Below are 72,089 nucleotides of genomic sequence, written 5' to 3'. Positions count from 1 at the left end.
TGATAGTTTATGTATAGAAGAGCCTTTGGGAAGTGGAGGACTGGCATTACCTTTCATATTAATGTAGATTGCCATATCGAGTTAAATCTGAATTTATCAACTATTGTAGGCCCTTTATGATAAGTTAATTCATGGTACATAGAGTGGAGCTATTGCTCTAGCACACATAGCTATTAACAGTACCCTCCTACAGGGCATGTATGATTTTATTGAGCACTGGCAATGGAGCTGATTCAAATTAAGATGTGCTATAAGTCTAAAATGCAAACTAAACTTCACCTGTTTGGTTTGAACAAAAGAATGTACAATAGCTCATTATAATTTTTACACTAGTTATATGGTGAAGTTAAATTTTAAAAAATGAGTAGAATTAATTTCACATGCTTCTTTTTGCTTTCTTTAGCTTGGTCACTAGAGAAAAACTGACATTATGCATGGCTCATATTGTTCTATTGGACAGTGTAAACACTGGCTAACCCTGTAATGGAGGCATTTAGGCCATTATTCAGCCAACAAGGCCTTGTAGAGAGAGGCAATTTCATAGCTGGCTATCCAAATGCTGACTACGGCTATGGGATTCTTGTGTCTAAAAGCAACCTACAGTACAGACTTTCCATTGTTCTAATTATCCCTTCTCCCATTTGACCAGGCTGATGGAATGCTAGTTTTAGCTACATAGCAGCTAAACTTAAAGGCTACTTTGGGATATTTTTCAAACTATCTTGTGACCATGTGACACAGTTTTGGCAAAAATAAGATCAAGGAAGTTCTACCTGTGCCTTCCAAGTTACATATTTAGCCATGAGAGATGGTAGGCTTTTTTTCTTCTTTTTTTCTTTTTTGCCAGTCCTAGGGCTTGAACTCAGGGTCTGAATACTGTCCCTGGCTTCTTTTTGCTCAAGGATAGCACTCTACCACCTGAGCCACAGTGCCACTTCTGACTTTTTCTATATATGTGGTACTGAGGAATCGAACCCAGGGCTTCATGTATATGAGGCAAACACTCTACTACTAGACCATATTTCCATTAGCTTTTTAAAAAATAATTTATACTTTCCTGCTTTCTAGGGGAAAAAAAACATAAAAGGATTGCGAGCTTTTGAGAACTTGTTAGAGGCACTAATAGCATATCCTCAGTTTTCTATATGAGAAAGAAGGACATTCCTATCTTATTTAAGTCACTTCTTTTGTTTTACAATCTAATCTTAATACAGATCATGGAGGTCCTCTTTGCTTAAACGGTGTGTGTAATATGTGTGCTGTACATGCATGTTGTGTAAATGGGGTGTGTAGGTATGTGTGGGTGTGAATTGAACCTCCAGTCTCCTATATGTTTGGCATATAGTCTGCCACTGAACCTCAGCCCTATCCACTGTGTACCACTCTTTGATTATCAGAGAGAACAAGTACCCACATTCCACACAGAGTAGCTTAGCATGGGAGCTGTGTCTTGGCCGTGGGGCTTCTGTTTACCCTTTGATACATGCATTGCACCCAGCTAGCTTATCCAATTTGCAGAGTCTAGAAAAACACATTTCAGAAGATATGAAGTATAAATAAACTATTCCCCTTTCTGCTGCTAGAGATAGGAATCTCAGTTTACTCAGCAATTGGTGTTTTTCAACTGCTTCCTTAAAACAATGATTTGTGTAAACTATCCCAGATGCCACCATGGCTTCCTTAAGCAAGAAACAGTCATAAAATAAGCTTGTCAGTGGCATCTTGCCAGAGGCACTAAAGAAATGAAATGTCATCCTGATGTCACTTGCGTCCTTCCTGCCCTTTCCACCTCAGAGCAAGTTGGCTCCAGACCTCAAGTATGTGCCCCATGTATGGCCAGTATAAGGCTATTTGTTTCACATGGCTACAACTCAGACAGGAAGTTGAGCCCTTGCCCAATTTGAACACTCACACCAGGATTATGTATGTACTTCCTTAAAAACTCTGCAGCAGATAGGAAAAGGATTTTATAATCACAATTTGAACTTGAACAATAGACATGCCCATATAAGACTTTCCATTGGTCACTGTCTTAATCATTGTGGGCTACCAAAACCAATGACCATACACTAGGTGGCTTAACAAACATTCATTTTCTCATGGGTTTGCAGCCTGGGTATATAAAACCAAGGCCTCAAGAAGAGGTGGAGTCTGGCTGAGGGCACTCCTCCTGGTCTGCAGATATACCTTACTAGTTTTTATCCTCACAGAGCAGAGAGATCCTGTTCGTCCAACTTTTCCTTTTGATAAGGTGACGAACCCCATCATAAGGACCCGGCCCTCACAACCCCATCTAACCTTAATTACCTCCAAAAAGCTCCATCACACTGGGAATTGGCATTTTGACATACAAATTTGGGAGAAAGGGGTACACCAGCATTAAATCTACAACCGCCACCCTAGCACAAAGGAGGCTTCACCTAGGGTCACTACTAAGCCATGGTGACAATACTAGGTACTGAAAGACCCAAGGAATGTGACCTGGGGATTATAACACTGGCTCCATTACAGCCCCAACCAGTCCCCTCAGCTAGCCAGCTTGAACAATGGCGACCTCCACACCCACACATACAGTGCCTACAAAAAGTCCTGTCATAAAGTTGGAAGTCCAGAATTGTGAAAGATGGAGGAGAATGATGACAGGGATGACACTGATCAAGATGCATTGTACTCATAAACTGACTTGTTGAATTGAAACCCATTGTACATGTAATAATAATAATAATAATAATAATAATAATAATAATAGAAAACTCTTTAAAGTCTTATCATGTCTTGGATCTGGTCCCAGCAAAGGGCATGGTCAGTCACCACACTGGAGATTCTCTACCTCCCAATATGGTTCTCTTCTTCTGTGCCTGCTGATATTGGACCTAGACCCATGAGATGACAAGGGACCCATGTATATCTTCCATGGCATAGGTCTAAATGATTAGTGAAAAGTCTTGAACTTTTCACTTTGGAAGCAAACTAAATTTCCACTTCTCTTTCCCTCTTCCCACCCTCTTTGAGTCCTGTATAAGTTGCTCTTGCAGCTTGAAATCTAGTCATCATCTGGAAATGCTCTGAGAAGCCTTGAAATCTGCCACACCTTTCCTGGGCAGAGCACCTCCCTTCCCCCGCCCCCCACACCATCCAGCTCTTCCTATACTCCTTTGTTATATCCCACATTAGATCTTACCATGTCTGCCACTACACAGGAGAAATGACATCATCTGTTTCTCCAGCTCTCAACACCCAGCCTATGTCACAGTGCACTATACACATTGAATTATCACACCGCAACAGCATCCCCTTTTTCCCATGACAGCCCTTGGATACATGAGAATAAGGACTTCAGTCATCTGTTCTTCCCAAAAGACTTGGGTTCAAGCTATAGCACCATCAGATGTGATTTCTGTGGAAATCATTCAGTTCTTCTAAGTAGCCAGGAAGATCATTCTTCTTGCCTTAAGTCTAAGTTCCCTCCTATATAGGTAAAGAAATTGATTCTAGTTGATGTGACAGCTTCAATGTGAACCTCTGTCACCCAGGATCTCTATCACCCAAGTAAGTACTTACAAGCATCCCATGAACCATCTTGCCATTTCTCTACTTTCCTCCAGAGGAGTAGTGAAAGAGTTGCCATTTCCAGGAGATATTTTAGTGATGTGAAATGCTTTGGTTAAGTCACACAACTCCAAAGCGATGTAATTCTGGATTTAATGGCTGAGAGATAATTTCAAACTTTCTCAAGAAATAAAAAGACCAATCATTTTTAAAATGAAACTTTAGGGTGAAAAAAATATCCTTGTACTCTCATCCTCCATGATGAGCTGTATCTACCAAAGTACTAGACAAAAATCACCAGGTAATCTCCTAAAACACATATAATGCCTCTGATGAGAGATTGTCTGACAATCTGGAGAAGAAATGATGGCTCTGTGAAGAGCTTCACTCATAATGAGGAGAGCTAACTTTGATCTAATATCCTATAAAGAATCCCAGGACATCCTAACATGCTAATGGTATAACCTGCTTCAAAACTGCACTAAATATACTACTAATTTGCCTGATGTAACCTAAGAAAAAATTAACATTGTCAAAGTGGCATGTTATTTCTCTTTCTTGGACTGGTAGAGTGTCTCCATACTCATCAGGGATTTAAGCACAGGGTGTTGATGGCCTATAATCCTAGCTACTCAAGAGGCTGAGATCCAAAGGATTAGAGTTCAAAGCCAGTCTTAGCAGAAAAGCCTGAGAGACTTCATCTCCAAAATAACCAGCAAAATGCAGGGCTGAAGGAATGGCTTAAGTAATTGAGTGCCAACCAAGAAAGCAAGCCAAGTAAACATGGGATCCTAAATTTAAACCCCAGTATCATCCAAGTAAATAAATAAATGAATTTGGACCTGCTATAAAACACTTGGGAGCTGCAAGCCTCCTCAAACCCTGGCACCCTTTTCTAGCCATACAGAGCAGTATCTCCGCTGTGGAATTTGCTGTCTTTTATTTTTTTTAATTTTTGCCAGTCCTGGGCGTTGGACTCAGGGCCTGAGCACTGTCCCTGGCTTCTTTTTGCTCAAGGCTAGCACTCTGACACTTGAGCCACTTCGGGCCATTTTCTATATATGTGGTGCTGGGGAATCGAACCCTGGACTTCATGTATGCTAGGCAAGCACTCTACCACTAGGCCACATTCCCAGCCCTCTGCTTCCTTTTTTGTGATAATAACTATAAGATGCAATTATTCAAACTATACTTTGTAAGGACTGATTTCATGAGCCAGAGATAAATAGACTTCTAAGAATTTTACCCATATAGATAGCCTATTGGGTTTAACAATTACATCTCATCAGAACCTCTAATGTTCCTGACAGTTTTTGCTTCTGTGCATTCATTATCATAATACCATAAATGTTTAAGTATGCTGTTCTTCCTGATGTTCAGACAAGTTTCCTCAGATATGCCCTGTAATGTGGCTAAGTGGTAGAGTGCTTGCCTAGCATTCATGAAGCCCTGGATTTGATTCCTCACTTCCACATAAACACAAAAAGACAGAAGTGGTGCTGTGGCTCAAGTGGTAGAGTGCTAGCCTTGAGCAAAAGAAGCTCAGGGACAGGGCCCAGGCCCTAAGTTCAAGCCCCAGGACTGGGGAAAAAAGACTTCCCTGTTTCAGAGATCAGGAGAATTAGCACAGCCTTGACAAGACTAAATGCTCTTGGTGGTTTGTTTTGTGTGAATTCAAAAGAGTTCACATTCCCTTTTCTGACAGGAATAAAAAGAAATTTATTTGTCATAGGGGTCCAGGCCATGTAGCTGAGGCCCTGTTAATTTATTCTCTTAATTCACCATGTTTTTCATGGCAGCTGCAATTAGGGTTGCTATCATGCTGACTTTGCACTAGGCTCTTATGATCTAGGACCATCTGGCTTTCAGAGAGGCCACACTATTGAACTAATGAATATATTATCACAGTCTTGTGCCCTTTAAGTCTTTAAGGAGGGTAATGATTTCTGTGTATGCAGGTACTCTTGGTTTTACACTAGAAGACATTCTGAATAGAATGATAATGAAATATAACATTACTCAATTTATGGAAAGCAGCAGATATAGTACTTAAGACTTAGATCATTGCTGTTCTTTTTCTTTTCTAATTTCACCATTCAAAGGTAATATTTCTCTTCTAGTTTTCAGATGTTTCTAGTTTCTCTTGTATTATCTTCGTAAATCCTTGGATTATTCCAAGGAGTATTCTTAAATTTACAAATACTGAGAAATTACATCTTACTATCACTCTCTAATGCACTGTATGATTAAAGCTTTTCTAAAATGTAAAGCATTGTTCTGTGACCCAACTTATAGTCTCACTTAGTGAATGTTCTACAAACCTTACAAAACAATGTGAATTTTCATGTTGCTGGGTAGAGAGTGCTCCAAATATCAATGTAAGGAAACTGAGGTCAAGAGAGAAAGGGACTTACCTGTGGTCCTTCCTTTCATCTCCCTACATCATCAAGGGTTCATATCTCTGTCCATAATCAACAGTTTGTCAAAACTCTAAAATTCAAGAAGTAAAAGCTGAGCTTCCCACAGGATTCCCCCCATTGGGTGTGAGTCAAAGGGAAAACCCCCTGGGGACCGTCACCAGCAAACCAGCAGCTTCAAGACAAGGAAAGGCCACCAGCCAATGCAGCTGCTGTTGCTTCACAAGACAAACACCAAAAACTCAGTACTTGAGAAGGCTGAAGTGGGATCAAGAGGAGGTGGGGTAGACAATGAAGAAAGAAAGAATGCAGTCATAAAATTCAAGGCATAGCCTGCAAAATTACAAAAAGTAACAGAAGGGGAGTTGGGAGGAATGAAGAGAATGGGAACAACTTATATTCCAAATTCACAAACTATTTTTTTAACTGACAAACTGAATTGTAACTAAGAATTCCAATAAAGAAGCTCATGAACAAAGTTAACAAAAAATACATGACTGGTTTGAAAAGATAGATCTGAAAGGTCTAAAACAAATAAGGAACTAATATCTACCATTTATAAGACAATCCTGCAAAATGAGAAGAAGCAAACAGCTGTTCCAACAGAAATATGGCAACAGGGGATTAACAAATTTCAGACAAACAGCTAATAAGTTATGAAGAGATGCTCAAAGTCATTAGCAATCTGCAAGGTGTAAATGATGCTTTAGACACAGGAAAATCTGTAAACATCTACTCTAGCTCCAATTATGCAACCATGTGAAAAAGTTACCTGAGAAGCAACAACGAAAGAATAGTCAGGATATCCTCAGACCTGTCCTGGAAAGCAGGTCTGCTAAATGACAAGCTGTCAATACGCAGTCCCACTTCCCATCCACTTGCCAAACAATCTTTCCTCGGGGTGTATTTCACAGGAAATTATTACACAAATTTATTTGTTAGAGAATGGCCCTTAAGAATATTCATTACAGTTCTTGTTTGGTAGCAAATAGTGAAGCAAAAGGGATGGATAGTGGGAAATAGGAGATGGAGAAAAGGAAAAGCGTTTTGACATCCAGCCCCGTGAAAAAGAGTAGGTAGAAGTATCTTCATGCATACCTAGAAATACCATACATTCAAAGAGATGTTGCATTCTCATAGTGACATTAGTAGGTCTTTAAAACATTGCCTTTGATGCAAACAAAAAGAAAAGCACAAATGGATCATATTTACATCTAGTGAGCATATGCACATGAAATACTATGCATTCTGACAGAACCTGGCACAGGAGAAGGACATAGGAATAAAAGCTTCTTTGGGGCCTCTCCTCCTACTACTTCCACCATGCACCTACACTTTCCATGTCAACCGCACTGAAGTACTGGGGTTCCACAAACTCTTGCTCTCTCTGTACACACAGTTCCTTTCCCCAACCTTCCTCTGCAGGTCACTGAAGGATGAGTACTCTGAGCCTTACTGGCTGATGACTCATCAGAGTACAACTTGCTATATGGGGGACAGTGTCAACTTGGTAAATATTGTTGACTTTCAAGTGAGATTGGACACTCCCAACAGGTCTATCCTGTGCCATATCCCACTTAGTCCTCTCCCGGTCATTTCAGCTTTGAAATATATCCTATATCCACATGTTACAAGGTCATACTGGAAGGTCAGCATTCTGGGAGGAAGACTAGGGGTATAAAAAGTATATGTTGACTATCATCACTCACCAGTTTTCTGTAAGTACACACCCTTCCCAGTGTGCCTGTCATCTAATAGTACAGCACCCTGCTAATGTGCTACATTCAGTTCCATTTCAAAACTAGGAAACATTACCTGCAATGGTGGGTTAGGGGAAGATCTAGATGTTCCATTACTTCCCTTATCTAGCATTTCAACAAATCTTCTCTGTTTTAAATAAGAAATTCAACTTCATTATGTCTCGAACCTTTCTAAGGATCTAGAACCTTTCTGAGGAGGTAGAGTATAAATCTTAGTCTCCTGCTTCTGCTGCCTTAGAGATCTATATCCTTGGGTATCTTCTGCTAAAGTCAGTCAGAACAGGTGTCTATCCTTTGTGGCTTTCAATATTCTTATCATCCCTTCTCCCCTTTGTTCTTGAGACTTTATATACCATGTTATGCTAAAACTCCTATCACTTTCACTTTGTAAGTGTTTAAAGACAGAGCAGGGATACATGAGTGTGTTCAAAGTATCACCTTTGACCCAAATCTGCCAACTTTCAGGTATTTTTACTGCCTTTAGTTGGAAGCAAACCTGGAAAGATACACTTCTTCAAACTTGTTGTGACACAGGATCTCCACAAATTAAAGAACACCTCCATGTCCTTCTCATACTTTGATTCCTTTGTTCTCCAGATTATAGGCATATTTGCTTTCAGGATTAAAATTATTTTCCTGTGGGTAAGACAAAGTATACCTGACAAAAATACAGAAGGCAGAGGTCCTAAGAGGTACCTTGGAAGAATCTAGGCACAGCTCAGTTCCCTCCTTCTAGAACAGTGTTCTTATTGTGCACTCCCTAAATCAGCAGCATCAGCAGGGCCTGGAGACATGAGACTACAACTTCTCAAGACCCATCCTACACCTATAGGGTCAGACACACTGAAGGTGCGACCCCTGTAGTCTGTGTTCAAACAAGGAGATCCTTCTGCCAAGTCTAGGTTGAGAACTACCTTAGAACAACTATAGCCAGGGGCACAAAGAGGTAAAGAACAACTTCACCTACTGTGTTGCAGGAATCATTCACTGAGAAGAAGAAATGATAAACTAGAAATCTGTCTATTGGTGTCCAGTTGATGTGAATTGTATCCCATGCCTGGTAATTCAAGATTGCCCCATGGAAGAAACAGTTAACTATAAACAAGCTTTTGTTAAAGATGACTCCCCTCCATTCATGCTTTACTCACTCTATACCCTGTACAAGAATGTTCAGAGAACAGATCCATTCAGGAACCAGATCTACAACATCCTTTCCACTCAGTGTCCTGTGCTACTCTTACTTACAGACTTGAAGATTTTTTTTGGTGTGTTTTATACGTTGTTCATGGCCTTCAGAAGATCTCTTCACTCATAAGATAATGCTTTAGGTTTTTATCCCCATGTGCCCACCTGTAACAGAGTTGGAATCCCTCAGCCTCAGTTTGATTTCATTGCAGCCTTAGGAAACAAAGAGGGATGATACACTGCAAAAGAAATGTTCAGCAAGAGTTTGAGGGTAACTGAGACATGCAGAAGTTTCCACAATTTTCATCAGAAGAGTTAAAAAATCCCAAGCATTAAATACTTCACTTTTCAAAGGGACATCTTCATTCAAAACATGCACACAGGGCCACAAAGACCCTTCTAGACCAACAGATCCAATGTACTGAGCAAACGATAATGGTTCTAACATGGGGTCTGTACTCTTCTCCTACAGGCACAGTTATCCAAATTTACTTAGAGCTGACAATATTCCTGCATTTTATCCTCCTTTCAAATACCAGGAAGTTAAGAACCTAGTGAGGCTAAATAGCTTAAGCAAAGCCAAACCAGGAAATCAATATTAAATGCCATATTTTTCTATCTGCGACAGCAAAATTTTTAAACACCTACTGAAAAAGTTCCAGGAACACAAAGAGCTCTTTCAAATAAATGGGCTCCCAGTTCAGAGAGTATCAAGTAACTTTAAAAGCCATGTAGAAGTTTCTTCTGCCAAGAACTCAATCCTAATCTCATCAGCATCTAGAAACATTATTTGCCCCAAAACAGCTCCAGCCCCTCTGAGACCCAGCTCAGGAAAACCCTCCTCTATGATACTCTCTCCCCCAAATCTGGGTCAGTCTTTTATTATTCTCTACTGCTGTTTACTGACTTCCATGCCTCTCTTGCAAGACATAAAACTCTTGGAAGGCAGAGTTTGTTTGATCTCTTTCCTTGCTAATGCTGAGGATAAGATGAAACATGTAAGATGTACTTGGCTGTTATTTATTATATCAAAAGATTGGAGGGAAGAAGGGTGAGCAAATGCAGTTCCTATATTCAATGTACATTATGAAAAAATTGAACTATATAACTTGAGAGTAGGGATGAGAGGAGGAATAACTGGGGGAGAATGATGGAATGGGGTGGCATTGATCGAGATATGTTGTACTCATAACTGACTTCTGGAATGGTGACCTCATTGCACAACAAAAAATTTTAAAGACAAATGTAAGGATATAGAATTCTAAGGAAAGTAACAACAGAAAACATATGACTCTATTACCCATACTGTTCTATAAAAACTACAACCATCAGTCTATAAACATTGGCATTTAAATCCACTTTCTCTTACCTTTGGGATTGTTTTTTTTAAATCTCTGCCAAGTTTTTGTACCACCTGCCTTCCCTTTTCCCTGCTTCCCTTCCTTTTCCTTTTCTCTCTCTTCCTTTTTAATACCTGTAATATGGAACTGAAACTGTATGTGTAATATTTTCATTTGTGGTACTTTATGATTCAGATATAAATAATATTTCCTCATTCTTAATCTCAAACTCTAGTGGATGGAACATTTTCATAATATCTAAAAATAGGATCCAAAACATAAACACCCACAATTTGTATCCTCTGAATTAACAATGTACAGTAAATTGACTTTTCTTTCCTTTTCTGTTTTGGTGAGTCAGTAACCATCTACAGGAAAAAACAAATGACCCAATGTTGTTGAATGGTAGGAATTAATGTGATTTCAGTACCTACTAAGTGTCACCAATTTATGAGTATATACATATATGTACATACATGTATATATATATGTATGTATGTATATGTACATATAGTGTTCTAATAGTACCCAGTAAGGAAGAGAGTAGATGGGATTCAAACACCAGTTCCAGCCTTTGTTTTCTCACCTGAAATGAAAAAGGCCATATAAATAGCAGAAAGGAAGAGGAACTGCCCCTAACAACCCAGGATTAAGAGCTATTTTTCAGGGAGTTCACCAAGACCACTGGACCACAGTTTTGTAATCATGGGTATAAAGCTTGCAATCTTACACTTCCTATGATTCAGCTCTGCCATCTTACTTGGCTCTTTATGAAATTAAACCACATTTCAGAAAAGGGAACAATCATCATACTTACAATCATTTCTGTCTTAAATCAGGCATTATAAAACAAATGTGAAAGGCCATGGAATGACAATAGATTTTATCTCACCTTCTAGTCACAGAAATGTTGAGTGTGCAAAACTTTGAATTCCAGAAACAGAACTTTCTTTGCTGGCTCTGGTGGTTTCTCATATTGTTTCACAACCTACACACCCAGTCCTCCACTCTCACAGCATTACTTCCTCTTCTTCCCCAGCCCCATGGCCATGAACCCAATGGTCCATGGCAGGAAGAGCCTGGGAGACCAAGAACCAGGCTTGTCTGGCATGGAGCATTGTGGAGAGGCTCTAGATGCTCACTCAGCTCCAGGGCTTTCTCAGGCTGCTCAGGCTTCATCAGAGTGGAGGAAGCCAGACAGGATGTCAGTCTCGCTTGTATTCTGAGAATTGCTATTGGCCACAATTTTCTCTGGCTTTCACCATCGCAGTGGGCAGGATAGAAAGTGTAAGAGAGTGTGCAGCTGGTCCTTTGGAAGAATTCTTCAGAAAGAAAGCAGGTAGGGGTCTTTGAGAGACCTCTTCCTTAGCCAGGGCTAAATCAGTGTGTGGAACCTATCCATCCTAAAGCTCCAGCCACTTGCCCGGGCACTGCTGGATTTGATAGCATCAACCTACTCCCTTCAGTCCTCATTCACTTTCTCTTGCATTCACATCTTCATTCCTGGGAAGACATTGGTCTTGGTAAACATGGGAGCTATTCAGACAAATCCTAAGATTCTGTTTTTCTAGGATGCCTCCTGACCAAGTATATGATCAGAGTCATACACAGAATCAAAGACAAATCATATACAGAATCATACACAAACAAGAATCTGACTGGCAATCAGCCTCCTATAAGAAATGCTGTAAGTTGGAAAAAGGTTCTGAAGAAGTCTCCAGTCTAGAAGGCACTACTTAGCTAAGCTGTGGACAAACACATAGGAAACAAATACTTTCAGACATTTACCTCCCGGGCACACCCTCTTTTTCAGGAAGTTACTTCAAAACATCCTCTAGCAAAACACAGGAATAAAGGCAGAAAGAGGAAGATGAAGATGCTGAAAAATAAAGACATCCAAAAAAGAAAGAAAGAAAGAGAGAGAAGGAAAGAAAGAAAGAATGAAAGAAAGAAAGAAGAAAGAAAGAAAGAAAGAAAGAAAGAAAGAAAGAAAGAAAGAAAGAAAGAAAGAAAGAAAGAAAGAAAGAAAGAAAGAAAGAAAGAAAAGAAAAGAGAGAAATAAAATGGTGAAGGGAAGTCTCAGGATGCCAGCAGGAAGTTGTCAGAGAATGACAAGCACAGAAAGAGAATCCTAGGAAGAGCTGCAGGACACTGAAAAATCATAAAATATTTGATACCTTCCCATGTCCAGGAGGGCAATGGATCCAAAAGGAAAAAAAAAAGAACAGCATCACACAGTAAGCCTATGGCAGAATGAAAGTGTCAAAGCAGGGGCACTGCTTTGCGTTGGAAAAATGCCCCTTCCAGAATGCAGGGAAAGGGCTGGGAATATGGCCTAGTGGTAAAGTGCTCACCTCGTATACATGAAGCCTTGAGTTCGATTCCTCAGCACCACATGTACAGAAAAAAGCCCGAAGTGGTGCTGTGGCTCAAGTGGTAGAGTGCTAGCCTTAAGCAAAAAGAAGCCAGGGACAGTGCTCAGGCCCTGAGTTCAAGCACCAGGACTGGAACAAAACAAAAGAGACTGCAGGGAAGACATGGCCCCATGTACCAGAATGTCTCGTGGCTCCCGTGGCAGAAGCCTGCTCGTGTGAACTCCCCACAGGTGGACTTCCTATTTCAGTCTCCTCTATAAAGAACAGCTTCTTGCTCTATTAGAGAAACTGCAATTAATATTTGAGAAAATCTTGTTCTAATTACCTTTTACGATCCCTGCCTTTGGGTTAAAAAGGTACCTAAATATAATTATTTTTTGTGAAATTGCACTCTTGTCTCTGCATATTAATTCTTGCTCCCCTTTCAAAGCAGCAGGCAGTCTCTACCTGGTTGCTGCTGGCATGTCTTGCTGAAATTACTAAGGATTAATTACAAATTATTTTTATTGTACTGGGACTAGGCAGCACTGAATTAATAATGTATCCTCAACATTCACGTAGCCAGATCAAGTTCTCAGTGGTTGGGCACAAGAAATCCTTATCTTCTTAAAAGCCGAAGACCCTATCCAGTGAACTTGGGTGTTCAGGGATTTACCTATGAATATGATCAGAAATATAAACTGAAAAACTTTCTAAATCTTTACAAAACAGTAAAAATCCATTGCATGTTAGCATTGATGACATATTTTAATGAAAAGCATAACCATACTTTTAAAGTACGGTGTAAAAAGGTGTTGATTTAATATGTTTTCACATATCTCTTTAACATCTGACTTAATGAACAGCTGGATTCCCATACCTGTTCCTTCTTTCTATATGACGTAGGCTCCCATGTCAAGTCTTCTCTGAGAAATCCACTCAGGCTCATACGAAAATCAACTTGGAAAAGGACCTAGGCATGCTGGTGGTGATATGAAAGTAGTCTTGACTTCATGGGCACTGAAAAGGGGTTTTAAGATTACTCAGGAATCCCAGAGCCACATGATCAAACATGTATTTTATAATTGAAATAGTAGAAATTTGTCAACATGAGGATTCTATTGTGATCATTTCATAAGCACATACAAAGAACTTTGAACAAGTTCACCCCTTCCATTACATTCCCACCTGTCCTCTCCCTTCTTCCTGGTTTTTTATGTGGTCTTCATATACGTGTGGATATCTATCTGTGTGCATATATCAGATATGTCAGCCTTCCTTACCCCTCAGTAATCTTTTACTCCTTTCCTTGCCACTGATTCCCCAAAGAGTCATTCTTTCATATCCATTCCCAGTCATCATCATCATCATCATCGTCATCGTCATCGTCATCACTTTAGGTCTATATTCCACAAATGTGCAAGAACACACAATACTTAGCTTTTTTTTTCTTGACTTATCTCACTTAACATAAGGATCTCCAGTTCCATCCATTTCCCTGCAAATGGCATTATATCACTTTATGGAATGAGTAGTATTCTATATATATATATATATATGTATATATGTATGTATATATATCACATTTTCTTTATCCATTTATTGAGTCACACGTTTAATCCATAAAGAAACGTCAAAGATGAAATGTATTGATCAAAGAGGTCACTTTGTAACTGACAAAATGTTGTCCCTTGGGTGATATTTAGTATCTCACTTTCTAATTCATCCATCCTAATGCTTGGTTCAGGCTGGTTCACATGCTAATATCTCAAGGGAGAAGAACATCTGCCCTTCACTCTGGCTGATCCAAGCCCACATCTGTGGGAGGAGACGTCAGCAACCTTTCCTCAACTTAGTGTAATCCATGAGGGTACGCCTTTGCCTTCTGCTGGCGGAAGACAAGGCCGAGTGCTCTTTCATAGTTTCTGGGGTTCAGGCATTTCCCCGGGAGATAGGGGAAAAGGGATCCTTCAGGTCCCGACATATATGTATATATGAGAGATAGATAGTAGATAGACAGAGTTGAGTGAGGACAGGAACCAGAAATCTATTCAGAAAGTAACTTCAGAATCATTTAGAAGTCTATTTCTGAGGATTCTGAAGCAAAGATTGAATCCAGCACACACTTAGTTTCTCCTTCTGCACATTTACAGTCCAAATCTGGACTGTAAGGTTTTTCCTACCCACTAACTAAGCCATCCTACAGCAGCAGATGTCATGTGGCATCCTCTAATCCAGTTCAGTTCTGGCTGTATCTGGACTTACTGTCATATCGCACACATGGAAGACTCAGTTTTCAAGATGTTCCCCCTCGTAGCTTCAGATCTCAGTCACAAGACTGAGGTTGTATTGGTCTGTCTTCTCAGGGTACACTGTCCTCACTGAGCTAGTGGCTTGACACCAGCTAATCCATCTGCCCAGAAAATATTCTCAAGAGGCTCACTCTTCTTCTCCTTTCTCTTCCTCCTCCCCTCCTTTTTTTTAAATAAATATTTGAGGCTTTGATTAATGAAATACTTGATCTTTTCTCCACAGTGGAACAGTGTTCTGGTAATTCATCAGCCTTCTTTGAATAACACTTCGGCAGTCTTAGCAGTTTTCTGTAATTTTCCCAAATTCACACAAGTCACAAGGAGGATCTATTGTCCCCCCCAGACTATTCCCTATAAAACAAAACTGAGGGTTCGTTCGCATTCTATAATTTATTCACTTTTGATCTCAAGAGTCCACTTCTATTTTATTGATGATTTCTGTTGTTCATCAATAGTAATCATCATCAGAAACTATCATGGAAAGGAGGAGGTAAATAATAGCTTCTCAAAAGATAAAGCAGCTCTTGTTTAATGAATGAAACCACAAGAAAGAGAGAACTGAGTCTCCAATCATTGTCCTACACACTCTTTCCTGGGATCTCTCCAGTCTTGTCCTGGAGACAATGTTCCTACATGTAGCTCTAAACTTGCCATTTTTCTTTTTTTTTTTTTAATTTCATTTTTTTTGCTGGTTCCCTGACCAGGAATCAAACCCTTGAATTTGCCATATTTCTAAAACATATTCTACAATATAAAGGCCCAAATCTTACCCTGAAACTAATACCCATCTGTGTCCTTATCTGGCTGCCCCTACTTTACCAACCTTTCAATAAGTGCTATGTGACCTATGGCAAGGCTTCTGGCTAAACAAAGCAATGGATCTATTTACACTCAGACACAAGTTTCCTATCTCATCACTACACTGACCAGCTTGTTTGAACCACACTGGCTACCTTAGAACTAGCTCCATTCCATTAGGTTGCCTCCTGGATCCAGCAGAAGACAAAAGTATAGAATGCTAACATGTCTATCTACCTATCCTAGGCAGGAAGAAAAGGAAGTTGCAGCTGAGATTAACAGGGAGACTTTGGAGTCAATGGTAGGTAGCATTTGGTTGGAACGTTAGCATATGGGATCTGGCTCTAAGCAAATGAATGCACCAATGGATCAAAAATGATCATGACACTCTCCTCCCTAAAATCCTTCAATAGCTTTTATTGCAGTCAAATCCAAACTCCCTAACAGCTTCTACCATTCATTTTGCTAACCTCACGCTTCCTTCTGTCCCCACACATGTGTCCTCAATAGGTCCCGTGAACACATGAAGTTCTGTCTGGCCAGATGGCTTGCATACGCATTGTTCCTTGTTTCTGAAACTCACTTCTTCCCATTAATTATCTGGCCCACATGGTAATTTGCAGGCAATCTGGCATTGCAGGCTTGAACATAAAATACCTTATCTTCAAAAGGACCCTGTGGAATGTACATCCCTCAGGGCAATGTCAGGAAACAGGTATCATATACCAAATGGGGTAATATCGTCATGAAGTAACTATACAAAGGCAGAGGCAGGCTCAGGGACACCAACAAGAAAATACAATATCCCACGGCCAGTGACAGCAAGGAAAGGCCTGAGGTGAGGAGGGAAGGAAACAGGTCCTAGAATTTGGACTGGGCAAGAAGAGGAAGTTGGCCACTTTAAAGAATTGGTAGAAGGTGGGTACCCATGACTCATGCCTATGATCCTAGCTACTTGAGAGACTGAGATCAGGAGGATCGTAGTTCAAGGTCATCCTGGAAAGAAAAAATAATTCAGGACTCCATCTCCATGGCAGGAAGCAGAACACAGTGCTGTGCACCTGCAACCACGGGACGCCTAATGTCCAGGGATCGTGTGCCAGGTGCTTACCCAGGAGGAAAGTAAGGTCCTATCCTAAAGACAACCTGCCCCAAACAGGACTGGTGTGTGGATCAAGGGAAGAGCGCCAGCCTAGCAAAGCCTTGAGTTCAAATCTCAGTATTGCCGAAAGAAGTGGTGGCCTTGAGTAAAGGGTCACAATCAAGCAGGAGATCTGGTAGGGATGGGCAGGGAAGACCCCCCCTCCCCCCCCCCCACACAGCTTATTCTCCTCCCTCCTCTCTCTGGCTGATCCCAACAGAAAGGCAGATGAGCCCTATGAGACAGTAAAAGCCAATCTGTCCCAGGGTTGGTGAAGAGTAGGAGCAAGGATTTCTGGGACAAACAAAGCTCCTCAGGGCATCTCCTATCTCTTTTATTCTGCCTCATAGTGACTACTGCCTTTCTTCTTGGTCAATAAAGCTTTCACTTCCCCAAGTTTATTTCTGCCTAATTTCTATAAGCACCTCCAGAGTGTCCATCAGAGACATGAACCTTGTTTTCAAGAGCTTAATACTGCATCACCAGAATCTAACATAGGATTTGTTTAAATAAATACTTGCTATAGAACACAAGGATCCATCAGAAATGTCTTTTGTATATGGGTAATGCAAATATAATATATAATTATGCACATACATATTTCAGCTTCACAGAAAGAGACCTCTATAGAACACACAATTCAAGGATATTCATTCCTAAGACAATTCAATGGAACAAAATGCTCCCAGAGAATCAAAACCTAGCTTCAAAAACAGCCAATCATTTGCCCAAAAGATGAAAAGGCCTTTCCTACAACCATCCAATAAAAACACTCGGAGACAGAATAGACAAGTTGTCACAGGGTTACACAAAGATCACCCTCTTCCCTGATGCACAATGTAGGTTTAAATCAGCTCAGGGACAAGTATGTCCTCCTTGAACTCATAGCCCTCCCAGAGCAACCACATTCATCTGCACAGATTCCAACAAGAAAACTGCTAGCAAACCCTAAATGCTCTCCTATTGGTATTGAGTTGGGTTTTTTTTTTTTTTGCATTTTAAAAAATTTCTTTGTCAAAATAAAGCACAGAGGGGTTACAGTTTCATACATAAGGCAGTAAGTACATTTTTATCCACCTTGTTTCCTCCTCCTTCATTTTCCCCCACCTCCCCCTCCCCATTTCCCTCTCCTCCCTATGAGTTGCACAGTTCATTTACACCATATAGTTTTGCAAATATTGCTATTGCAATGGTTTGTCTTTTTATCCTTTGTCTCTTGACTTTGGTTTTCCCTTTCCCTTCCCTAGTTCATATATATATATATATAATCCAGGGTGCTAAAATTACAGTGATATCAGGGGTAAAACCATGGGAAAAAAGGGCACAGATTCACATGGCATGTTGAAAATAACAACAATGATATACCACTTGATTCCATAACTTGGAGTTCATTTCACTTAGCATCATCTTATGTGTTCATATGGGTATAGCCCTTGTGATCTTCTGCTAGGACTATCCTAGACATGTACTAATTATTCCTACTAAACCCACATTTCTCTGAGTCTATAGTAACATTATGAAGAATACATAAATACAACTTCTACCCAAATTCTCCATAACTTCATATTACATGGAAAGTATATTTTCCAGACATCTGTATTTGACAGCCACACAGACTTTCACATTTTCTTCCTTCCTCCCTCACTTAACATATTCATGCCTCAATGGACAGCAAGTCTTCTTTCTTTAGCATTTTATCCAATGTGATTCCAAATACTTTCTTCCAGTTCCTCACATGAGTCATGAGCCACTTTCTTTCCAACCACAAGGCCTTTGTACTTCTTTTTACTGGACCCTTCATCATTTTACATGCATTTTACATGCACCCTCCATCATTTCTCCAACAAATTCTGCAAACTGAAAGAGATGGGGACTAACATTAACAACTAGACCATAAAGAATCATGAGAAATTACTGAGGCAATAGAAGAGAAAACAGAGCTTAGCCCCTCATAAGGTCTTAGGTAAGTGCTGTCATCATCATTGTTATCCATCATTACTTCACTTCCAAATTATCCTCCAAACCTAGTAAGTTTTTATGGCCCCAAGATTGGAGCAGGTACCTTCACTTTACAATATTAAGTGAATCTAGAATTAGGCACAAAAATAATGCATATGCCCCTAAGGGGAAAAGTCTATGAGGATTTATTGTTTGTCAACAAATAACTAATTTTCAGGGGGAAAATGCACTTAGTACTCAAAAAAACCCATGTTATCCAAGCCTGGTGTTGCACACCTGTGATCCTAGCACTCATAACAATAGTGAGATGAAGATTGGCCTCCTACATAGCAAGAATGTTAAATGAAAGGCTAAGAAGTCAATCTCTCTCTTTCTCTGACTGTACCATGATAATTACCACTTTCCATAAATCTCCTTCCTGTTCATGATTCCAACAGCTATGAAAATAGACAGAGAAACTAAGGCATCAAGAAACCATGTGACTAGAAGTCACAGTTCCCAGCATCACAGGTGGGCCAGAACCTACAGTTCCAGTCAGAAAGTATCCCAGGCAAAGAAAGAAAACTGGAAGGAAATATCTGTTGTGAATTGGACACATATGCTCCTCCCCACCCCAAGACTTATGTACTGAGTGCCCAGTGTGATATTTGACAGTAAGACCGTAGGAGATAATTAGGTTTATCTAAAATTCTGATGAGGAACTGCTGATGAGATTTAGTGTCTCTAATAAAAAGAGACCAGAGAGCAATCCCTCTCACCCATCACACAGAAAGAAGGCAGGTGTCTGCAAGCTAGGAAGACAATCACCGGCAGGTTGGTGGCTCCTGGAAGTAGGGCCTGGTGGGGGAGCTCCTCAGGTGGCTGAGGGTGTGCCTTTGTGCTGTAGGGCTCCAGTTTCTTCCTCTTTGGCCTCCTGGTTAGGACCTGAGGGGTTTGCTCTACCACTTGTTTCCTGCCATCCCACACTCCCATTAGAGGTGTACATGCACTGGGCACATCACCTTATGGACTACAATTTCTAAATCAATGAGCCCAAGTAAACCTTTGCTCTTTAGAAGTTTTCATATCTCAGGTACTGTTACAGTAATGGGAAGCTGACAAACACACCCACACCTTATAAGCTAAAGAGATGCCTGTCACCCATTATATCTCACATATGTAAGAAAATAAATGTTATTTGGACCCTAGTATTTAATAATTAGCTTGTTAGAGAAGCTTATCTGTGTATTATACTGACTAAAACAAAGAGGTAGAATGGAAAAGGGAGAAAAATCAACCTTGAGGCTTCTTTCATAGCAGATAAAAGAAGATTGGAATGTGGCATAGATACACAACGGAATTCTATGTTTCCATCAGAAAGAATGATATTGTACAAATTATAAGGAAATGGAAAGACTTAGAGAAAATTATATTAAGTGAAGTAAGCCAGACCCAAAGAAACATAGGTTTCATTGTTTCCCTCACTTATTGTAACCAAAATGGGCCTATAAATCTACAAGTGAACACACTGGATGGTAAAAGACAAAAAAAAATACATTTGGACATGATAAATTAAACAGGACTCTAGACATTCACACAGTGAGACCAAAGGAGGATATTTTTAGGAAAGGATCACAAAGGCTCAATAACTATGTGCATTGAATCATATAAAATGATATTTATCAAAGTGCAAGAACTGTAATCAAGTAGTTTTTTGTTTTTTGTTTTGTTTTTCTCCTTGGTCACTGTTTTTTTAAGTTTATCTGTTTGGGGGAGGGCAAGGAAGAGCACAAAAATGATGGGACAAATGATGAACAAACTAGACACTGTGTTGAAAACAAACTATAAAAACTTGTAGGGGAAGGTTGAAAGGGAAAAACTGGGAGAAAGCAAAAGAAGGGGTGACATTGCCCAAAAAGAAATGTTCTCTTTACCTGACTTATGTAAGTACAACCCCTCTGCATACCACCTTTACAATAAAAACAAAAAATAAAAGATTGCAAAGTCATGTTTTCCTTACCCTGAATGTTTGTGTCTGTTATTCACCTAACAATAGTCCATCATGTTAGACCCTAATTTTCCCTCCAATTTTCCTACCTAGAAAGTGTATTTGATGTTTCATCACATCCCTCTCCATCTCCCACACATATGCACAGCTCTTTAAGTAATGGTGCATCACACAATCTTTAGTAAAGAATTTATTGGCAGAAAACAAAGTATATCTACAGTGACCCTGCTTGACACAACTTGGTTAGTACAGTCTCCATTTATACCACTTCCCCAGTGTGATTCAGCATGGTTATTAAAAGCACTCTGTTCACCTCTTAGGCATCTGGTTTAAACAAGTACAGGGTTAAGCAAATTATATTGCCTACACTACGCAGCACCTCTTACCCTCTCTGCTCAAACCTTGGTTCCCACACACTTTGAGGGCCAAACTTTCTCACAAGTCTTTCCTGGAGTCTTTCACTGAGTTTGCTGAAAGGCTACTCATAGAAATGCCCAACTCACAAGTCCCCATCTGATTCCCTTGGCCCCTTCCAAATTGTTAGAAACACTGTGGGTTACAGACTAACCTGGTGATCTTCATTGGCTCAGGAACAAAAAACAAATCGGTAAGTGTAAACGAAATTTGAACAAAACGGCTTCTTCTCTATGGGAAAAACGGGTTGACCTTGTAGCTCTGTTTATTCTCTGAAATCTATGCCCTGAATGGAGGAGCAGTGTTGTCAATGGGGAAAATGACTGTATGACTAGGAAGCCTGCTGGGAAGGAATAGATTTGTACTTCCCATGGTGCAGACCCTGGAGATTCTAGCAGCAGTTTTGGTTGCTATGGAGTTTGGAACTCTGCAGAAAGTGACACCTAAACATACCTGTTGTAGTCCCATCACCACACACTTGGCTAGCCTGAGACTGCTTCAGTCTCCTGCTGAAGAGATATGTATCATACTCTCCTGTTAGCCTGCTGCATTCGCTTGGCTTTGGTCTTCCAAGAGAAGCAAGCCACTGTACATCAGCTCCATTGTCTCTCCTCACTGTTGACAGCATGGCTCTTGTAAAAGCAAAGTGAACAGTATCCTAGAACTGGCTAGAAGTGCAGCCATCCCCACCCAGATCTTCAGAATTAATGTCAGAAGCTCTCTGTGCGATTCTGAGACAACTGCATGGGTGATCCAGGGTCAGAACCAGTAGTCACAGGGAACAGGCATAGCAGAGAACATCAGCCAGTTGCTGACATTCAGGTGCAAGGCTCATCCATCGCCAGGTAGAATAACTATTTGTGTATACAGCTCAACGCTTCTAGGTCTTATTTGTAATTCTGAATCGTAGCATTACTGATCTCCAGAGGATACTGTAAACAGAGATATTAGGTCTTTTTTTTTTTTTTTGGTGGGGTGGGGTGGGGTGGGTTAGTGCTGGGATTTGGCAGTCCTGGTCAGGATCTCAGGATTCCAGGATTCTCAGGATTCCATGGGTGAGCCACTGTGCCAAACTAAGCAGTTTTCAGTCCCAAAGCATCATGAACGTCAATATATACCCCCAATGTTTTAAGTTATTCACAGTTTTATTTCTTCCCCTACCAATCTTGTCAAGTTTTATCATGTCAATGCAAGGGAATGAAGGAAGAAAGGCAAGGCATGTCATCTAGGAGGAAGGTTCCCTTGATTCAGTGAAACCCATGAGACCTGGGCCAATTTTGTTCAGTATGGACCCCAGTTTTGTTCAGTAGAGCCTGACTTCACAGGAGGTACTCAGGCGACAACAGCCTTTCCCAGCTGTGCCTTGTCCCAGTTTTCTAAGGACAGAGGAACCATCTTCAACAGTTGGATCAAAATGGCAGGAGTTCCTGTGGACTAGTAGCTGCTTCCCTCCTTCATTCCCCACACAGGGCTTATACCTCTCTAAAAGTTCACCAGCTACATTAATGCTTCCTAAACTGAAAGATGAGAGCGGCTACTCAGAAAGTGACTTTATAGAGAAAGAAGGAAGGATACCCAAGGTTGGTTTTTCCACACTGCAGAATTTTAATTGTGCATTCCTGGAAAGAGGTAGTGAAATATAGTACATAGTACTCAAACAAGGAAACACTACGTTTTTTCCTATGACACATAAGAAACTACATGTATTTTAAAAACACAACAGTATAACATAAATTCAATATAATTCCAAGACAATCTTCATGGATTTCTTTGTGGGTAGAGATTATGATTCTAGTATTTTCTTGATAAAAATGCATATATAGTCACATTAAAAATTTGAGACAAATAAAAAACAGAATAGCAAAAGCTGAGATAAATTTACTGGTAAAATTGTACCTAGGGAATAAACGTGAGACCCAGGATGGAACAGGTCAAAGTAAGAAGACAGAGCGCAAAAATGCCAGGAAGTGAAGGGAGAGGAGAAAGGATCCCGTTGGTGATTGGGCCAGGGAGCAAGGAAAGTTTTGTGGTCCATGAATGTCATGCAGTAGGGTTTTGAACTAGTTTGATGTCTAAGGCATCAAGACCACTAAAGAAAGGCTCAGATTCTTCCAACAAATATAAACCCAGCACCCACAATGTGCCTAGAAGAAGCCTAAGGTGTTTGCAAAACATAGTATCCATCATTGAGCGAAATGAAAAGTGGAAATAATGATTATATTACCAATAGAAAAGACCTGAGAGTTGGGCTACCTAAGCAGGCCCACGAAGGTTACCCTACTGCATTCATACACCCAACATTTGCTTTGGGATAGAAAGGCCAGGGAGGGGTCTTGAAACCAGGCCTTGAGGACAGATTTCTTGGCTAGGTGCTCCATTCCAAGTTTTCTCATTCTCCAGTGCCACTAACCACAACCAGGAACAGCAGGAGATACTGAAGAACTGAGAAAAGAGAGAAGGGGGGACGGGGGAACCATGGAATCCAGTACTCACAAGGCTTCTGAATCCTGGAGATTCCTGTTGACAAGTCTTTTTATTCAGTTCAGTGGGGCGGGGGGGTGGGTGGGCAGGGTTGACTACAGGTTACAAGAGACTAGAGTATCAATCTATCTTTGAAGTTACAATCATCAACATGAGACATAGTTTGCATACAAATGATAATTGGCTCCTTACCTTAGGAAGGGTGGGGGGAGCAAGAAATACTCCAACACTAACTTTCATAGACTTTCATAGACTTTTTTCTCCAAGGTCTTAATCTTTTGGCATCCTGACAGCTCACCCTTAGAAACTTGAACCTGTGACTGGCCTGGACTGTCTGATCTTTCCAGGGCCCAGCTCTCAGCCTTCTGAGTGCTGCTGAGAAGGCTTTCCAATGTCTTAACCCTTTCCAGGTCTCACAGCTCTGCTCCAGTGTTCCCTACACTCCAACACCTTTTGGACTTCCACACTGGTTATCCGCTCCCTAGCCCATTGCCACAGGGCATCAAATAAAGGTTCCTGTGTTTTTTATTGCCCTTGTCATTGTCCTTCCCACCTGAAACTACACAGTCTTGCAGGGCCGGAGCAGCTGTTCAATTGGAAATAGCTCACACAGTTTTCCCTAACAAACAGGGGATAAACTGATTTCAACTTTATTACCAAGAATGGTACACTTACAATTTCCTAGAATGAAACAAAAAATCAACAACCTTAGCCTACCTTAAAGAGAAGATCATTTCCTGACTTGCTACATCAGGAAACAATGCTACTGGACAGCTGTACAGTCAGCCAAGGGAGGAGACTCGAGTCTGAATACACACATCAAAATTTGAATTGACAATCCCAGAAATGAGCCACACTCCTTATTCAAAAAAATCTCTGATTCTGTACCTGTGAGACGTACTCAAACTTCTCCTCTATCCCTCTCTCTCTCTTGTCCCTCTTACTCCAAAATAATACTTGTTCACTCAAACTCTTTGCACACTAGTTACAGCCCAGGAACCATTCCAATGAGACATCAATTCCCTCAGCTATCTCTGGGCCATAGTTTCTGTCTGTTCTGTACATATTCCAATACATAGGGGCAATGACAGGAGTTCGGCAGAGATAGGAATTTAAAAGATGAGAAATAGCATTTTAGCAAAATGATGAATATATGAGAGAATGGATGTTTGGTACATAATGACCTCACGAAACGTAGGTTGTGGAAGCTCTAAAGTACTTATTATTCTTCCCATCCTTGTTGACAGGAGGCACAAGCATGCTATGAAACCCCATTGAGGAAAAAGGGACCTTGTGCTACGGGAAGTTAGGGGTGAGAATGCAGAGGAGAGACCTTCGCTGAGCAGCAACTTAAAAAAAAAATGTGTTGAACTGCAAGAGCAAGACCTGCAAGAAAGAGCATTTGATGTTGTAGGAAGGGTGCTGCCCACACAAAAGAGGAGTCAGGGAAGAGGTTAGCAGGATGAGAAGAAAAAGCAGTGTACTTGTAGGTGGGGTAGAGAGTCAGTGGCTGAAAACAGGACTGAGAGGAAAGCTAGAGAAGACTTGCAAAAAAAAAAAAATGATGGTGATTCCACAGGTGAGAGGAGGTTGGCCATTCTACTCTAAGATTAGTTTGGGGTCGATTCCTACTCTCTCAACTAGTATAGAGGACAAAGAGATGATTGAAAGAAACCCACTAGAGAATAAAAGATCAGCTTGACTTCTTCATTTGTATAAATGATACTCCAAACCAGGTGTGGTTAATTTTGTCTATATTATAGAATATTAATTATTTAAGTGGTCATCTTTTCACCCCATCATAAGCTTCATAAGAGCAAGAGTGAGGATAACCTTACTCTTTGTTACTTTGAGAGTACATGGTAGGCTCTCAAATGCCCAGTGGCCAATATCTCTTCCTTTATCCATTATTTGTCAGTACGTAATGCCCTTTCCTCAGCTTTGGAAAGGAACATATATGCAGACTCATCTATGTCCTTGAAAAGACAATGAAGTTTGCAAGGGACATTTCACTACACTTGAGTTTTCTTTCCTGTAATTACTTTTCCCACTAGATAGGAGTTATCAAAAATCACACTTCCTTTTGAATGTTATAGTATTTTCACTTGTCAAGATTTTAGCCCAGTGCATTTCAAGAGCGTGCTTTAAATTCATAGGTTTCAAAATATGCTATCCATTTTAATGTACTTGTACATTCAGCAAAGTATCTATTTCTCCTTTTTGAGCTCATCCACTTTTTACAACCAAAAAGAGTTATGCAACACAAGGTATTTCCTTTTTTTCCCTTGTTACCAGGAAACTCATAGTTACAGGTTATGCTTAACTGCTAAAACTGTCACCAGCCAGGATTTTTCCCTCAGCCTTTCTGCCTGTATCTATGTTAATGGATTCAATTCTTACTCCTATATATTCATAAATAAAGATATAGACATAGAGAAAGATCACACACATTTAGTATTAAAATACATCAATCTAAACATCTCTCCTTGTTCCCATTTAGCTCCCATGTCCTCTCCAGGAGTCCCATTTCTGGCACACACCAAAAGCATCGCTTACATATGGCTTCCCTTCACTTTGTGAATCCTAAAGAGAATCTTCTTACATGAAAGCCTGAGTTATCAATGTAGACAAAAGTGAAGATTTCCTAGAGAAGACTTAAGAAACAAATTCCTTTTTTTCCTCAAAGTACTTTCATTGTCTTTTTTATTTTAGTCTTTTAGGTCAGAAAGTCAAAAAGGTTCTGTGAGGCACTCAATAGTAAATATTCAGATATCATGGGCTATATCTCTATTGTAACTACTCAGTTATGCCATTATAGCAAAAATATAGCCATAAGCAAATGTCCATGATTATGTTTCAATAAAAATTGATTTATTAAAAATAGGTGACTGTCATGGCCAAGGATCCTACCTTACTGATTCTGCTCTGAATCTTTCCTCCTGACCTTACTGAGTCCTCTCTGTGATTGGTTGGTTTGTTTTTTTTGCCAGTCCTGGGGTTTGGACTCAGGGCCTGAGCACTGTCCCTGGCTTCTTTTTGCTCAAGGCTAGCACTCTACCACTTGAGCCACAGCACCACTTCCGGCTTTTTCTATATATGTGGTGATGAGGAATCGAACCCAGGGCTTCATGTATATGAGGTGAGCACTTTTACCACTAGGCCATATTCCCAGCCCTGAGTCCTCTCTGTGAAGCGTCACTATGGTTTGACTCCAATGACCATTCTCTTCCCTTTAGGATGGCAAGGCTAATGGCTCTCCAGCTAATTGAATAAAGCCCTCCATCCTCACAAAGCAGCTTAACTACACACTTTATTGCTTAACACAACCCTAGGTGAATCTGTTCCCTTTTACATACACCAATAGTTTTTGCTGCAATATTCCTTCTTACCACATACAATAATAAGACAACAGAACTTTAGATGCATGAAATTAAGCTTGTTTTGCTCTGAAAAAAATCTCCATCCATATGTACAATGTATTTTTAGAGCTAGCATCCATAGGTGGATTGAAAACCATGGCTCCATCAAAATACAGAACACTAGTCTTCATGAAAACACAACCCAGTTTACATCATCCTGGAAAGTAACTTTATTACACCTCCATGTCCTCAGCTACACAATGGAGGTAATAGTCTACCTGGCCCAAAGGCTAGAATCCAGATCAGATAACTCCTTGGAGGTTCTTTTGAGAAGTTAGATTACTTCCCCAGGGCTTAAGTGGTTTGTTTGTTGTTGTTGTTTTTCTCAAATGCTTCCAAGAATTCCAGGAAGCTCATTTAAACATGTTCTTGCACCTGAGCCTGAGCCTGTGAGGTGACAGGTCTAGAAGTTCTTGTAGTTCTCTGATGTGGCCAACTGATGCTGCTGCTACTGCTCCAGCTCCAGAAACCATGTTTTGGGGCCTTCTTGTTTATATGATAGAAATCCCTCCACCCATTGTATGAAGGAAGTAATAGAGCAGGCTCTAGAGGGCTGATTTCTCTCCACTATCTTCAGAATGTGGTTCTCTCTTGAAGAGGTAAGGATTATCTGGGTCTGTCCACCAAGTGCCACATGTCAAGGCCACACATTAACAATAGCCACTATTTATGGGTTGGAAGAATGCTAATGACCAATCTCACAAAGGCGTGCTGGGACTTGAGGACTATCAGCAGGTACATCTTCTGTGGAAGGATGAGGGAAGCAGAGAGCAGGCAAGGAGTGAGAGAGAGAAGTGGCATTTCAAAATCCCTTTGCAGAAGTCACTCCTTCTAGAACTTTCTTTTTCCATAAATTCCCAGTCAGGATAAGCATTGAATGAGGGTTAACCATGCATAGGCCTAATCTCAAATAGTATAGGATGTGACAGAAGAAAGATGGAGAAGGTACAGGCTACACTCAGTGACTCCCACCTAATGAGGAAGGCAAAGTCCACATGCGTTCATCTGCCTGAGTCAGGTGAATTTGATCACTCTGTCACACAGTAGGGGCACAGAGGGACCCCAAGAATGGTGGTGGTGGTGTGATTTTAGGAAGGTTTTCCAGGATGGGGAGAAGTAGGGGAAATGAAAAGGAAAGGAAGGGTGGAAACTTGGAAATGTGAGAAAAACATGAAAGGAAGCCTGAATGAGGCTAGAATTTTAGCAGAGAGGAACTAAGAATAAGCAGAAAGACTACGGAGAGCTCTCTACCCCTCCATGTGTGAACTCCAAGTTACTCCCACTTCTGCATCTCATTTCCCTCATTGGAAAAGTGGAAAGTTGGGACTCAATCACAAATTTCCAAATTGTGTGCATCTTGGAACATCTCCTGGACAAAAAAAAAAAAATAATAAGGGAAAGGGAGGGAGGGGCCCAGCCCTCCTTCCTGAGCAACCTCTGCCAAGCAGTTCTGCTTTCCTACAGCTTTACACTCCCTGGACAGTTTGCTTCCAGAAAGTTTGCAAATCACATCACAAGAAATGGCACAGACTCTGTCCATTGGCACATGGGGTGGCTTGAACAGAAGAGAGAAAGGAATGAGCACGGAGCGAGGAATGCTGAGTCTGATTCTGAAAGCACCAGTTTACAATGTTGGGAGCAGGAAGCAGGGAGCCCTCCGAGGTTTGTGAAAGAGGAGTACCATGGCAAAAGGAGTAAAATTAGACCCACAAAACACAAGAACCCGATCTGAAAAATCTCAACTGTTGGGAAGGCTCTGAGTAAGAGCAAAGGGTGATTTTCCCCCGTGTCAGCCTTCCCTCCCAGGACATTGTACTGTATGCAAAACCAGTAACTGTAAGACAAACATTTTTTTTCCACTGCCCTTCTCAGCCTCACAGGCCTTCAGGAAGACATAACTTCAAGCAAAACCTTTTTATTTTTCAACACCCACAGCTTCCATTCAACTATCAGAAGTTTTCCACTTTGATCAAAGGGACTACACAAAGAGGGCCGAGGAGGCAGCCTGTTCTCAGCAGCTTTGGGCAGATCACAGTTCTGCAGATCCCTGCCACCCACTCAGTGTCCATACCCACTAGACCTCTATCAGCCAGGTACCCACCCCCAGCACCTGGGCTTCCCCACCCCCACCCCCTCACCTCCACAACCCGGCCATCTTCAAAAACCAAGCCCAGCTTGGTCCAGGGACTTCAGCTTCCTTGAAGCTGAAGAACCTAAGTCATCAGTTCATCTCTGACCACTTCTTCTTACATCAGGATTCATGATCTTGTGGAATCACTGGGAAAGATCTCCAGACTGACTCCTAAGTGCAAACTACTTCAGGAGATGCTCGGAAATTAGGGGTCTTCATGAGGACAGCAGTGACCTTAATCCCAGCACAGTTCAGGCTCCAGGGCATTCATTCCCTCAGAGGATTCTGGGATGTTTCATGGCTGTCAATGACAGACTGAAACTAGAAAGTTTAAAGGGAAGGGTCTCGGTGATGGGCAGCCGCCAAGATGATAACCAATGAGTGATCTCTACTACAAACCATGTTTGAAGTAGAGATCATTAGTCACCACATATGTGACTCAGCTCTTGGTCCCAGGCAATCCATTTATTATATCGGAATTCCAGCCATGGCCCAGGGGACCACTTTGAGTTGTTTAACTGGAATTGTCCAATATAAGCTGCCAAGTCTATTCCCATTCATGAAGCACTCTTACATCATCTCGTTGATCTTTAGGATGACTGTAATGCAAGGGCCATGGTGACCTATTCAATACAAACCAAAAACAGAGAAAAGCTAAGACAGGCTCTCAGGTTTTTCAGCCTTTAAGTAAAGATCAAAATATGTTGTGTAGGTTTGGGGGCTGGCCAGAATGGTTGATACAGCCATGTTTTATCATCAGTGAACACTAGCAACTTTGGTTAAGAGTATGTATATTCATCCTTGCTAAGCCTTTTTCCCTCGGAGGAAATACAACGTGCCTGGGAGAATTGAAATGAAGGTGGAGATGGGGGTGGAGTGGAGTCATGTGTTTGTACATGCCCAGGTGAGTCTAAGACCAGAGAGTCAATCCTAACAGTCACATGCACACACAAAACATCACACAGCACCAACCCCATACAACATTCCCCCACACAACACCCCACAGACAGTTGACTTCAGGCTACCTCCCCACCCTGCCCTCCAGGCTAATTCCTTCCCCTTTTCATGAGTGTTATGGCAGGTCTAAATCTCCAGAAAGTTTAATATAAACAATGTCTAAAACACTGCAAGTTTTAAAAGCACTGGATTTTGAGGTGCCTGCCCTCTTCCCCTGTCATACTGAACCTTATCCCCAATTTCATAGTGCCAGTCTCTTTCCCTCTGAACATATCTGGGCATTTGTGGGGTTTTCCTACCCAAGGAATGGATTGCATTTCCAGTTTTAAAAAGGGATCATTCTCAAACAACTCTAGAAGTCCAGTCTACTTTGGTCCAGGGAATGCAACTTCCCCAGGCCCAACCAAGTGTGACTTCACCTCCCAGGTACTCTGAGCCCCGGGGCCTTGTGAAGGCACTGTATGTAGGCTCTGGGCAGGAAGGAGTTTTGTGACTGAGTCTAAACCGAAAGAGAAGTAGCTTCATGCACACACACACACACACACACACACACACACACACACACGGGGAACTGTCGTTTTCTTACGCGCGTCCTCTGACATCAGCCACCTTCCCTGTCACAGTTTCTCTGCACTCAAATTAAATTCTGGCGGATGAAAAAATGAACCTCTCCCCCACCCTCGCTGCCTCCTTTTGCTTCACACCCCCAGAAAAGAGTTTCTCCGCCAGAGAGAGGGTGAAGGTTTTTTTCCAAGTCACATGATCCAGGATGCAGGGGGAAAATCCTTGGAACTGAGATGGGCCCAGAACCGAATCTGATGAGGAGAGAGATAAGGTGTGATGCGGGGCCGCCTATATAAAGCATGGAGCCAGGGCTGCAGCGAGCACCTGTCCGCAGGACCCCTTCCCCTGAGCCAGCCATGCAGGTGCCACCTGGCTCGGTGGTGGGCCACTGGGGAGCCACGAGCCGCAGCTACTTCTACCTCACCACAGCTGTGCTGCTTCTGTGCCTGGTCGTCACAGTGGCAACCATCATGGTCCTGGTGGTGCAGAGGACGGTGAGTGCACAGCTCTTCTTGGCTTTTCCTCTCTGCTTTACTGTCCGCTTCAGCGCTGAGGGCAAAGGAATCCCATAGCCGGGAGCAGAATTAAAAATGAAAACAAATGGAATGATAACATATAGAGATGTCATGAGAGAGAGAGAAAGGAAACTGGAACCAACTTTCTGAAATCATTTGGATTTAGAAGAGGAATATTATTGGACCATCTTCTCAAAACTTTCCAGATCTACAGGAGCCAAAAGAGTAGATGGGAACTTTCAGCCTGGAGAAACTACAGTTTTAACCCTGGCAAGCCGGATTCTGATAGGATCCAGGAAGAAAGCAACAGGGAACCCTAACAGTTTATCTGCAGGAACTGCTGTCATGTCTTTAAGACCTTCAGGCTGGATCCTGGGTTTCTGTGCTCTTGACCCAGGTTGCGCTGAGGTTTCTGAAGCCTCATCCATTGCCCAGATGGTTGGTTGGTGGTGGTGGTGGTTGTGTTTGTTTTGTAACTTCAGAAGCCATGGGTCTAGAAGGAAACTAGAGGCAAGTGAGCGCCAGGCTTTCGTACGGCTTTGGGCATTTTCGCATTAAAACCCACAAAAGAAATCGAAAGCTTCCTTGCCAGCTACTGCTTTGAAAAGTCAGCGTCACAAAAACATTGAGCAGACAGGCAGGGAGAAGAGACAGTTTTCTACCTGTGACCTCAGAGACACCTCAGAAGACCAAGCAGTTTGGGGGTACACACTGTGCTGGGTGAAGATATCAAGGAGATTTACTTTTTTTTTTTTTTTTTTTTTTAAGATCGTCAATGGTGAGATTTGCTCCAGAAAACAGAGGAGGTCACGGAAACAGCTTCCTCTTAGCTCAGAAAGTGGCCACATGGGCTAGATTGTGTAGAAAACATTGTGCTAATAGCATACATGGCATATGAAAAAGTGTTAATGAAGTGTTTGGTGATATGGGTAATGTAAGAACCACCCACCACACCGTAAGGCTGATTTTCTGCTCCTTACTTTGTAGCCCTCGCTTTCCATGTATTATAATCCTGTAGGATTTGTTCTGGTTTTCCTTCTGTTGTCTTCCAGCAAATATTCTGTAATTTATTAATTGTGGAAATGAAGTAGGCTTTTGGAGGTTTTGATTGCTATTTCTGAAATGTCATCAGGCCCTGAAATTTAAGCAGGGCCTTGAAAGCTCATCTCTCCCTAAAAGAAGGGGGGGGGGTGGTTTAACTCACATTTGATTTAGATGGTAGAATTTGTACAAGCTATTGTTGAATGGCTCATGTTCACCTTGCTAAAAATAACTCTAGAAACATTCCAACTCACTTTCTTTTCTGTGCAGACTCTACAACTTCTGTGATTGTCATTTGGAAAGGGCCAGAAGTGTGGTGTTATTATTATACAGTATTAGCCAGAGGCAAAGAGGCTAAAGTAGCCTTTCAGAAGTTCTTAGTTGAAGGCTGTGACGTGGTTAGATCTGCTGGGTTCGTGACAGAAGTCCAGAGGCTGGGAGGAGGGTGCTGAGAGTTCTATACCAAGCTACAGTGGTCCTCATCTGATTCTGACCTGGAATTGAATCGATTCCCTCTATGAAAGTGCTAAGACTGATCTTTCCCTCTCCTTTTATATAAATAGACAAACAAACAGGGATAGGCGCAGGCTTGAACTAAACTACTTAGAGCAAGCATTTGGATGGAAATTGTGCAGTTCTTATTGAGAACAGCATTCCCTCTGCCACTATAGCTAGTCACAGAAGCACAGGAAAACTGATCCCAGTCTTTTCCTAAGGAGCTTTATCTCCTGGGGACTCCCTTTTCATCACTTGCTTACCTTTATGTTGGATATGGAAAAACACTCTTACAATTTGACTCTATATATGGTTTGCTCTGATTTCATCAGGCCACAAACTATCAGGCACTTGCTTACAAGCAAAATCTGTAACATTAACAGTTGCAATATTAAGCAGCAAATGTCTAATGCACATGACTTCAAATATGGTGCTCAGATGTTGAGCTATGGTAAGAGCTAATGAAGTGTGATTCCCCCTGAGCCTGGATTATCAAGGAAACATCCCATAGGAAGGGGGACTGGAGATCTATTTGGAATAAGGTGGGGCTTGGGCAGGGAAAAGGCTCAACACAAGGAGGGCTACAAGAAGAGTATCCAAAGAACATCCTGTTACTAAAAAGGGAATGGAAATAGGTGACACTGATCAAGATACATTGTACTGACAGGCTGAATTGAATCCCTTTTGTACAACCACATAAAGATAATTTTGTAAACTTAAAAAAGAATGAGCTAATGGCCACAAACAATTCCTCATGTGTGACAAGGTCAGGGGTAGAGAACCATGAGGTATTTTCTGTCATATATAAGGCTACCATGTGACTACAAATGAAGGAGAGAGTATTTTCCCAGAAAGTTAAGAAAATCCTTCACTGGATATTGGAGTTTCAGGTTAGCTTGAGAAAGGTGAATGATTGCAAATGGGTAAAAAAAGAGGAAGAAAGGAGATGATGATTCTGCCAAATGACATTGTGAGGGAAGAGATTGAGGGAGAAAGAACAGAGCATGTAGGAAAATCAACCACCATAGCTTTGTGATTTAACTTGAATATCGAATAACAAGCTCAAACTCAATGGGGGAGATAAGTAGAAATATTTAGGGCTCAAACTAAATACTTATTGAGAAGCTGCTATGTTCAGGGCATTGTTGCAAGCATTGGGTGTATATCATTGAACAAAACCAATAATATCCCTGATCTTGGCACTGTTTGAGGAACTCTCTAGTAGTCTTTAAGATCGCCATGGTGGTTGAATTTTTATTAAGTTTACATTTAAACCAGTATGGTTAAGTTCAAATATTCTACGAAGATACCAGTGGCTTACCAAAAAGCTAAATCAGAGTTATAGTTCAAATGGAAGAGGGCTAGCCTTGAGAAAAATAGCTCAGGGACAGTGCCTAGGCCCTGACTTCAAACCCCAGGACTGGCACTATATCTATCTATCTATCTATCTATCTATCTATCTATCTACACATATGCATAGATATATATTCTATTTACATTTAGAGAAAGAGCCAACAAATAAAACAAAGAAAGGTATAATCTCTCACAAACACCCAAACAACAACCCCTCTTCGCTGAAATGGCCACTATGAGTAGACTCTGTCATATGTCCCTCCGTAAATCAGAGTAACCACAAATTCATAATCCATACATTATAGGAAACCTTTCCTTCTTTGCCTTGCTTTATGCACTTGATGGTGTACCTTAGAGATCCTCCTTGTCCAAATGTAGAAACAGCTTCATTCTCTTAAAGAGTCACAGAGTATTCTAAAGCTTCACGTCCTATCTGGTGCTTCATCACTTACTTTGTCTGTGCATAGGGGGAGGCATTTATAATTCACTCTAGATTTTTGTCCTCTATGCGTATCTAAAAGTAGAACTGTAGAATAAATTCTTGAGAGGTGGGAACAGAATATGTATTTTCACTTTAATAAATGTGTCAATCTGCTTGCAAACAGATTGTACTCATATGCTCTTTTTTTGTTGTCATTGTTTTGAGTTATTTATTTATTGGCAAGGTTATGTACAGAGGGGTTACAGTTTCATACATAAGGCAGTGCATACGTTTTAAAATTTTTATTGTCAAGGTGATGTACAGAGGAGTTACAGTTACATATGTAAGGTAGTGAGTACATTTCTTGTCAAACTTGTTACCCCCCCATTGTTCTCCCACTTTCCCTCCACTTTATCCCCCCTCTCAAGTTGTACAATTAAATTCCAGCCTTGTGAGTATTGCTGTTGCATTGGCCCGCCCTTTGTCCTTTGTCTCACCATTTTGATATTCACTTTCCCTTCCCTAATTCAGAAAAACATATATATAATACCCAGGAGTGCATACATTTCTTATCCAACTTGTTACCTCTTCCCCCATTTCCCCCCTCCCCACTTTCCTCCCCCTATGACTTGTACAGTTGGTTTACAGCATATAGTTTTGTAATTATTGCTGTTGCATTGGTTTGTCTTTTATCCTTGGGGGGGGGGCAGTTGGGGTGGGTGAGACAAGGTCTCACTCTACAGTAAAAACTGAACTTTATATTGGCATCCTCCTGCCTTTGCCTCCTAAGAGCTGGGGTTATAGGAATGTGCTGTTGCTGCACCTAACTACATCTAAATGTCTTCTCTATCTTTCTCTGGTGATACTAGGATTTGAATTGGGTTTTGTACTTGCTAGACAGGTCTGCTACTTTTCTAGACATACCTCTAGCTCTTTTAGCTCTTTTTTGCTTTATTTTTCATATAAGGGCTTGAATTTTTGCCCTGGCCAGCTTCACACCTTGATCTTGCCACCTACATTTCCCAAATAACTTGGATAACAGGTACATACCACAGGGTTTCTATTGAGATGGGATCTTGTTGGCTGTGATTAAAGGTGTAAGCCACCTTGCCTGGGATTCTGTTCATGGTTGCAGTGGTGGGGATTGAACCCAGGGCTTTGTTTATGCTAGGTGAGCACTCTTACCATTGAGCTACATCCACAGTCCTTTGTAGCACTATACTCTTGAAGAAAAAGTCCCACCAACAAAGACAACCTTCTAACTGGGAAGAAAAAAAAATGGGTTATTCTGTACACTCCAGCAAGCCTGTGAAAAACTACAAGGTCAAGGTAAAATGTCATACAATACACACACAGCAAAGCAAATGTGAATGAACAACAGAACCTGTCTTATCACCTCAGGAGAAATATGAATTTATGAGATGGGTCCCTGGTTCTCTCCTGGTTCCATTTCAAGGGAGCCACGGACCTCAATCCTCTGAGGCATCCTTCCTAAACCAGGAGACTGAAGTTGCCCAGCTCCTGGCAAGGATGTAAATGATGACCTTCCAGAGAATTTAGAACAAGGATCACAGGCCATTTCTAGAAAGAAAAGAAGCACTGCATCTCCATTCTCTTTATAAGCAAAAAAAAAAAAATCATTAAAAAAACTATATATCCGCCCAGCTCTCTTTCTCCACACTCAGAGTGAAAGTAAGCTCCCATCTAGAGCAGTGATTCTTGGTAGGGATGTTGTTGGGCTCTTCTGAAGGCTGTTTTTAAGCTTGGATCTAACATAGAAGAGAGCTGAAATCTCTACCCTGTGATGTTTTCCTCTTCCTGAGTAACACATTCCATGTGAAAGCCAGCCCATTTAAGAATTTTTTTAAAAAAATCTCAGAATACCTCATAAGGAGTAAGCCTTATGCTGGTCAGGCAGAGAGGGACCCACTGGCCACAAGAACCATATCCCTCTGCCAAGTTAAGTACAGAAAGTCCAAGAGTTTTGGTTCTGGGCAGGACAGTACAGACTACAGAGGAGGGAGGTAGTTTCTGTTTGGGAACTGGAGGAGTTTATGGAAGAACTAGAATGCAAGCCTAAGCTTACAAAAAATTTCAAAAGGAGAATGTAACTATATCCTTTCTCCTCCACTGTCCAGGTGTCAATATGTGGCCATGTTTACATGCTCTCGTGTGTACGTATATGGAAGTAGCAGACCATGTACCATTCCACCCACACGTCCCTAGTGTCCCCCTCATCCTTACAATAGTGCTATCACCACAGCCAAGACGGGTCATGTTGACTCATGCAAAGACATCTTCCACAGCTCTTTCATTTTACTTTGGGAACTCAGAATCCATTCAAGAGCCATACTGCATTAAGCGTGGTGATTATGCTTGTTTTCACCTAGAAAGCTGCTATTTAAAGGATAGTCCTGAGAGCTTATAGGAATGCAGAGTCTCAGGGCCAAAGCCAGAACTACTCAATTAAGACCTGCATTTTACTAAGCTCCCCAAAGGGTCATGAAAGCCCATTATAGTCTGAGAGACATAGATCTACCAGTCTCCCTGCCATTTGTTATTTAGTTTTGGTGACACTGACAGTTTATGATGGGCATAAATCAATTCTGTTGTAGAATAGTTTATGATCTCAATTTGTCTTAGTGCTCATTCATGATTATGAAACTTTGGTTTGGTGAAAAATAGCTCTTAGGTGATATTATACACTTATTAAAACGTATCTGGAGGCACAGGTCAGGTTGTTCCAGTTCTGATGGTGGTGTTTAACAACTTGATTATGGTGGCAGCCGCAAGCTACCCACTTTACAAGATATTTTGTCATTTGTATAAATATTCAATATGTAATTGATATTTTGAAGATACGAATGTCCTTCCTTCTACAATTTCTGCTTTTCTTGGTGATCCTGGCTTTAATAGTTAATGCACTGAGGGTTGGAGAAGGATGGATTGCCTAACCATTCCTTCGACACTCATTAGCTGTATTTCTCTGTGGACATAGAGTCCTCCCTTGTCAGGATGGTGACAAGAAAAGGTGGGACTGGGTATTCCAGGCAGGACAAAACAGTGAAGTGAGGCACAACCTAAAGGATGGCAAACTCAGGTGGAGACTTCAGGGACCTTAGGCAGAAGTTGGTCCACTCTAGACAGGGGAGCATCAATAAGCAGACCTAGGTAGCAACGAAGAGTTGATAGAAGAAGCTGAGGTGGCAAGCCACCAACTCCATCTTCAGACCAGGAAGAGCTCCTAAACCCATGTCTCAGTCCAAGTCTGCATTCAACTTTGTAGTCATTGCTTAAGATCACAGGTGTTCTGGTTTATCTACTGAGTAATGTCATTAAACCCTTGCTGTTCAAAATGTGGTCCATGGCCCAGCAATGCTAGTCATCTAGAGACTCATCAGAACTGCAAAACCTGAGACCCCATCCCAGATCCCATTAAATACAGTCTGAATCTGTAGATCCCAAGAAATACAGTCAGGTCTTGGGGGACAGAAAGTCCTTAAAACCTGGAGAAGCATTGCTTTAAGTCAAAGTAGTCACTTCCTACTTTCACAAGTCCACCAAACCCTTCCCCTGGGGATTTTCTCTGACCTTCATTCCCTTTCCTATTGGCTATAAGGAGAACTTTCTGCCCAGGATATTCCTTCTCTCTTCAAGAGAGGAAACAGCAGTGCTTTGAAAAGCAGTGCTTTGAAGCATGTCTGAGTTTGAGTCTGTCTTCTATTGTTTTTCACCTGTGAGACAGCTTGTAGTCATTAACTCAGTTTGCTAAGTCCTCCAGTTCCCAATTCCTGGGATCTAGCTAAAGACCAAATAAGATAAATCATGTAAAAATGTATCCCAATAAATATTTACCCCATCCAGTTCATGCTAGCTTGAAATTTTTATAGGGAATTCCATGCACTATGAGTCAGAAAATCAAGGCCAAAAAGGAAGAGGATATGAACTTCCCTGTGGTATGTCCCAAACATGGGTGATTGCCTTTGATGATTTATTTTCACAGAGAACATTTCATATCCAAAGCAAATGTGGGTTCCTACACATCAGTGAATGTCAGTGCTGTGAGAAAAGATTGAGTCTTTAAAGGTATTAGGCAAATTGTGCACATCGTAAGAACCAAGGTAGTCCTCCAAACAGCCATTGCTAACATTCTATGTACAGTATCGTATTAGGTCTGCAACAACCCACCAGAAGGAAGCATTACTTGCTCTCTAATCACAGTGACGAAAAAAGAAGAAAACACCTGCAGGTAGTAAAAATGATTGGGAAAAAGGATATTTTTGCCGGACAAACCAGCTGGTCATGACCAGTCTTTCCTCTATACATGAAAAAACAATGATATTGTTGGAATACCCATAAGATGGCCACAGACGCTGAAAAAGAAAGAGGAAGTATGATTTAGAGAGTGTGGCAGATTGATAATCATGGAGGCAGGACTTCCTGAGCTACTAAGGAAAGCTGAGAATGACAATGAGAGCCTGGGAGGGTCAAGCCTGTGGATTTACTTACTGAAAGTCAGGTCACTGAAAGAGATAGTTCACATTTCTTCAAGTGTGAAAATCTCCGGGCAAGATCTGGGAGACCAAGGAGCACCTTGCAAAAAGAATGTGCCTGGGCATTCACAGCATTTGACAGGTTTTGACAGTTCCTATGTCCTTAAACCCTACTTCTCCCACACTCAAAGGCAAGAACTGCACTGTGGAAAGAGGAGGGGAAGGAGAGGAGTGGTTCCATCCATGGCTTCTGAAGACATCATCTCTCCCGAGACAGGAGAAAGTACCTGGACAATGTCTGCCTAGGACCAGCCACTTTCTTACTAGTGCTTTGATGGCCTCCCCTACAATTAGTTTAATGAACTGAAAGATGTCTAGGTTCCTCTCTAACTAATGGTGTCTACTATGGACATCCAATGGAAGTTGTGGATACTTCATGCTTTTCAAAATGGAAACCCTTTTAGGCCAGGCACTGTTGGCTAATGGCTGTAATCCTAGCTACTCAGGAGGCTGAGCTCTGAGGATCACAATTCAAAGCTAGCCCAAGACAGGAAAGACTGAGACTCTTAGCTCCAATTAACCACCAGAAAACTGGAAGTGGAGCTGTGGCTCAAAGTGGTAGAGTGCTCCTCTTGAGCAGAAAAGCTCAGGGACAGCACCCAGACCCTGAGTTCAAGCCCACAACTGACAACAACAAAAAATAGAAAATACTTTTGTCCTAAATTCCCCAAGTCAAAGATCAGACCACAGGATTCTTTGTGTTGCTGAGCTACCCTGCTGTGGATATCCCCTCTACAAAATTAGGAAAGCACTTAAACAACAGAGAGTCATTTCTTCCTTGATGCTCCCATGCATCAAATCTTCCTTCCTGATATCACCTCTTACACTCTCACTGATCAAAGGTGTTCTGTGGACCAAGAGTATGGACATCACTTGAGAGTTTGTCGGAAATACAGAACACCAAGCTCTACTCGCACCTGCTGAGTCAGAACCCACATTCTAACAAGAGCTCCAGATGATCCACACAGACGTTAGAAGATGGAGAAGCACGATCATAAAACACCTCGGTTGTTTTCTTTCATATCTCTTGCCACACCTACCATTCTAATGATATAGTTATGTGTATTTTTAAATGACTGTCTTAATGATTACCCACATTGCACAGACTCCAACAGTTACGGCAGTGTCTACCTGAGACCAGGTGCTCACACAGCAGGTACTGAATAAATGATTCTCTAGTATCTCCCTATCTCACTCCCCAACCCCTCACTACCTGCTACAGGATGGCTCTGCTGGTTCTGAAATTCTAGCATCTTCTCACTGTTTCCAGATACTGAGCTCAATGCTCTTAGCACTGCATTTAAACGTAAGCCTTTTTACAAGTATTAAATGTCAGTACTTTTCCACATACATTTACATATCACACTAACCCATAGTCCTGTTCAGTGGTAAATTAAGTGTTGGTTACATTTTGAAAATGCTAACAGTTGCCTCACAAAAGGGAATTTGTTGGATGTCAGGTTTTTCCAATAAGCTGGGCGCATACCTAAGTGAGCACAAATGTAAAGCACTGTAGGTAGGCTAAGAGCTTTTGACTAAAGCAATAAAACCAGAAGATATGGCAGGAGTGGGGAAAGAACCTTCCAGACCAATGTTACCTCCTTTCCCCTGAGAAAGTGTTGTTCTAAATGCACTTCCCCCACCTCAGATCAGAGTGCTGCTCTGTCTGCCGGCTCTCAGGAGCCAATGCCACACAGCAGGGCTGGAGGAGAGATGAATTCAGCAGATGATGGGATGTCCATGGGAGGCAAAGGGCATAGCTTCTGGGGGCATCACAAAATAAAGGGCCAACTCCAGATGGTCCTAAGCATTCAGAGAGAACTAAGAAAGTCAGATGTGGGCAGCTGCCAAGTTCATGCTTTATAGAGGTCCCGTTTTCCCATGCAAACCCTCCTTTCTAGTCTTTAAGGCCTTAATTCAGTGAGCTACAGGAGATGCCAATCTGTACAAGTCAGATGGCAAGCAAGATCCTCCCTTTATGGTGGCACATTTGAAGGGAGCTAGAGGAAGTTAGCCTCTAAGGGATTTGTTGTAGGAGAATTGTGCTTCTTCTACACTTCCATGGAATCCATTCAGTTCATCTGAACTAGACATCTCTTTATCTTCCTTCAATCCCCACGCAAGCCCAGGGGCCCCTCCTTTGGCAGACAATCTATTCATTTGTGTAAAAAGTTATACATATGCTTACATTTACTAGAGCAAAAATAACAGTAAAACATCATGCGAATGTATGAATATACAATATATACCAAGGCTTATTCGTGTTCTATTTTTGTAAATATTTACATATAACATTCAGACATAAACTTGTAATAAATCCACGAGGTCAGGGACCCAGTTTATGTATGGCATCTTCACAATGCTTGGCATATAAACACTCAATTAATTCAGAATTTCCAACCACAGGAGAGACAGAAATGTACCTTCTAGGTATGTTTACAACATATTTTCACAGTGGAAAAAACCTACACATATTTGTAAACTTCACCTGATCTTATGTTGACTAAAGGGAGGAAAATAACACACATAGAAGAGAGAAAGCCCTGCACTGAGAGGCAAGAGTCCCATTCCTGCTTCCCAAGCTCCTAGGACTTGCTGGGTAGCCCTGAGAAAGAGGTCTTATCTCTCTCAATCCCATGTTTCCTGCCTGTGAAATATATAGTAATTTTTATTTTGTGCATCCCATAGGTGTGGCCAAGAAAAATGGGCAGAAAGTCTATCAGTGAATGATGATGAGGTTACTGTTGTTACTGTTATATTAGTATTGTTGTTGTTGTTATTTTGGTGCCAGTCTGAGGCTTGAATTCAGAGCCTGGGCACTACCCCTGAGCTTTTTTTTTTCCAGTCTTGGGGCTTGAACTCAGAGCACTGTCCCTGAACTTCTTTTGCTCAAGGCTAGCCCTCTACCACATGAGCCACAGGGCCACTTCTGACTTTTTCTCTTTAGGTGGTACTGAGGAATCGAACCCAGAGCTCCATACATGCTAGGCAAGCACTCTACCACTAAGCCACATTCCCAGCCCTCATCCCTGAGTTTTTTTGCTCAAGGCTAGCACTCTACCACTTGAACCACAGCTCCACTTTCTGCTTTTTGAGGGCTAATTGGAGATAGGAGTCTCACAGACTTTCTTTCTCTGGATTGGCTTCAAACTATGATCCTCAGCTCTCAACCTCCTGAGTAGTGAGACTTATAGGCATGAGCCCCCAGTGCCTGTCCAGTGAATCCATTTTTAAATTTAAATGAAAAATGAGGAGTGAATTCTAAATTGTACAGTACTTGAGGAGAACAAAACATAAAAATAAAAAACAAGTTGTTTCAACCAACTGGCATCCTCATCCTGCTCTTTTCTCTTTGCTTCTAGGACTCCATTCCCAGCCCACCCGACACTGTTCCCCTTAAAGGAGGTAAGATCTTGGGGAGTAAGAGTAAATGTGGAATGGACCATTCAGATGATGTCATAAGGTATAGTTTGCCATTATCACCCAGAAGTACTATGACTATTCCCAACAAGATAAGGGGTGAGGTGGAGGTAGTCCCTGCTCAGGATATACCTGATTCATCCAGGTAGCACTTGATTACCATTCATCCACATCAGTCCTCAGTCCTCTTAAATGGGAGTAAGTGTACTCAACTCACTGAGGTACTAGAGGAGCCAGAAGGCCTCATCTAGAATTTTATTGGCTTGGCAACCAGCACATAATAATAGTCAAAGAACTGATAATAGCCAAAATACATAATGAAGCTGAAGACTTGCCGAAGAAGACTTCCTCCTCACTTCCTTGTCTCTTTTAGTCTAAGAGGAATGGTTGGCAGAATTCAGTTAACATTGAAAATGAAATACTTGGAGGTCATCTGACTAATATTTTCCTTGCTCTGAGGAGGAAAAGTCAGACTTACAGAAAGACTTACAGAGTGTCTTGCCCATGATCCTATGGCCTAAACCTCTGGGTCCTCATTCCTAATCCAGTATCTTTTCCATCTAAGAATGCCCACCTCCAGCTGGATAACCACACAGCTCAGAGAAAAGAATGACTCATCATAGGTACCACAGTAGAGATATCATAACAGTAAGGACCCTAGGACACAACTGACCCTGATACAGCATGATATTTGACATATCCTTCAGGATGCCCATGACCTGTTATTGTCATGCAGAGGCTGAGAAATTGAGGAGAGCCCAACAGGCAAGCATTTTGCATCTTTTAAAACAGATGAACAATCATAGCTTTGTAAACAATATCTCAGTGCGGGCTGAAATTGTTTAGCACTTGGCATGTGGTCTCAATTCCCATGATGCTGGTACAGACAATCACATTAGCATAAAAAGGAGCAAAGCAAAATGCAGAGGTAAACAAACTCTTCTGTAAAGGCCTAGACAGTAAATATTTTAAGTTTACACGAGTCTTAATGTCCTCTCAGCTGTGCTGTTACAATGATAAAGTGGCCAGACAACATACAAATGAGTAGATTTGGCTGTTTTCCCCCTAAAACTTTATTTACAAAATGAAGTGCTAGACTGGATTTGGCTCATAGACCCAGAGTTTGCCAATCTCTGAAGTGGAGACAGTACAGGCTTTGGAGTTAAATGTCTGAGTTAAATCGCGACACATTGCTAAGTACAGAAGCATGAACTATTGATTCTATTCCCATCAATCCAGAGTGGAATGTAGTGGGGAAGGCAAAGTAGTCACTTTTTCCCGTGGCCACTTAGATTTAATTTAACTTGGATAGCATATCCTTTCTGTGTCATTTGGCATTAAAATTTTCTTTGACAGTAAGTTCACATGGGGTGGGAGTTGAACTGGTTTGCTTGTAGCAGTTATGGTGTTTGGTTTTTAATGAACACAAAGGCAAAATAAGGCCAGTCCTAGAGCTTGAACTTGGGGCCTAGGCAATGCCCTAAGCTTTTTTTGCTCAAGGCTAGCACTATAGCTCTTGAGCTACAGCTTTAGGTACAGCTTTTTTGATAGCTAATTGGAGATGTCTCGTGGATTTTTTTTCCTGCCCTGGGGCTGGCTTTGATCTGTGGTCCTCAGATCTCAGCCTCCTGAGTAGCAAGGATGAAAAGCACCACCTACCTGAACTGTGAAATTTTCACTGAAGACCTTCCTTTGTATTTATCTTAGCCCCAGGCCTGAAATTAAGTAACATGGAGACTAATGTTCTCATTTTCAGATAAACAACTGAGGCCCCAGCCATCAGGTGACTTGCCTAAGATCACAGAGGGAGTTCATTGCAGGGAAAGACTGAGAGTCCGGGGCTCCTCCCTTTGGTCCCAGTTTGATGTACTTCTGCACTGAGATGTCAGGGTCCTGCAGAGTGTGGTCTCGGACTCTCTGCTTTTAATCCAAGTCTTTACTAACTTAGCGAGCAAACTAGATACTAGCAAGGTAAGGTGGAAAGAACGCCGTCTGAGGGCAAGAGCTGAGCTGCAGAGCTGGCCTCCACACCAGCAGTCCGGTCTCTATGGTAAGTCTTTTCACCTAGAATAGTCCTTCCACTTTCCTACCTCCTGAGGCTATCCTTTTCCTGTCCTGTATGTAATGACAGAAAATGAACAGTGCACTAAAAACAATCTTGAGGATATCTGAAGCCACAGTCTCCTTCCCCATCAAGCTGGTCTTGAATCTACACAAGCAGCTCAAGGCCCCTTGGGTGTGGACATTACAAAATACTCCAGGAAAAGAAGAGCCTCCTTCTGGAATCTGAAGAAGGCCCAAAGGTAGCATGAGCTTTCTAGACAAGGCCAAAATGGAAAAGCCTGATACCTTCCAGGGAGTCCTCTGCCTCAGTGGCTGCTGGAAAGCTTCCACCATCAGCAGGAAACCAGTAGTGGCCGGAACCTGGGATGCAGGGCTCTGTACACATGCTAAAGTAACCCAACACCGGATGCCCTTAGCTGCAAGGAAACCACAAAAACCCATGCCTGGCTGAGTCATGCGTCCAGTTCCTGGCCAAAGTGGTCCCCAGCCCCCCTGCCACCTTGCACATACAAAACTGTGCTTGAGCCTGCTGGGCTACCCCAGGGTTCCACAAACCATTCGGAACCCTAAGATGTGAGCCTTTCCCCTTATACCAGGTCCTAGTCTCTCCTCCATGAGGTAATAATGACTCCTGGCTAAAACCACCATGAGGATGAAATAAGATAGTAAGTATACCTTCATCTGCCACCTGGCTGAGTCTATATCCTTTGGGCATAGAGTCTACTTTTCCATATTCAAGTAAAACAATCCCCTAGGTTCATATACAATCTGGAACCAAGGAGGGTAGGTGGGTAAAGATTTGTGCTTCTCCTGGCCACTCCTTGCTCTAGTCTGCTGCTCCCATCAAATTCTGAATCTCCTATGTGCTCATGGTTCATAGCGTAGCTGTCCAAATCACAGAACACAGGTACCTTCCAGTACTTTCCCTTGATTTCCCTAGAGTTCCAACTGCACCTCAATCTGTATCAGAAATGTCTACAGGAAGATTTAGGAAGATTAGGCAGAGCAGCTGACAGGGCAACACAGTGCACCCCAGGGCTGCCCACGTGGGTGATGTTGAGTTGAGTTTGACACCTCTCTGTTCTTGTAAGGCCCCAGCTAGTCCAGCCGCTGGGAAGGGCATAAAGGGCCATGCTCTTCCTGGGGTTCAGCCCTTGTCCACATGGCCTAACCCACTCTCCTTCCTAGCTGCCTTTCATATCCTCATCTCCATTTCCACCCATTCCTTTCCCCATCTCAAAGTTTGCAGAAATGCTCATTCTACTGATTGCACAGATTTGCAGAATGATTCTGGTCCTTGGGTCTCACCCTCAAGCCTTTCCCAATGTTCCCTGGGCTTTTACACCATGAAACATCCCACCAAACAAATCTGTCTTCCCTGCAGTAGAATTCTGCAAGCAGTGTTTAAGGTAGCTTCCTTGTATTTTCCAAGGCATCTGTATGAAGCACTGGCAGAGTGAAAAAGAATAACGCCGATGGGTATCCATGATGAACTGAGTATTTTGTGTGTTCATCCAGCCATCAGCAAGCCCCCAAGGGTAATTATTAGCCTGTTTTGTAAGTAAGGAAATAGGAACCTAGAGATGCTGACCGACTTACCTAAAATAGCACAGTGTATGAGGAATGACCCACCGGCGAGCCCTTATTACAGGACAGGGTTGTGGAATGCTTTCTTCCAGATCTCTTATCTGCCATCACGTTAAAAGCTCTGAGACAAAGAGAGCCACTGGTGGCTACTTCCCATTGGTTGGGAGGAGATTGAGACCAAAGGGTCATGTGATCTGGGATGATTCTATCCCCCTGGCTATTAGTTGAAGAGATATTCTTTTCCTGCAAAAGTGAGTCTTAACAGCACATTCCCCACTCTTGCTTGAATTCTTTCTCTTGCTGAAAATGGGCACAGGGCAGAGAATTGAACGAGAAACTGGCACACCTTCATTCTAATCCTAAAATTTGAAAATTACTTTTCTCCCCGAGATTTGAGATTCCCATTTCTGAAGTATTAGGAGGATTTGGCTTTGAGTGTGACCTTCCATGAACCAGACATCATAAGATTCTCTAACCGATGCTGGTATTTATGATTTCTATCTGCTTTGGCAGGCTGCCCCCAGTCCTCACCTCTTCTACTGAAAAGCGAATGTAGATACCAAAGGAAACCAAGTGAAATGGGCTCTCTAATGACCCACCCCGCAGAAATAAGGAAAGCTGCCCACTGAAAGCAATGAAACTGAACCAAGGCATCTTCCCGGTGCTCTGTGGCCATGCTCCAAGTGGCAGGCTGTAGAGGCCTACCCAAGGTACCACACTGCCAGAAATAGAGAAGATGGAGGAGGAACAGCCTCCCTCTTCCTTACAGCTCCTTCCTCTAGAGAAACTGAGTACTGCCTTAGCAAAAAAAGGTTTAGGCTGGACCAAAAGGCGTCAATATTTTTCTCTTGATTTTCTTGCTTTTTAAAGATTTCTTCTTCACAGTCACAGGGGAAGGCTCCTGCTCAGGAGATACATTGCTCTTCTGATAGTCACGGGTCACAAGAAGCCTATTTCCTTCCCCATTCATTTTAAGCACACTCCCTAACACCGACTCTTAAAAACTCCGTCTTTCTTAGGGCAGAGCTAATAGGAATTAGGAATATCTCTCAGCCAGAAATAACTACAGAATGAGTCCCTCAGGATAGAATCCTGAGGAGGCCATTTAGTATTCCAAAGTCACCTACCCCTCACCTACACACCCAAATAGAGAGAGAGGAGGGAGGAAAAAGAAAAAAAGGAGATGTAAAGGAAAGGAGTTGAAAACAAAAATAATGAGACACATGCGAAAATGTGTACTTGAATACAGCATATGCAGTTTAGTAGCCCTGAATCCAGAGGAAGTCTCAGAGTTGCCTACCATTCAGATATTTAATGGGGTGGAGGGGAGAAAGGAAGGGCCAGCAGGGCTGCTCCTCCAGCTGATTTTCATTATGTCTTTCCTTCACACTCTCTGGACAAATTATGTGTTGGCTGAAATCTCTATAAAAGTCAAAGAGCACAGGACGAGGGGATAGGGGCCAAGCAGCATTTGATATAGTCTGAGTGGTTGGTAGACAGCAGGTTCATTGTTGCATATTATCTCACCTGATCCCGCTGCTTAACTCCTGAGATTGGCATTATTATTCTCACCTTGGAGAAGAAGAAAGGATAGTTGAAAAAAAAAAAAAAAGGCCAAAAGACTTATTCCAAGCCACACAAAACTTGAAACTAGCAGAGGTGGGATTTGAATCTGAGAGTGTCTGACGCCATACCTAACTGTCTGAAGAGTGTTAACCACTTCTGCATCGCAAATAACCTGGCGGGAGGGTTCTAAACATTATGACAAATGCAAGAGAATTTCACTGGAGGACTTCACACTTACTTTTCCTTTTAAACTAAAGATGAACCCAGTGGCCTCTTAAATGCTTCTTCTTACAGAGCAGTTAAACTTGCCCTTAGAATAAAAAAAAATTTCAAAGATATATACATAGAGTCCAACAGATTTAAGTTGTATACTGAAAACAGGTCTGAATTGAAAAAAACCTCCAGGTACCCAAAGAGCCTTCAGAGGGTTTATGTAAATCCCAACTTTACCTCAATTCATAATGACTGATTATTTGCTATGGGCGCGCCACTAATCACGCTCACTGGATTTGGCATTCCCCAGGTGCTGCTGTAAACCCAGGGTCATCCCCTTGTCCTTGTTTAATAAATGGCTCATCTTGCAGTTCGTTGTTCTGTCACTAGTTGGCCTGGAGTCACTAAGGAAATGGCCATGTTTGGGATTCACATTGATGCTAATTCGGCTGCGAACAGAGACTCCTCTAGGTGTCGCTGTGGTGACTCTCTTGATTATTCTAAGGAAGAGAACTAAAATGCAGAGTCATTAGGATAATCCTCCTTTTCTTCAAAAGAATTAAAGCATTTTCAACAGATGAAAAGGTGGTTTCCTAACATCATCCAATGGCCTCAAACACTTAAGTACATAACAGAGAATCTCCAAGCTATCAGATAATGTCATGGGCTTCCTTTCAGGGAGCATCTCATTAGCTCATTCATTCACTTTGCTACCTGGCATTGCCATGCTGTGATAATAGTGAGAAGAAGAGACAAGAAGGAGAAAGGAATGAACATTTGCAGCCTCTAGCCAAGTGCTATGCTGGTGAATTCATATCCCTAGTCTTGTTCACTTGTTTGGGTTGGTTGTTACTCCTTCTCTTCGCTGGTGTAGCAACTGAGGTTCAGTGACAGAAGGTGGCAGATTAAAGGTAAAAGCCTCGTTGCACCAGATGCTCTTTTCTTTGGACGTGCACTGTATCTGCCCACCTCCACTCCACATATCATAGGGACCATAGAGCTACAAGTCATCTGGCACTCAGACCACTACCATCTGGCTGGACTGATCCACCTGGGTGCTTTAGCAGAGGTAGAGCTGCCCTGAGCACTGTTACATCTTTACACAAGCCTGATAGCTCCTGACTGGTAACTTGGCAAGGTTTTTAGCCCATGAGCCTGAATTCATCTGCTGGCATTCTCCCACACAAAGTCCAGGAAGGCTCATTAGAGTTGTTTTCCCATCACCTCCAGCTGTCTCCACAAGCTTTAGTTCCAGTGTCTGTGGTGATTGAAAAACTACTCCTTCCTGGATTTAACCCTACCTGCTCCATAGGAGAAGTAAGAGCACAGGGGCAGAGGCCCAGACCAAGATTCAGGAGCCTTCTGATTTCAATGCAGTGCTATTACTTAGTTACCTCCTCTGGGGTCTTGAACAAGACCCTGTCTCTCTGAATTCTGTCTTCCCAGTTATAAAACTAGGATTTCTGTTAACGTGGCCCTTGCAATTTGACACTATCAAATCTCAAAGTGGGTCTAGTTTAAAAGCTTCCATAAGCCTTCCACAACATGGTCCTTAAATCTACCTTCAACAATCACTCCCTATCTGTCTCTCCTGAGCAACTGGCCTAGAGGGTTTGATGGGCATATTTTTTTCTCTCCAGCCTTCCAAACCATATCAAAGAAAAGTCCAAGATCCTCCTAGATCCTTCTATGCCAGAGCTTAGAGACTAGGTACAGAATACTACCTGCATACATCTGAAAGCTTAGGTCCTCAGAGAAGTTGAGAGTGCTTTGATTATCTGAATATGGAAAGCCTCACAAAAGGAGAATGGAGCTCTGGGCTCTGGTCCCGACTATGTTACTCACTCCCTGGGTAACAGAGTCAGAGGGAAGCACATCCATATGTGTGTCTACCAAGCTGGGGCGAGGTGCTCCCTCAGGGAGTACCCAGCACCGAAGTGTTCTGTTACTGAAGGTCTCCAGAAATCTGAGTATGTGCAGACATAGGTTTCTGTCTGGAGCACAACAACGTGCCCACAAAGACAAGCAGCTGGGATTGGGGCTAATACCCCAGACTCCTAGTCAATTCTGGCAGTGGGGAGCCGAGTCTGCCTAGCCTGCTAGAGTTCTCTAGAAAAGGACCTTCTAGGTCACAGATCCACACTGCCCTCCATCTAAATAGGAACATTAAAGCCAAGAATGGAAACTCCAGGACTCCAATTCCCAGGCCATCAACTCAGTCACTTCCTACAGACAGTTTTCATTTCCCTCGTGTTATGATTTTCAAACAAAACCCCTCCATGACATTCAGCTGGGAGACAAAGAGACCCACAAAGCTCCCAGTCCTAAGCTCCAGGGAGATTGCAGGATTCCACTACAAGTGACACATTCTATTCCCAAGTCAGTCATTTCTGCCTTCATGCCCAAAGACAGAGTCCTATCATAGACTCATGGGGTGACGGGAAGACTTAAGCTGTGTGTCTGTTTGCCCACAGAATGTTATCTCATTTGTGACTAGAGTCTCATGACCCCTAGAGCAGCCCACCCGATCTCTGGGCAGCATCATCTGGTCAAATGTCCAGGGTGTCAGCTCAGTCACTTGCAGTGTGACTTGTGTCATTTGTGGCGGTTTCCCTATAGCCACTCTGAGAAATGAGGAGGCAGGGGGTGAGAGCTGAAGGCTTTGTTTCTTCAGCCTCTACCTACAGCTTCATTGTTAGGACCCCCAAATTGGACTTCAGTTTTGTCAAATGTGGTAGAGACTGTGTCCTCTTTTGGGGTATCCCCCAAGTTCAACAGCAGCCTTCCCGCCATGGCACCTCAACTGTCTTGCTTCCAGCCCCTCTCTCTGAACCAGCTCTGACAATGCCATCCTGAAGAGAGCCCGCCCTTGTTTTCCTTTAGTTTGAAAATTATCTGATTATTTAAGAAAAACTAAAATATGCTATGCCATTTGACTTCAGGAAATGCAAATGCTTCAACATAAGAGGTTTTGGGGTTGTTTTTTTCCATCCTTCGGTTTCTCAGAAATATACCTGAGGTCACCGCACTAAGCAGTGCAGACTGAAAGGGGAAAAAAAGAAAACAACAAACCAACAAGAAGAATCTGCATAGGAGAGGCAAGCCCAGGCTTGCACTTCTCTCACCACCTATTTGTAAACTGGCACCCGACAGATGCCTCCCTGGGCTGAGTACACAAGGTTGTTGTTGATGTGACCCGCTAGCCTCAGCCCAGAGCTGACCTGCAGAGCCCGGTGATTTTTCCAGCACTGAGGACAAAAGGCCAACCATGGAGGGAAATAAAGGAGCTGGACTAGATGACTCGATTCAACATTTACAGAACATATGCTAAGCTGGGCAGAGGGAAAAAATAAACACTAGTCCTTGCCCCAAGAGTTCACAATCTAATGGAGAAGGCAAATAGGCAAAGTGAGGAAGGGTCAAAGAAGGTCCTGGAGTGACTGCCAGGCTGTGTTATGATCATGGGGTTGATAAAGGTGGGAGCGCCTTGTAAGGGGAACAGGAGATGCCCCACAGAGTGACAGCTCAACATGGTATGGTCCACAAGCCACTCAGGCCTGAGAGTCACACAGTTCTAGTTAGAATCTCTACCTTACTGCCAACTAGCTGTGTGAATATCAACAAGTCTTTTAACAAGTCCTGAAGTATGTGATAGATGTAATTTCAGGTCCTGTCTCACAAGAGAGTTGTGAAAATGAAATGAAGTAGTAACATATGTAACATGACTTAGCAGAGTACCTAGAAAACCGCAACCACCCAATACACGTGAGCTGTTAATATTGCTCCAGTTGCTGCGATTGGTGGTGATCATGATGATGACAGTGTGTGGGGGGGGAGGGGGGATAGTGGTGGCAATGATGGCGGTGATTAGCACGTAGAGAGGAAGGAAAGGAGGAGTGGAGAAGGAAAAAGACTGGAGAGTTTGGTAGGAATCACAAGGGACTCTGAATACCATTCTAAGCAGCTTGGACATTATCACACAGGCAAAAAATCAGAAAGTAATTCTGTGCAAAGAGACTCAGCCAGACCTGCCTCTGCCGTTCTGTGGCTCCTCTGACTTGATGTGAAATAGCTCCAGAGAGGAGCTTAGGCCAGGGGAAATATTATGGAGCTTGGGCAAAGGGGTACTATAATAGTAGTATATAGGAGGATAGCAGTTCTGAGGTTCTAATTCTGTATGTCCCAAGAGTATAGGCAGGGAGGAGGGACAGGCGCAGGCAGGACTGGAACACAGGTTAGAAGATGAACCAGGGGTTAAATCCAAAGAATGAACAGCTGGCCCACCAGTCCCCACCACCAATAGATGCTTTGGGCCAGAAGTTCTTTGTGGGTCAAGGATAGATAAAGCTGATGAACTTGCCCCTTCTTTTCCTGGGGGTACCTTGGTCAGTGAGTTTGCTCAGAAAAGAGGAGCCTCTCCAGCTCACTTTGAACCTTCCCAAGGTCCCAGAATGTTTCTCAGGCCTAAGCAAAGAAGATGATCAAGAAGCTTCTCAGAGACGCAGTGGACATGCGGAGCAAAGTCCCCTGTCACGCCTCCTTATGGCTGCGGGTGTCTGAGGAGTGGACTGAGTGATCACCTCTGCTGCCATCACCCGGAATGACGCCAGTGTAGGTTAGAGACCTCTCCATGGTACAGATAGGGGACCCAAAACTCAACAATGACATTTGCTCTAAATACACTGAACTCCTGAGTCACTGAAGGGAATGTCTAAGCTGGTTCCTGGCATATAGAACAGTTACTATAATAAAGAGCTAAGCTATCATCCCTGGTGAAAACATTAAAATATTTTAATTTCTTAAACACCATAATGGCATAGATGCTGCACTTGCCTCTGCCAAGGAAGCTGCAGATGGTAAGCTTCCTGCTGAGATATCTTTAATCCGTTGTCCTATTAAAATTGAGGGAGAAGCTGTTTTGATCTTTGTTGTCTAGCAAAATGGACTAACAAAGGAAATCTGGTTTGTAGAATCAGACAGAGCGAAGGCCAGCATTTTGATGAGTTTGCTTGACCTGGAGTATGTCACTGGCTATCTTTACGCATCGGGGTTAACTTTTCAAGGTTACTCAGAGAAGCCAGATAAATGATGAGGGTCAAAGTACCAGAATAGTGTCTGGTATGCACACCATAGGTAGGCGAGCAGTAACACCTACCAGAGGACCACTGGCCTGGCTGATTAAAAGGAGCTGATGACAGAGCTCTCTCCTCTCTCTCTCCCTCCCACCTCCCCCCCCTCCCCCCACCTCTATTGCTACAAAGATGAGAGGCACCTGGTACATTTGATGGACCTCAGGGTGTGAGGTAAATGGAAGAGAAAGGAAAAAGGAATAGACCAAACCTGATTCTCAACAGGCTAGGACTGTTTCTTGAAACATAACAGAGGAAGCAGCCTTCCCATGGGATCAGAGGCTTCGCAAGGCAGTGGAGCTGGAGCTGGGCTTTTATGGGGTCTTGAGCAAGGAGGCAGAGGTTAAGGCAAAGGCCATTAGGTCTAGGGAGGTGGGGGCTTTCAGTCAGGCACATGTGGAATGTTCACAGCTGGGCTTAGGTGGATTGCCCTGTCTGCACATCAAGCACGTCCAGGCATAGCTGGGCTTTTCCTGGTGTCCATGTGTGCCTGGGATAACAGGGTGGTGTCAATCCTTCATATTCCACCTTTGAATACATAAAACGATTGGGCCAAAAGGGGAAAGGCAAGTCCTTCACAAGGCACATTTGTTTCCTTTTCCTGACTTCTAAAGTCTTCTGTAGAAAAGCCCACTTGGAAAGCAATCAATGAAGTAGAAGCTTTAGAACAGTAAAAGTCTGAAGATAATTTGACATTAAAGTGAGAATGGAAGCAATTTCTCTTTTACTCCCTCAAGTGAAAACAGAATGCTAATTATCAACCCCAAAGGGTCATGGAAAAGGCTCCAATGTCTGAAAATACCAGAGTCACAGAAGGCGATTCATGTTTGATCTCCTTGCTTTTAGGGAATTGCTCAGAGGACCTCCTGTGTATCCTGAAAAGGGCTCCATTCAAGAAGTCATGGGCCTACCTCCAAGGTCAGTACCCAAATCCAGGAAACCTAACCACATGAAGGCCACTGCCTAGGGCAACTTGTGAGCCAGAAGGCTCAATTAAAAACCCATGGTTGAGTGGGACCTACACATGTGTTTGGCTTAGCCTGCGCCACATTTTTTTAATAATCTGAATTTGAATGCTTTAGAGAGAAAGGAGGAAAGAGAAAAGCAGAGTGAAGTTCTTGCCAAAGCTACAAGGGTCCTCCCTCCTCAGCCCATTCACTCCCAGTGTTACCTACCTGGCCTGTGAAAGCATTTTTGATCCTCTACTCACATTCCTCCATCCCCACCTCCCTCTCACCACCTCGAACTACTGAGCCACCTATGAGTTTCGACCAAGTACCTAGTCTTTGTCCTAATGCAAGAGAAGCAGGCTCTTAATCTCTGTCTCTAGAAAGTTATTCACAAGAGAACCACAAAATTGCCTTGTCCCTTGATTGACAGCTTAATGAACATGTTGGCGCAGGGCCTATTTGCATATTGCAGTGTGCTTCAGGTAGGAGTCCTTTCTAAATGGAACAATCAAGCCACTTACAGGAGAAAACAATGAGTGTGGAGGACATGGCCAAGATTCTCTGAATAGCCATTTTGCTCATTTTAAGAAATCAGTTCTGTGGTTAGATTAGTTCTTACCTTTCCACTGAATCACAACAAAGCTTAAAGGAAAAACACAGAATCAATTAAAATCAGCAAGCCAGCTTCCCGGTTCTGAAAGCACCTATACCAGTCAGTGCTAATTTTCATTTGTTAGGACTCAAAGACCTGGCTTTGACATAAATGTGTCAGCTCAGAGATTCTGCTAATTTCCAGGTGGCAGAGCTATTCAGTGTGCACATGAAGAACCCATGCTATGATGTTTGGCTACTGTAGAAAAGATACATTCAAAAACCCAGATCACATTCAAGGATCCATCTTCTAATAAACATCAGTGTATATTAATTCTACAAAATAATGCCTCCCCTTGTGACATTTACATACATGTATATAATACAAAGTGATACCTTAGTATGAAAGATAGTGAAGAATTCTCCTGAACAATTTGATACCCCAATTCTCTTTTTTTTAGTGAACAGTATCAAGTGTCCTAGCTCTGAGACTTGGAAATACCTATGCAGAATACAGTTCAGTAGTTTATAGTCTAAGATGTGAAGTAGCCATAATAATGTAATAATATAGTAAAAACTGAGAGGACACCATTCTCTGGGAAGTAGAAGTCTACTACCAGGCATGTTCTGGTCCTTTGACTTTGAACATTAGAGAAAAGGGAAGAGGAGTGGCTTTCTAACAGTGCCTTGAGTATGAAGTAGACTCTAGCAGCAACGTGAGAAATAAGTGAATATTTAGTACAGCAGGAAACCATAGAAAATATAGACCCTGCATGAGAACATTGACTGTAAAGACAAAGTTTCTCAATCGGTACCTACAATTTGACCAACAATTCTCTGTTCTTTCCAGTGTCGACGTACCTCAACAATTCCAAGCTCTCTTGGAACCCCGATAGTATCATCCACGAAGTCAAATACCAGGACGGGGACCTGGTGGTCCAGTTCCCAGGCTGGTACTTCATCATGTGCCAAGTGCAGTTTCTCATGCAATGCTCAAATCATTCTGTGGACCTGAAGTTAGAGCTCCGTGTCAACACAGAGGTCAAGAAACAGGCCCTGGTGACTGTATGCGAGGCGGGAGTACACACCAAAAGCATTTACCAGCATCTCTCTCAGTTCCTGCTTGATTACTTGCAGGTCAACACCACCATATCAGTCACAGTGGATGAATTCCAATATGTGGATACAATCACCTTTCCCCTTGAGAATGTGCTGTCCATCTTCTTGTACAGCAGTTCAGATTGAACCATTTCGCTTGGCCTTCAAGAAGAAAACAACTTTCAACCCCACAATACTGTATCCATCCAAACACTTGGGCAAAAACAAAAAGACTGAAATCACAAAAGTGAATTAAATAGTGTAGTTTTCTCCTTGCTCTTGGAAAGATACAACTCCAAGGTTTAAAAAAAAGTGAAGTATCTCTCAGAAGCAAATAGGGAAGCAATGTTGTGCAATCAGCAGAGAGGCACTGGGGAATCAGAAGGGGCTGGATTGCTCCAACCCAACCACTAATTCACCATTTGACACTGACCTGTTCTTTCCCTTCTTTGGAGCTCAGGATTCGGGTCTGAAAACCTAAGAGGACTGGGTTTGAATTTTGTCCCCCAAATTTCTTCACCTCTGAAGATCAGATCTGTGACCTGAGGTTCTGGATGGAGTTCTGGAGGTTTATAAAAACTTTGGTGCCCATGACATTCTCTTAGCTGGTCAAAGGGACAAGGTTCAAAGCACCTTGCCAAATGCTCCCATGTTCAGCCAACCCTCCACCAGCTTGTGATGGCCAAAGTGATGACATCATTTCACAGGGCAAAGCTGCATCCGCTTCCTTGGTGATGTATACCTGTTTCCTACTTCTGACTTACAGAGACAGTTCCTCGGAGGATCTTTATGTCCCCACAAAGTTGTTGACAGAAAATGGGGCCCCTGAAAATGCTGGAAACTTTGAAGCAACAGCCATTTCCTATCCTGACTCAGATGGCCACAAGATTTCTCTTAACTACAACAAATTTGACCTTCCTCCATCGTCCTTGGAGTGACTTCTTATTTGCTGAAGGTCTTTGACAAACCATTTCACTTGGTGTGAGCCGCTGGGCTATGCTTGAGTAAGAAAAGAGGTATGCTTGGGTGTTATGCAAAAAAATAAATAAATAAAAATAAAAAGCAAAGTTTGCATTTTTCTCAAGAAAGGGGAAAGACTATCATAGAAAAGACATAAAAGAAAGAGTAGCGGTTGTAGTACAGATGAAAGGGGTATGGGCAAACAAAATGACCAAGGGAAAACGCTGGGTCATTTCCTGGGCAGTGAGCCATGCCTACTTCCTCCTAGGTCTCCTCTATGAAATATTCGGCAAAACCTACATTTCTCTTCACCTCTTTTTTTGAGTAGACTCTTCAGGAGGAGTCAGCACTGGAAGAGGCCTTGAATTTCCCAAGCCAAGTGGTATATGGTCAAATAGGAACAGCTTTGAGAACACAGAATTGGAAAGCAAGGCACATCTGCATTTGAGTTATATTTAAATGTAGGACAAGTGAACCTTCATAAAAGCCAGTTCATTCGTTCTTGACAAACTATATGCAACCTAAGGGTGTGTAAACTAATGTTGCTAATCTCAGTTCCTATCCCACAGTGCTCAGAGAATCAACAACAAAAGACACAAGGAGCACATAATTTAAAAGAGTAATGTAACAGGGTAAATGTGGTAGCTCACAGCTGTAATCCCAGCTACTTGAGAGGGTGAGATAAGAGAATCTCAGTGCAAGGCCAAACCAGTCATACGGTTAGTAATCCTTTATATTTCAAAGACTAAGCCAAGTTTAGTGATTTTGGCCATAATCCCACCTACATAGGAGGCAGATGTGAAAGTATCATGATCAAATATTGGACCTGGGTTAAAAGAAGAACTTACCTGAAAAATAACTAAAATTCAAAAAATGCTGGGAGTGTGTGGCTCAAGTAATAGAATGCCTGGATAGCAAGCACAAAGCCCTAAGTTCAAACCCTTCTAGCACCAAATAATAATGGTGAGGAGGAGGAGGAGGAGGAGGAGGAGGAGGAGACAGCAAAGCAAAAGTAGAAGCCAATATTTATTAATAAGTCAACTAAAAAGAACAATAGGAACTAATAGTAAATAGTCCAGGAAGTTTAAATTCTATTATTTTTTTTTTGAGGATTAACTAGTCCCTGGGAATCACATAAGCAAACAATATCCGTGCAAATGAAATCAGTCAGGCATCTCACAGAGGACCCAGTCTATTTGAGCCACATGCCTCATTAGTAACTTGAGCTTAACACCCCCTGTCCTCTTCCCTTCCTCCCATACCCCACCCTCCACACACATACATACATGCATACACATAGAAACACATACACATACACACTCTATACTTGCAGATCTTGCAGAAGAAGGAGATGGGTGAGTTGCTGTACAAAGTATGTAGATCAGTGACTACTGTTACTTGTCTTCTATCACCACTGAGATACCTCCTGTAAATACAGAATCTTATCCTCTGCAGAATCCTTCAGCTGCATACAAGGTGGCTCAAGAGAATGGCCCAATGCCCAGAAAGGGTTTGATAGAACCAAGTACAGAAGGGAGAAAGTACTGAGGGAATCTGATCACAATTCAAAAAACCAGAGAGAGTTCCAGAAAGACTGGAATACTACTATCATTCTGAAATGGGGAGACAATCCATAAATCAAAAGGGAAGTCAGCCAGTCATCTCTAGAACAAGCCTTAGAGAACAGCTAACCCTAGTTGAATTCCTACTGGATGTCAGCCCCGTGAGAACAGACACACAGCCCTCACAAGGATTTCAACCCCCATCTCTTGATTCCTATCTCTGATATTTCTCACCAGATGTTGCTGGGTTCCTCCTAGGGCCTTTCTGTAATTTCTCAGTGCACATCTTTAGAGCTCTACTTTAAAGTCTTCAACATCCAGAGATTTTTCTCTTCCCTTCCCCTTCCATCCCAATCACTTAAGAATCAAAACTGAAATCTAACACACCAATGATCTCCATCTTTTGTAGATTTTAGCACATGGTTGAAACAGAAAAGTGTTAGTGTCTCACAATCTTAAAGAATTATATGGCCAGGTGCTGGTAGCTTGTGCCTATAATCTTAACTACTCAGAGGCTAAGATCTGAGGATCATGGTTCAAAGCCATCCCAGGCAGGAAAGTCCATGAAATTCTTATCTCCAATTAAACACCAGAAAACTGGAAGTAGAGGTAAGCTGTGGGTCCAAGTGGTAGAATGCTAGACTTGAGCAAAAAAGCTCAGAGACAGCACCCAGGCCATTAGTTCAAGCCCCATGACCAGGGAAGGGGGAGGGAGGGAGGAAAGGAGGGAGGGAGGGAGGGAGAGAGAGAGAGAGAGAGAATTATATGATCAAACCAGTATTTTCAATAAATATTGCTTAATTTGAAGTTATATCTGTGTGTGTGTGTGTGTGTGTGTGTGTGTGTGTGTGTGTCTGCCTTCCTTTAATAATATTTTACAAGTCATCTGCTTAACCTAGTTCAAGGAAGAAAGTTTGATTCTTGCTCTGGGAATTGCAAAGTTTGTGTATGCTTCTATTTTTTTTTTTTTTATTTTTTTTTTATTATCAATTGAACATAATTTTTTTTTTTTACAAGGTGCTGTGCAAAGAGGGTGCACTTACATAGTAGGGCATTGTGTACATTTCTTGTGATATCTTACAACCTGTTTTCCCATCCCTTGTCTAGGTCAGGTAGACCCATATGCAGTATACAATGTATCAAGCACATATACAGTGTTCACAGACTTGGTCTCTACTGTCTCTCCATCTCCCTTTGTTAACAGTCATATATCAGGGAGATCATGCCCCTTTGTTTTCTGTGTTCTAGGCTTGTCTCACTCAACATTATTTGTTCGAGTTCTGACCATTTCCCTGCAAATAACAATATTTCACCATTCCTAATCGCTATGTAGTATTCCATTGTGTATAAGTACCATATTTTTTGGATCCATTCATCTGTGGAGGGGCATCTGGGTTGTTTCCAAATTTTGGCTATTGTGAATTGTGCTGCGATAAACATGGAAGTACAAATGTCCTTTTGATATCTTGGGTTTTGCTGTTTAGGATAGATGCCTAGGAGTGGTATGGCTGGGTCATAGGGTAGGTCTATATTGAGCTTTTTGAGAAACCTCCATACTGTTCTCCAAAGTGGCTGTACTAATTTGCACTCCCACCAACAATGGAGAAGGGTTCCTCTTTCCCCACAGCCCCTCCAGCATTTGTTGTTTCCTGAGTTCAGAGTATAGGCCATTCTAACTGGGGTGAGGTGGTATCTCAGGGTTGTTTTTATTTGCATTTCCTTTACTAGCAGGGATGTTGAGCATTTCCTCATGTGTTTCTTTGCCATTTTTATATCTTCTCTTGTGAAGTCTCTCTTTAGCTCTTTTGCCCATTTCCTAATAGGTTTATTGGGCTTGGAGGGGCTTAGTTTTTTGAGTTCTCTGTAGATGACAGATATCAGGCCTTTGTCTGTTGCTGTGCTGGTAAATATCCTTTCCCATATCGTTGGCTGTCTTTCTATTTTGGTGGCTATGACCTTAGCTGTGCAGAAACTTTTTAATTTGTAGTAGTCCCATTTGTTGAGTCTTTCCCCTATTTGTTGTGCGCCTGGGACTCTATTCAGGAAGTTCCTTCCTGTGCCTATAAGTTCTAGTGTCTTTCCTACTCTGTCCTTCAGTAGTTTCAAGGATTCAGGTCTGATGTTGAGGTCCTTGATCCATTTTGAGTTGGTCTTGGTGCATGGTGATAGGCTTGGGTCTACTTTGAGTTTTCTGCATATGGCTGCCCAGTTCTCCCAGCACCAGTAGTTGAAGAGGCTATGTTTATTCCATTGTATGTCTTTAGCTCCTTTGTCGAATATCAGTTGGCTGTAAGAGTGCGGTTTTATTTCTGGGTCTTCAATTCTAATCCACTGGTCTTCCGATCTGTTTTTATACCAATACCATGCTGTTTTTGTTATGATGGCCTTGTAGTAGAGCTTGAAGTCTGGTATGGTGATACCTCCTGCACTATGTTTTTTGCCTAGAATTGCTTTGGCTATTCTAGGTTTTTTGCTGTTCCATATGAACTTATGGATTGGTTTCTCTATTTCAGTGAAGAATGTGGCTGGGATTTTGATAGGTATTGCATTGAATTTGTATAACAATTTGGGCAGTATGGCCATTTTCACTATATTGATTCTGCCTACCCATGAGCATGGGAGGTCTTTCCATCTCCTTGTGTCTTCTTTGATTTCCCTTATTAGATTTTTGTAGTTTTCATTGAATAGGTCCGTCACGTCCTTGGTTAAGTTGATCCCTAGGTACTTTATTCTTTTTTTGGCTACTGTAAATGGAATCGTTTCCATAATTTCCTTTTCTGTTTGTCTATTGCTGGTGTACAGAAAAGCTGCTGACTTTTGTGGATTGATTTTGTATCCTGCTACTTTGCCAAATTGGTTTATTAGATGTAGGAGTTTGGGTACTGAGTTTTTTGGGTCCTTGAGATATAAGATCATGTCGTCTGCGAATAGGGATAACTTGATTTCTTCCTTGCCGATGTGGATCCCTTTGATGTCCTCCTCTTGCCTTATTGCTATGGCTAGGGATTCCAGTACTATGTTGAACAGAAGTGGGGAGAGTGGGCATCCTTGTCTTGTTCCTGTGTTTAGGGGGAATGATTTAAGTTTCTCTCCATTTAATATGATATTAGCAGTTGGTCTGTTGTATATGGCTTTTATTGTTTTGAGGAATGTTCCATCTATTCCTGTTCTCTCCAAAGCTTTTAATAGGTATGGATGTTGTATTTTGTCAAAGGCTTTTTGGGCATCGACTGAGATAACAATGTGATTCTTGATTTTAGTTCTGTTTATGTGGTGAATTACATTGATTGATTTACGGATGTTGAACCATCCTTGTGACTGAGGGATGAAGCCTACTTGGTCATGATGTATGATATTCTTGATCACTTTCTGGATCCTGTTAGCTAATATTTTATTGAGGAGCTTTGCATCTGTGTTCATTAGTGATATTGGTCTGTAGTTCTCTTTTTTTGTTGGATCTTTGCCTGGTTTGGGGATGAGTATGATATTAGCTTCGTAGAATGAGTTCGGGATTTTTCCCTCCGTTTCTATTTCGCGGAAGAGTTTGAGGAGTATTGGAATTAGCTCCTCACTAAAGGTTTTGTAGAATTCATTGGTGAATCCATCTGGGCCTGGGCTTTTCTTAGTAGGGAGGTTCTTGATTACCTCCTGTATCTCACCGTAAGTTATTGGTTTATTTAGTTGATTTATTTCTTCTTGGTTCAGTTTGGGCAGTTTGTACTTCTCTAAGAATTGATCCATTTCTGTAAAATTATTGTTTTTTGTTGAGTAGAGGTTTTGGAAATAGCTCCTTATGATTGTTTGAATATCGTGTGTATTTGTTGTAATTTTTCCTGTGGAGTCCCTGATTTTACGTATATGAGTCTCTTCTCTTCTTTTTTTTGTGAGTCTTGCAAGGGGTCTGTCAATTTTGTTTATTTTCTCAAAGAACTAGCTTTTAGTCTTATTTATTTGTTGAATGGTCTTTCTATTTTCAATCAGATTTATCTCTTCTTTAATCTTTGTAATCTCTCCCCTCCTAGTCGTTTTAGATTCTGTCATTTCTTGTTTCTCCAGTTGTTTTAGTTTCATCGTGAGGGTATTCACCTGCTCTGCTTCCATTCTTTTAATGTGGGTACTGAGTGCAATGATCTTGCCCCTCAGTACTGCCTTAGCTGTGTCCCATAGGTTTCTTTGTGATGTGTTTTCTTTGTCATTGTGGCTTATGAATTCGTTGATTTCATCTTTAATTTGATCTGTGGCCCAAGTGTTGGATAGCAGCGTGGGGTTTAGCCTCCAAGAGTGTGTATAGGCTCTGTGGTATCCTTTGTTGTTGAGGGTTACCTTTAATCCACTGTGATCAGATATAATACATGGGATGATGTCAATTCTTTTGTATTTGCTGAGGTTCTTTGTGTGGGCTATGACGTGGTCTATTTTGGAATATGATCCATGGGCTGCTGAAAAGAAGGTGTATTGGGTCTCTGTAGGGTGGAAGGTTCTATATAGGTCTGTTAGATCCATTTGGGCAATGGTGTTATTTAGGTCCTCAGCTCCCTTACTAATCCTCTGGGTGTTGGATCTGTCTCTTGGAGAGAGAGGAGTATTAAAGTCACCCACTATGATTGTGTTTGCATCTATCTTGCTCTGTAATTCTGTGAGAATTTGCTTGACATATGTCGGGCCTCTTTTGTTCGGTGAGTATACATTTATCACCGTGATGTCTTGATTCTGGATTTTTCCTTGTATCAATATGTAGTGTCCTTCTTTGTCTTTTTGAGTGGACTTTAAAGAGAAATCCAGCTTGTCTGAGATCAGGATGGCTACACCTGCCGTTTTGGTGGGTGCATTTGCTTGGTAGATCTTGCTCCATCCTTTCATTCGAAGCCTGTTTTTGTCCCTTGCTGTAAGGTGGGTCTCTTGTAGACAACAGATGTCAACTTTTTGCTTGCGGATCCATTCTGCCAGTCTGCTCCTCTTGATCGGGGAGTTTAAGCCATTTATATTTAAAGAGATCAAGGATAAGGGTGTTTTTTCTCCTTCCATTTTCTTGTTGGGCTGTTTTTTCCTGTTGTTTTTTTTTTCTTCTTGTCTTTAGTGAGCTTGTGTTTCTGCTGGACTTTGGCTATTGAAGTTTCTTTCTGAATCTGTCTGTGTGTCTTTTACGATCTCTGTTGGGTGGGCTTCCCCTCTTAATATTCGCTGTAGGGCTGGTTTTTTATTCACATACTCCTTTAGCTCCTCTTTGGTGTGGAAAGATCTGGTTCTCCCTTCGAATGTGAACTCCAGTTTCGCTGGATATTTGATCCGAGGTTGTAAATTGTTATTCTGAAGTACTTGGATGGTGTTCTTCCACTCACTTCGAGCTTGGTAAGTTTGTGTGGATAAGTCGGATGTTATTCGAATCCTCTTCCCATTGAAAAAAGTTTCCTTCTTCGCTTTGGCTGAATTCAGAATTTGCTCTTTAATCTTGAGGTCTGTAGTCTTGAATATTATGTGCCTTGGGGTGGTTTTCCTGGGGTCTGGCCTGCCAGGTGTCCTATAGGCTTCGGTTACCTGGATGGGGTCCCCTGTGAGATTGGGGAAGTTTTCTGCAATAACTTTATTGAGAACATGATTAAGCCCTCTGCTCTGATATTCGGCTCCTTCTTCTATTCCAATTATACGCAGATTATATCTCTTGTCTTTGTCCATTAGTTCCTGGAGTAATCTTCCCTGAAGCTTCACCTTTTCTTGGAGTGTGGTCATTTTCTGGTTGTTGTCAGCTGCTTCATCGTCCAGGCGAGAGATTCTGGATTCCATATGGTCCACTCTTTGTGTTATGGTTTCAATTGCGGAGTTTATGGATGTCAGAGAGCTATTCATGGTTGTCATATCAGCTCTGATCGTGGAAATTTCTTCCTTTAAAGAGTTGTATTTTAAATCTATTTTTTCATGCATTTCAATTCTCAGGGTGTGGAGATTTTCTTTAAAGGCGGCTTGCATTGTATCCATTTTTGCTTCCATTTCTTTAAACGAGGCTTGCATTGTATCCAGTTTTGCTTCCATTTCTTTCTTGGCTTCCTGGGTGTCCTTCCAGATTTCCGCTCTAAACTCCTGGAATTGTTTTCTGATTTCATTTCTGACGGTTTCGATCATTCCTGTTAACATGTCCTCATTTGCTTTTTTATTCTCCATCTCCTCTCCAGTCGTGCTGCTTTTTGGAGCTGGCGAGTTGGCTTGTCCTTTGATGAACTGAGTTATGTTTCTTTGTGATTTGCGCATCTGGAAGTCTGTGTAGTTCTTCCCTCCCTTCTGTGTAGGCGTGTCTGCGTCAGCAGGTGCTGTCGCTGTGGCCCCGCCCACCAGTGCAGGGCACGCCTATCAGAGCGGGCGCTTTCGCCGGGGCCCCGCCCTCCTGTGCACTGTGAGTCCCCTACAACAGGCACTTAAGTGGGGTCTGCCTCCCAGAGCGAGCCCTGGGTTGTTGGGTTGTGCTTGCGCCCTCCCGCGAGTCCGTTGGGGGGGGGAAGCAGTATGTGTGGGGCCCAGTGGGATCGACTGTCCGGGTGTGGCTTGGCACCCTCAGACCTCGCCTCCGCTTCGAGGAGGGGGAACGAGATCAGGCTCAGGTGACCCTGCTGGGCTGGTATTGCCCACCAGCGCCTGTGATTTTAGTTGTAAGAGTCCGCAAGGTCTAGGCGCCTCGGGTGGGGCTTGCCCTGCCGGCCGTCCCTGGCCCCTGTTGGGAAGGGGACGGGGCCGGTTCTGCCAGTTCAGGAACCTTTGGGGGCTTGGGGCTGTTCCGCCCTTCCCCTGCTAGACTGGCTTCCCAGTGCCTGCTGGGAGCTTCCCGCCTGATTTGGGGAATCTTTGTTCCCACGGGAGTGGGGAGGGGGAGGGAGGGAGATATATCGTCTTTGTCGGGCTTGGGTCTCCCGTTGGGGGAAGGGATTATGGGGGACTCACTTTTGCTGCTTTGTGTGCGTGTCCCGCACCGCCGTTGGCCCTTCAGGGGTTGGCGAAGTGTCGTGGTGGCTCCCCCGTTCCCTCTTTCTGCCGCGCTGGGTTCCCTTGTCCGAATCCGGTGTGGACCCGAACTTCTCGTCGCTGCTGGGTGTGTCTTGGTCCGCACCCTGCTTTGTGTCCGTGGGGTCTCCCGCTATATGGATTCTGCGCTCCTGGCAACCTGTCTGCCGATCGCCGGGTTTCCCTTTCCCAGCCTGACCCTGTTTGGGCCAGGGCCGGCTGGTGGGGGGAGGGTGCCCCGATTAATCTCCGGCTCCGTGTAGGTTTTCGGTTCTTCTTTTTTGCTCCTTTTTGTTTTCCTGCGTTTCTCCACTGCTTCTGGATGCTGGTTTTGCTGGGTTCTTGGTGGAGTGTTGGGTGTTGGAGTTCCCAGCTCGCTATTCAGTTGGTGCGAGTCGGGGTGCCTCCCTATTGTCTCGGCGCCATCTCTCTATTTATTTTTAATTAAGAAGAAAACAAAATACTTCTTCCATACTTTATCAGCTTATTTAATAACTATTCATATTTTGTAATCTTTTCTTCTGCTTCTCTTGAAATAAAAAATTCAGATAGAGAGTTAAACTCCTACTCTTCTATTTGCCTACTTCCTGTCTAGAGTTGACAGACCATGCCAAGAAATTTGTATGTGCCCTTTATTTACATAATTTGACATTTTTTCAGTAAGAATGTATAGTTCAATTTTGTGTGACTTTATATTTTAATAAATGATATACTTTATACAACCTTTTGTGACTTGCATTCTTCATGTAACAGTTAAATTTTTGAGATTTTTTCCAGACCAGATCTACCTCATTCATTTAAATGCTATACATTTCACTGTTTAAAGAAACTACTGTGTGTCCTTTTGCCTAAGGATAAATAATTCGTTTCCGTGGTTTTTATTACACAGACTGCTGTGATAAACATATCTAAGATTTTGACAGCTCCAACTCCCTGTTAACACTTTTCCTTTTCTGGAGTTTAGGGTTTGAACACAAAGCTCACACTTAACACCTGAACCAACCACCCAGCCCACTATTTTTCCATACTGCCAAAATACTCTTGGAAAATATAAATAGCTGGCGAGTGTCAACCATGGTGAGTGAAGGTTTCAACTCTCCCATGCTCACAGCTTGTGAGCTGGAGCTTCATCTCTGGAAGGTGAAGGGCTCTTTCCATCTTTGCTAAGCACTTCTCCTCTCTCTGCATCCTAGGAACCACTCACGTTCTTGGTGCCAGTGTGATGTCAGGACCCATCCTAGGTGCCAGTCTATGGTCCTGCAGGTATGGCTTTCCAAGGCGCTCTGGGCCTTCTCTGGATCCACCTCTTTTTCTAGGGAATAAATGGGAAAGAAAAAAATCCCAGAGTGCATAAACAAGGAGCACAGTTCTAAAAACAGATTCTTCCCTTTAAATCAAATATCCGTATTCCTCAGAACCTGGATCAAACCCTTTTGTCTTTGTCCTTCCTGCTGTCACCCCGGGTGGCTTACTCCACTCCCATGATTTGAAGGGTTGTTGGGTTGTTGTTTTTTTTTTTTTTTTTTTTTGGCCAGTCCTGGACCTTAGACTCAGGGCCTGAGCACTGTCCCTGGCTTCTTCCAGCTCAAGGCTAGCACTCTGCCACCTGAGCCACAGCGCCCCTTCTGGCCGTTTTCCATATATGTGGTGCTGGGGAATCGAACCAAGAGCTTCATGTGTAGGAGGCAAGCACTCTTGCCACTAGGCCATATTCCCAGCCCTGTTGGTTGTTTTTTTTTTTTTTAACCAGTCACTGTAAATGTGATTTCTATTCTCTCAAAATCCAACCCTAGACGCTGAGCTGCCATTGGGCTCTAACCACAGTTCATTCCTGAAACCCTGCAGTGAATACTGGAATGGAACACCAGACTTAGTGGTTTCCTAGCTGTTGTTTTTGGTTTTTTTTTAATTTATTGTTGTTGTTTTTAACCATGACCCAGAGGAAGAAGTATCTTAAGTTGTCATAAAGAACTAAAAAAAGAATCTTGTTGCCACCTGACTTGACTTGATGGTGCTTTCATCAGTCACGCACTGTACTTTGCCAAAAACCATCCTAGTACTTTCCTAACTCCCAATGTTGCAAAGTTAAAAATATACTTCATTTTTTCCGTGGTAGCTCGGGCTCTGGTGCTGTGTGAGATGGACAAGATCTGGGACTGTCTGCACATTCTGCACAGCAGGCACTTTGAGAAAGTGCCTTTGTTTGAAAGGTACTTTGTTTCCCTGCAGCTGCAGTTGCTGATGTCCGCATGTTCGGCTACTCGTTCACTAAGATGTGATGAGTCTGGGTAGAGAAGGAAGAGCACTCATTCTGCCAACACAACCTGCCACAGACATACATTGCTTCTCGAATCCCCAACACTAGCAGCTTCCTGGCTGCAGTGGTTTCCTGCTCACAACAGCACTGCTGTGATTCTAGATGGACGGACTTCCTGACTGCAAAATTATTGAGGGCAGAGATGCTACCACAGCATCTCCCTTCCTAGAAGTGACTTTAAAAGCTGATCCTGAAAGCTCATCTGTTTCCTCATCACTCATGACAATTCCACAGACCACGCACGTAGAACCCTAGGATAAACCCATGTTCACCATGCTAATGTATTCTCTGTCACTGATCCTTAATGGATGCCATCACACTATGTTCAAATTGGCCTATTCCATGAGATTCACCCCAGTCTTATCTCCAGTCTTCTCCCAAATGTCATGAACTAACTCAGCCTCTCTTTGCTACCCAGTGACCATCTAACAAATCTATGCAATGTCTACAACAGTGCAGAGTATTAATGCTTGTGGGGAACGCCCACCCAGATTCCTTGCATCATTAAGAGGTGGTTCTAGCTGGCCCCGCCTATTTTCCCAGCCCTGGAGCCCTGTGGCTGTTAGCCCCGCCTGCCTTCAGTCCAGAACCGGAAAGGCGGTACTAACTGGCCCCGCCTCCCAGCCTCAGGCCCACGTGTAACCAAGGGTGGTGAACCTGGAGGCGGGTCCTGTAGGCTGTGATGTAGATGTAGGCCGCCCTTAGGGAGGTCTTTGACGGACAGCCCAGGTAGCCAATCATGGCCCCTAGGTAGGTACGCTACATCCCTCCCCTTCCTGCTGCCATCTGGCCTTTATAAATGTGGTTCCCCCTTAATAAAACAGAGACTACGTGAAATTCCCCGATCGTCTGAGTGACCTCCTTTTTATGTAAGGGGGCTGGGTGCGGGCGGTTCGTGACTCTTTACCTCCTCTTGGCTCCCCACATTGGAGTATGCTCCACGCCTCTCTCGCTGGCCAGGAGAGCGCTGAGGGTGAAGGACCCCGGCAAATGCTGACTGCCGATGGGTGTGTGTAAGGAGTGAGACTGGAGCAAGGCTGTGAGTTGAGAGGTATTGTCATCAGTGTATGCATGGTGTTTGGAATTAGTAGCAGTAGTCATTTATTGAGTTCTTAAAGCAATCTCACAGAGGTAAGCATTGCCATCCCCATACTCTCAGCAAAGACATCAAGAATCCCAGACTTTAAGTAACATGGCCAACAGCACACACAGCTAAGATCTGGGACTGTTTTGTCTTCTCCCACAGCCCATGCCCCAATCACATGCAGAAAAACTCCCAAAACTGACTCTTTGGGGCTGGGAATATGGCCTAGTGGCAAGAGTGCTTGCCTCCTACACATGAAGCTCTAGGTTCAATTCCCCAGCACCACATATATGGAAAACGGCCAGAAGGGGCGCTGTGGCTCAGGTGGCAGAGTGCTGGCCTTGAGCGGGAAGAAGCCAGGGATGGTGCTCAGGCCCTGAGTCCAAGGCCCAGGACTGGTCAAAAAAAAAAAAAAACTGACTCTTTTCATCAGGCCCTGTCCATTGGAACCCTACATGTCTCTCTAGTTTTGTGTACAAACATTTCTTCCTTGGGCTTTTTGCTCAAGTGGCACTGAAAGCCTTCCAAATTCTCACCTAGTGTTGGCAGATGCTCTTCTTTCTAATGACTCAATGCATTCTCCTTATCTCATTGCTCTGATCTCCATTTCAATGTTACCCTCCTGTAACAAGTCTTCCTAACCCTCTGGTCTCACCTTCTTCCTTGTTGTCACCTTCCTTGTTGCAGCCTTAATGCTATTACAGTTCTGTGGACACTCTTGGTTATTTCTATGGCTTTGCTCTGATATCTAAACTCCAGAAGGCAGACACTCTATCAATCTTCTTCAGTACTCTGTCTTCACAGTCAAGCCCAGTCCTTAGGACAGGGTGATAATCTATTCAGTAAGAATTTCTTAGAGAGCAAGGAAAGGGGTGACATTGTTCAAAAAGAAATGTACTCTTTACCTGACTTATGTAATTGTAGCCCCTCTGTACATCACCTTTATAATATTTTTTTAATTAAAAGAATTTTGTAAATGAAGAAAGCCACTTAAAAATGAAGGTCCATTTCAGGGGAAAAGACAAAAGGCAAACCCTACAAAATATGAAAATGTGTATTGAAAGCTACAATTTTTCTTATCTATTTAAGTTATTTTAGTGTATTATTAATTGTAACAAGAGAGGATTGTGATATTTACATACATACAGATAATGAACTTTGATCATTTCTCTTAGAAAAAACTTTTTTCAGCACTCAAAAGAGAAAGAATGCCTATTAAAGAAAGATGAAGTTTTGATAGAAACCCAGCTGTGCTATCTGGGAATTTGGAAGAAAAGAAGGCAAATCTTCATTTACTCTATTATATTTTGAGGAAACTCAGTTGCAAGAAACAGAGACGCCACAACTTAAAGAAGTCAAATTGTGAGTCTTCATTGGAGAGCCTCAGGACTGCTTATGGACTCTTGTCTCAAAGACCAGCAGCCCCAAATGCAGCTAGCACTAAGTATTTATAAGCCAACACCACATCAGGTATGTGGAATTAAACCTAACAAAAGTGTTAGCCACAAGCAAGGCAAACCAGATGAGAACACTTAAACCTAATAGAAGTGCTAAATAAAAGCAAGCCATCTAGGGAAAAAATCAGGGGAAATCAAGGGCTAATTAGGGGAAGCACAGACCCAGTCTCCTTACTTCAATTGAATCCCTTATAGGAGAAAGGTATAGGGTATTTACTATATAATCCACCTCCTTTCCTTCTCCCTCCCATGTCATCTTAACTATTTGGTGACTTAAGACAGGAGTGTAACTCAGTAGTAGAGTGCTTGCTTAGCGTAGATGTTATGGTTCAGGTTTGATCCCCACCACCATAAAGAAAAGAAAGAAGAAAGAGAAGGAGGGAGGGAGGGAAAGGAGGGAGAGAGAAAAGAAAAGAAAGGAGCAATCATATGAGTCTTACAATAAAAAGCTTTGGTGTAACTTAGAAATCAACCAAGAGCTTTCAGAAATCCTGGACAAGTCACATCCTAGACCAATTAAATTAGCATCTCCAGGGTAAAAACCTGTGTGTTGTTAGCTAGAAACCTTGTCCCAGTATCCAAATTCCTGAGAGGAGCAAGTCAAGGGGAAGAATTAATTATTTTGACTCACAGTTTTGGTGGTGTCAGCCCATCAAGTCAGGGAAGGTGTGCAATGGAGATCAGCAGCTCGCCAAAGCAGCCAGGAAGCAAAGAGGAGTAGGGATCTAGTATAACCTTCAAACACCTCCCTTCCGGTGATGTACTTCCACCAGTGAGATACTTCCTCCGGATAGTCTCCTCCCCCCTCCCAAAGTTCCCATAACCTCCCACAATAGTGCCACCAACTGAAGAGCAAATGCTCTGCACTTGTGCCTATGAGGAACCTCTCCTATCCAAACCTTCACACCAGGAATTAGGATTATTTTAAACTCTCAAACTTTAAAGTTTAAATTCTAAGAGTCAGTTTTTTCATTATTCATATTTAGATTTTTTTTTTCTTCTTGATGTGTGGCACCATCAGAGAGCTTGTTTCTTTTTGTTTTTGAAATCTTTCCATTTCTTGGAGTTCATTCCAATAAATATTCAAGGAAATGGAAACAAAGGGTTTTTTTTTCCCCTTTCTCTTATGCCATTTTTGTTCTCTTTTCTTTTGCTGTTGCTTGCTTGTTTATCTGTCTTTGGGAGTGTAAGGGGGGGGCATAGTAATGGAGGGACAAAAGATAAACAAATGCAGCAGTGGTACTAGCACTATGGTGAAAATGAACTATACAAAGTGTGGGTGGGATAGGAGGAAAAAACTGGGAGAGAGAGGAAAGGATGACATTGTCCAAAAAGAAATGTACTTTTTATCTAACTTACATAACTGTAGCCCCTCTGTAAATCACCTTTATAATACTAATTTTAAAAAAAATTAAAGCATCATCTCATCAGACTGGTGGTTCACACCTATACGTTAGGAGCTATGCAGGAGTCTGAGATCTGGGAATCCAAGTTTGAATTCAGGACAGGATGAAAAAGTCCATGTGACCCTTATCTCTAGTTGACCAGCAGGAAGCTGGAAATGTTTGCATGGCTCAAGTGGTAGAGCACCAGCTCTGAGGTCAAGTAATAGTATTGGCACACACACACACACACACAAAATAATAATAATAATTTTTAATGAAGCATTTCATACAGTTACGTGCAAAAACAGAACTTACATTTTAATGAAATTCATAGGCGATGCTTGAGCGCTGTACAGTTCGCTAGCTTCCTTAGGGGAGAAGTTTGCTTTGAGTCCATTATGTTCCCTGTTTGCCCTAAGCCAGCTTTGATACATGAACTCTCTCCTATCCTTTCTGCTACTTATGCAAATGTGAGGGTCTAGAAACTAGAGCCTGAATCACGAAGTCTACACAGTGTTATTCAGTTTTTAATTAGCAACACAGAGTTTCAAAACCTTGCATTTTCATCCTGCT

The 72,089-nt window shown here is 42.4% G+C and overlaps 1 protein-coding gene across 1 annotated transcript; it reads left to right on the top strand.

Moving 5' to 3' along the window:
• The first annotated feature begins 30,783 nt into the window (after positions 1 to 30,783).
• Tnfsf8 (TNF superfamily member 8) lies at positions 30,784 to 56,111 on the top strand. The gene is made up of 4 exons (XM_048352584.1): positions 30,784 to 31,262; positions 42,509 to 42,551; positions 53,972 to 54,043; positions 55,517 to 56,111. Exons 1-4 carry the CDS (start codon positions 31,068 to 31,070, stop codon positions 55,909 to 55,911), a joined length of 705 nt encoding a protein of 234 aa, XP_048208541.1. The 5' UTR covers positions 30,784 to 31,067; the 3' UTR covers positions 55,912 to 56,111.
• Positions 56,112 to 72,089: the final 15,978 nt, after the last annotated feature.

This window comes from Perognathus longimembris, chromosome 1 (genome assembly GCF_023159225.1).
Source record: "Perognathus longimembris pacificus isolate PPM17 chromosome 1, ASM2315922v1, whole genome shotgun sequence".
Taxonomy (NCBI): Eukaryota; Metazoa; Chordata; class Mammalia; order Rodentia; family Heteromyidae; genus Perognathus; species Perognathus longimembris.
Note: the sequence above shows the minus strand (reverse complement) of the source record. Positions and strands in the feature narration are given on the sequence as shown.

Bases quoted from the DNA above. Each gene is read 5' to 3' on its own strand.
- Tnfsf8 (XM_048352584.1), top strand. From the start codon at position 31,068: ATGGAGCCAGGGCTGCAGCGAGCACCTGTCCGCAGGACCCCTTCCCCT. The intron at 31,263-42,508 runs GTGAGTGCACAG...CTTTGCTTCTAG, and splicing joins TCCTGGTGGTGCAGAGGACG to GACTCCATTCCCAGCCCACC. The intron at 54,044-55,516 runs GTCAGTACCCAA...TGTTCTTTCCAG, and splicing joins GTCATGGGCCTACCTCCAAG to TGTCGACGTACCTCAACAAT.